Source organism: Sipha flava, unplaced genomic scaffold (assembly GCF_003268045.1).
Source record: "Sipha flava isolate LNK unplaced genomic scaffold, YSA_version1 73_pilon_pilon, whole genome shotgun sequence".
In the NCBI taxonomy this organism is placed as follows: domain Eukaryota; kingdom Metazoa; phylum Arthropoda; class Insecta; order Hemiptera; family Aphididae; genus Sipha; species Sipha flava.
In genome coordinates, this window is record NW_020273613.1 from 1 (window position 1) to 72,089 (window position 72,089).

Sequence of the window (72,089 nt, forward strand, 5' to 3'; positions counted from 1 at the left end):
TAAGTAAACGTTTTTCAAGTTTTCATGAATTAATGCTAAATTTCACATGTTTACAACCATCTTTTCTCACATCAGCAACAGCTTTAGAGCTTTTAAATGAAGCTACAAAGTTGGTAAACAAATATGATAAAGGCATATCAAAAACATTTACAAGTGAAATTTTAGCTGTAAGATCAACTCTTAAAAATCAAATAAATCAACTTAATTCAACTAGAGATCTTGCTCAACTTTTAATGGTGAAAAATCATTCTTTAACAGCCAGTTTCCTAGAAGTATATACTACTCTTTTATTATTTTTGACAATTCCTGTTACATGTGCAAGCGCGGAACGGTCATTTTGGAAACTAAAAATTATTAAAAGATATTTAAAGAGTAAAATGATACAAGATCGTTTAAGTAGCCTGGCATTAATTTCAATCGAATAAGAAAGAGCCCGAGAAGTTGACTTTGAAGATTTAATCGATATGTTTGCCGAAGCAAAAGCAAGAAATTTTGAATACTTAAATTTTGTATTGCTTTGTATATATTTTTTAAACCAAAAAATGTTTAGTAAAATTTTACTATAAAAATAATATTACACTAAACATGTTTTTTATTGTTTGTAGCCTTAAAGGGTAGAATTGTATAGGTGGTTAGTTTTTGAAGGATATTCCTCATATCTCGTTCTTCCAAATTTATAAAACTAAGGGCTCGATTGGATTATTTTGCCACGGGCATTAAAAGTTCTGGTTACGCCACTGATCCATAGGTATTAAAAAAAGCAGTTCGTGCATAGACGTCTTACCGTACACACGTATATTGTCAAACGTTCCGTCTTTATCAGCTTCTGATAGCGTGTGTAGTTGTGACCAGTTTCGTCACATACCTGTACCTTCGGTAATGTATAATTACTTCATAATTACCTTCAACCGTTACTTATCAACATCATTATGAGTCTTCCAAATCACCCACCGATTCTTATCGCAAAAAATAATTCAAAACTAACAATTAATAAGCCAGTCTCTCCTATCACCATAGTTAATCGCAACAAAGTCATTAAAAATAACGAGCAAATATCCGATAGTGAAAAAGCTTCAGCCGATGACTGGACTGTTATACCCACTGTTCATAATAAAACATCGCTCACCTCTCCCGGTGGTTCACCGAAATCAAAACAACCGAACGATAATCTATTTAAATCGTTCAATCGCTACTCAGCCCTACAAAATGATAATGAACTAGATATGGAAACCACAGACACGATTATACCGACCACACATCGCCCCCCTCCTATCTTCATCAAAACTGAAATCGATTACCAAAAATTCTGTTCAGCCATAAAATTACTTATCGATTCTACTGAATTCACTTGTAAAAGCAACACATCAAGCCTAAAACTTCAACTCAATTCACCTGATGACTTCAGAAAAATTGTTAAAATGCTAAAATCCAAAAATATCGATTTTCATACGTACCAGATCAAGCAGGAAAAATCCTTTAGGGTTGTTCTCAAAAACCTCCACCACTCAACTCCAATCGATTTCTTAACCGAAGAAATTGAGCATCTCAGCTTTAAGGTTAAACAAGTCGTCAACGTTCTTCAACGACTTACTAAAAAACCATTACCCGTTTTCTTCATCGACCTCGAACCCAATATAATCAATAGCGATATATTCAAAGTAAAATCAATCTGCCACTCTATGATTAAATTCGAAGAACCTAGACCTAATAAACAGGCAATCCAATGCCACCGCTGCCAAAATTTCGGTCATACTAGGAGTGACTGTAACCATCAACCCCGATGTGTCAAGTGTGACGGCCATCATTCAGCCTCCGAGTGTCAGAAACTCAAAGAAGACCCGCCCAAATGTACCTTGTGCGGTGGACCCCATTCTGCCAATTACCGCGGCTGCCCGATCTTCGAGAATCTCCAACAGAAAAAAATGACCAACTCTAAAAACACCACCAAAACATTTTCTAATCCAAATTCAAATGTATTAAATGCTAACGCTAATGTACAAGCACCCATTGGTATCACTCCCAGCCAAATTCCCCTCAATCCAACACATAATCCCTCTTATGCTACGATTACTAGCCAAACCACCCCCTCCAACCATTCCCAGGTTAATGATGCTCATGTCAATATTACCACCTCTGATGTCCTTTCCCAGCAACTAGCATCATTTATATTAGATTTAAAATTTTTAATCAACCCCCTAATTTCTCTCCTCACTACTGTTATAAACAAAATACTTCTCAAAAATGACTAACAACAACTCAAACAATAACTCTTCTCTCAGATTATTCCTCTGGAACTCAAACGGCCTCCAACAACACAAAAATGAACTAGAAATCGTTTTATACGACCACAAAATCAACATTGCCTTACTAACCGAAACCCATTTTACTGCTAAATCCATCTTCAAAATCCATAATTATTCATTGTACAGATCCGATCATCCCGATGGCACAGCTCATGCTGGATCCTGTATATTTGTATCCAATTCAATCCAACACAATGTTCTAGTTCCTTACCAAAAACCATCAATCCAAGCAACAAATATTTCTATTAAAATTAACAATGCACCTTTAGCAATATCCTCGGTTTACAGCCCTCCTTGTAATTCCATCCGTCAAGAAGATTACGTTAATTTTTTCAACTCTCTAGGTAATTCTTTTATTGCGGGAGGAGATTTTAAAGCTAAACATCCTATGTAGGGCTGTTTTTCCAACAATCACAGGGGGAAAATTCTTCACTCAGTCATTTCTAACTATCACTACTCCTCCGTCTCACCAACAGGTCCTACATATTGGCCCACCCATTCAAACAGAAACCCGGATATACTCGATTTCTTTGTCACAAACACATCTAATTCACTGAGTAAAAATATTGAAAATATTTGCGATATAGCCAGTGACCATTCCCCCGTTATTTTTTCAATAGGTGGAACCCTTTCTTTATCTACCAGACCCTCTCTCACATATGGGCCGATTGTTTGGGAAACGTTCAAAACCTATTTGGACGACAGTATCGATCTCAAAATCTCTCTTAAATCTATCAACGAAATCGAAATAGCTGCCCAAAATCTCGTTAAATTAATAACCGATGCAGCTTCAAATTCTACAATTCCAACCCATCAGCACCAAAATGTCCCAAAAAATATTCTTCCTATACATTTACGCCGCCTTATTAACGAAAAAAGATATGCTAGGTCTGTTTGGCAACGCACCCACCTTCCCAGTGACAAAACCAGTTATAATCTAATTTCCTATAAACTGAAAAAACTTCTCTCAAAATATAAATACGAAAACTACACCACTTATCTTCAATATTTAAAGACCTCTGACAACTCTCTATGGAAGGCCACAAAAAGATTAACCAAAATCAAAGAGCTATCTCCACCTCTCCTAAAAGAAAATAATACCTTAGCAGTAACCGACATTGAAAAGTCTATTTTGTTCGGTGAGCACTTAGAATCCACATTCAAAAACCATCAATATCCAAGACCTGATCCTAGTCATACAGATAAAGTCAACAATTTCCTCTCGTCTCCTCTACCCATGTCCCTTCCCACCAAACCTATATCTCCAGGTGAAATCAATAGTATCATTAAAAAACTTCCGATCGGTAAAGCTCCAGGTTATGATCTTATTACCAACAAAGTTTTAAAAAATCTCTCCAAGAAAGGGATATTATTATTAACATTTATTTATAATTCCATGCTGCGTCTATCATACTTTCCTGCCATCTGGAAAATTTCTGTCGTAATTCTCATTCCGAAAGTCGGTAAACCGAAAAACATGGTTACCTCGTATAGACCCATTAGCTTGCTGCCCACCTAAGGCAAACTCTTTGAAAAATGTATCCTCAAGAGAATCAGACCCATCTTATCCGAGCATAGTATTTTATCTAATACTCAATTTGGTTTTCGATCAAAACATTCGACTCTGCATCAAGTACACTGTCTAACTGACACGATTGCTTCTGCGCTCGAAAATAAAAAATACTGTACAGGTCTTTTTCTCGACGTCGCACAGGCGTTTGATAAAGTATGGCATAATAGACTTCTGTTCAAACTAAAACAATTTATGCCAGCTCCACTATACCTTATCCTAAAATCATATTTAGAACACAGAAAATTCAAGGTTAGACACGGCAATGCTTTCTCTCCACTGTTTAGCATCGAAGCAGGTGTCCCTCAAGGTAGCGACCTCTCACCTGACTTATTTAACATCTTTACAATGGACATCCCTAAAACCGTCAACACTCTTCTTGCTACATTTGCCGACGATACTGCTATCCTCTCAAGTAATAGTGACATAACTATAGCTGCACAACACCTTCAAGAACATTTAAATCTTATAGATAACTGGGCTAATAACTGGATGATTAGTATAAACGAGAGCAAATCTTCTCAAGTCACTTTCGCTCTACGCTCTGGTATTTGCCCTACCATCAAACTTAAAGATAAAAGTATACCTATCTTGAACGAGACAAAGTATCTAGGTATAATTTTAGATAAACGTTTAATCTGGAAACCCCATCTCCAAAACAAAAGGAAACTTGCCAACAGTAGACTCCATCTCTTCCGACCTCTTCTTAAATCTAAACTTAATCTAAAAACCAAAATGTTATTGTATAATACAATGATCAGACCTGTCTGGTCGTATGGTATTCAAATATGGGGGATGGCCAAACCCTCAAACATTCGCCCCATCCAATCTTTCCAAAACATTGTTCTACGTACTATAACTGGTGCTCCATGGTACATGACAAACCTCTCACTACACAACGACCTCAAACTAATGTCACTGACTACGCCAAAATTCACTACCACCGTTTCCACTCTAAACCCAACTCCAGTACTAATCCTCTCATTAAAGATATGGCTTCACTGCATATCCCAGGTAACCCCCCCTCGCAGGCTCAAACGTAATTGGAATCGTGATCTCCTTAAGTAATCCAAATCCAACTATAAGTTCATAGGTGTTACCAATGGGTGACTTCCTTAAAAGTTGTTGTTTTTTTTTTTTTTTTAAATATGTATATATTCTATATCTAAATTACTAAATGTGCTTGTTTGTACAGATTGTTTTTGAAAATAAAATAAAAAAGATGAAAAAAAAAAAAGTATTAAAAAAATAAAAATAAAGACGATCACCGTATACGCTCCAAAAACGTAATCGACACTAAATGTTGTGGCGGTCTGCAGCTTGCGTATTTATAACTTTACAGGTATTGCTAACAAGTTCTAGAATATTCGCGATTATCAATATATACCTATAAAATATGATTTTCCCAACAACGATAAGCCGTGAATATTCCAGACCATTCTCGTATCTTAACAAAATAAAATAAAAATTATAAATATCAAATATTGTAACACATAATTTTTTATTTTCACGTTTACATTCTGGGGGGGGCTTAAGCCCCTCCCCCAAGGCACCACCGATATCCGCCTATGTTAATGTCAATGGTGATGATAATGATGAAGACCGCTTAAATAAACATAATAATTACACAACATTATAAACATGTGCTACCTATTGTTATACATTGCTTATGAAATATTAGCATTGATTTCATAAATATTTAATCAATGATATTAGGCATGTTTAATTTAATGCTTATAGCACATTGACTTTAGCTTTCAAATTTTTATTTACTATGTCAATGTTTCAAGTAAGATAATTTTTCCTAAAGGTTTAACTATAAATATTATATGATCATCCCTTTTATTTTTATAGGTTGCTTGTGATAGGTCATTCTCTATACCTACTTAAATAGGTATATTAAGACAAGTGAGAAGCACTTCATATTATTTTCAAATTCATATTTAAAAAAAATTGATGTTGTTTTACAAATTTACTTATTGTGAAAATTATTGCATAGATTGTAAATGTTATATATTTTTTTTCATAGTAAAAAAAAGAGAACATTTTGCTAATGACAGTAGAAAAAACAACTTTAAATAGTAGATACAGAAAAAATTATTGGTAAGTTAAAAAAGAAAAATGAATTATACAATAAAGTAATAAAGAACTAATTTTAATTTCTTTTGCTGTATTATTTGTGTGCTAATTTTATTTTAATAAATATAAAAGTCAGTAGATAAAATTGTAATTTTTACAATTTTATATGGTGTTAGGGAAGGGGGGATGGACCTACCCATTGCTTTAAAAAACCATCGGTACCATTATTATTTTTTTCTAACTAATATTAGATATTATTATATAGAGGGCCGATCATAATCTTCTCGAGCAGAAAAATTATGTCAATCAGTCCTTGATTGTAGGTAACAAATACCATTTATTTTATAATATACATATATATATCGTATATAGGTACGTATATTTTAAAATCAATGCAAATACTTAATAAATAAAATAATTAAATAGCAAAATAAACAGAAATTAGATTTTGTTAAAGGAACTATGGCCTATTTAATTAGCGTAGTCGAAAATGCTATGGTAATAATACGTATATCTTAATTATATTACGTTTTACACGGACATGAAAATTATATATTGAACATTTTCAGATAATCTGTGCTAAAATTAAAATTGCTATTCAATTATAAACCGAAGTTGACACACAGTCGATTATGGATACCAGGCCCTATTATTTGTACAATATGACTGCACACTTGATTTTACTGCTTTAAATGAAAATTTAATCTCGCTACTGTCTTAGAAAAAAGAATATATTACATACATAATATATACAAATAAATTTAAAGAAATTCAATAATACTCATATTTCCTAGTAGTTGGCTTATAATTTTTTTTTTTTTTTTTTTTGTAAACCGTAGTGCACACTTGTACATTCGTGGTGCACATTGTGTGTCGGGGTGCACATAAAAATGGGGCCTGATGGATACATAATACATTATGTAATGTTCATAATAGCATTAGACACGGTTATATTATAATAATCGATTGAAATGACTCATATTTGATTTTCGACACTAAAAATTAATTCAAATTCAATACGCTCATAAACAAAATATATAGAGAAAGAAACAAAGGATTTATGGTTCAGTACAATCTACGGAATAAGGTAATTTATTAGTATAAAAATATTAAATTTAAGTATCAACTATGTAGGTTAGGACTACTACTATCGTTCGTGAAGACATGAAATCCAATAATATATTTAATAATATATTTATGTTATGTTTATGTTGAAATCGATATATTTTTCAATCAGGAATGTGTTATCAATCGGAGTCGTCTCGTTATCATAATATGTTATCTTATTTTACAAGATAAATAATATAATATGTCCTACATTATATTGAAATGAGATAGGAATCGTTAGTCCAATTGTTTGAGGTTGTATGTGCGGGATTATTGTTGTATTCTATTAAATTAATAGAAATAAGTGTAACTATATATACGTGTTACGGTTTTTTTTTATTAAAAATATATAGTTATAAAAATAATAATGGTCAAGTTTTTTGAAAATAAGAGTTTTTTTCCATTCAAATGGGATCAAGTTGTTCATGGTTTCTGGCATCGGTATCCTAATCCAGAGAGGTAAATGCCTAATTTGTAAAAATAAATATTAATACTGAATATTCAATTGAATATTTATTGAAATTAGACCACTACATAAAATGTATTTATGTTTTAAGCAAACATGTATTGTCTGAAGATATATTGCACAGAGAAGTTATAGATTCAAAATTACATTCTGTTAGATTATTTACAAAAACTAACAAGTTGCCTAAATGGGGTGAACGTTTCATGAATAGCAATGATGTGAAAATTGTCGAAGAATCAATTGTTGACCCAAAAAAAAAAACATTTGTGACGTATACAAGAAACATTGGATATACAAGTGTCATGGTTAATATAATATTTATTTTTATTTTTAGTTGTTTATTTATTTTATTAATTTATTTTAATATAAATTATATAATTACTTTATTAATTTTATAATATGTTGCATTTTTAGGATGTGACAGAAAAAGTTATTTATAAAGTGAATGATGAAAATCCTAATACGACAGTTGCAGAAAGGTCAGTATGGATTGAATCAAATGTGTATGGGATGTCTAGAGCTATTCAAGCATTTGGACTACAAAGGTTTAAAGTTAACAGTGCTAAGGCAGTAAAAGGATTTAATTATGTACTCAATACCATGTATGGTACAAATACTACCAGCTCATCTAGTATGTTAATACAACAGAAACAAAAATTGAAAGACACTTTGAAACAATCAAATTATAAAGCAGGATCTCTTTATGTTCAGTGAGTATAAAATATTCGTATATTATCAATGTATTCTTAAATATTTTTTTGAGAATTTTGTTTTTCATTATAATAAAAAATAAGTATTTAATAAGTTCTGTAAAATGTTTATAAGTGTTTTTGTAAATTATACTTATTCTATATAATACTTAAACATTTTAGTGAATGTCAAGAAATAAGAATTTTATCTCTTATATATTTAATGTCACATATTTAAATAGTTAAGTAGATACTAGCATATTAATTTTTATACTAAATGATAATTTAATTGTATTTAAAATCAGGATAGATACCAGTTATATATTTTATATATTTATTTCATGATAGTTTTTTTTTGTCTCAGTTTTTATTTCAAATTGCAAATATAAAAAAAGTCTTAAAATATTCTATATAATTAAATACATTAATTATAAGGTATACTAAAGTGGACAAGTGAGACTATGATAGCAGTTCAGATGCGTTAGGTTGTTTCTTTAAATCCAGCCATCAGTGGTGTCTTTCTCTAGCTAAGTAAATGTTTTGTGGATTAATATTACTATCCTTTTTTTATAGCAAGGAAAAATTTTCAAGGTGTTATTTAAAACGTTTTTTCCAATTAGAGAAACAAAAAAGACAGTGTCATAAATATTAAAAAATTAATAATTACTTTATTGTTTTATCCAAAACAATTCTCATTAATATCATTTACTTTTTAAAATGTGTTTCAGTTAATCCTATTTCTACTTGAGAATCGACCAAATTGGTTATGATCAATAAAATGTGGTAAGTTATATTTGTAATTACTGTTTTTAAGGAGTGTAGTTAGGTTAGTGATTTTTAAATATAAGTAAAATGTTTTGATCTATGTGTTTATGATTTAATAGCACTGAATTTAAATGCAAATTATTGGTTATGAATTTTAATCATATTACAATAACTAATAATTATTAGCTTATATGTCTTCAATATAAATATATATCTCTTCAATTAAATACATTTATTATACTTAATAATTAATTTTGTATTTTTTTTTAGATAGCATTTGTATGTATTTTTATCAGTCGTCAACAAGCATAACAATCCTCAAGTATAAGTGGTACTTTCTAGATTATTGATTAGAAGACAGTTTAAATATGTATAATTATGTATATTTATTTTTGTCTTTTAACTATACAAGATATAATTTAATTTATAAATATTATATATTGAAATACTTGATTTGTTATCCACTAATGTTATGAGTGATTTATTAATATATTACATCATAATTTGTCAGAAATTATTAATGTTAAAAAATCAATAAAATGTCTTCTATAATTTGTAGTGCTGTACATATTATTTTTAATCATTCTAAAATTGTATAATGTAAATTATTTCTCTGAATTGTTTGGTGTTAGCATGATTCTTAAATATGTTAACAAATATTTTATAAGATTAATTATATCAATTGATTACAAATGAAATATATATATATGTAAGGGTGTCCATAAAAATGTCAAATGACCCAGATACAAATTACAATAATTCATTATATTTTATAATAACAAGAGTTTATCAAAATTAAATTATTTGTTATTTCATAGTTATTTTAATTTTACTGTGTTTACATGATAAACGTATAGTATTTATGTATATTTTTTCTCTACTTCATTCTAGTATCTACGCATAAAATCTTGTATCAATTATCAACTCTATGTCCATATCATTTGAATGTGTGTGTGATAAATATGAATCAATAATTTCAGAAACGTTATGTAACTTGTGACATTTCTGCAATAATCAATTTACAGCATGGTTATTGTAATACGATTAATTTATTGCACAATATTATTGAAAATATTATGATTGCATTAAGATATACTTTTGGTTGATCTGAAAAACCAGCTGGGATACTACTAGTTGTCATTTAAGATTCCTCATAATTATATAATTACATTTTACTTACTAAATTACTTACATTTTATTAAATTTGTTTTAAAAATATACTGTCAGTCGTTTTTTACTATTTATTTTTACAACATTGATTTTTGTATCTATGGACATTTTTACCTAAATTTATTTGTGTATGTATATATACACACATATAGGAACATTTTTATATAAAACTTATATATATTTCTATTTGTAATAATTTACAAAATAAAATTATCATATTATTTGTTTATAAATTACACTATAAAAATTGTATTTATACTTTTTAGTGTTTTTATTATAAAATTTACTTTAATTTTTTTTTAGTAACAACTTATTTAAACTACTTATGATGTGTTGATTTTATACAATTATATTTTCATGCTAACTAGTTGTTATATGTAATGACTAATTAGTAATAGACTACAAAGATAACTGTTAGTTGTCAATGAAACCTAGAATATTTTAATTTTTCTAATAATGCATGACTAAAGAAAGTAATGTGAAAATGGCTTACACATATACAAAAATGTATGAGTGATATTTCATAAATCATTATAAAAATTGTTTGTTTTTTTATTACTTGAAAATACTGTTTTTACCATTTAATGTTTATATCGCCTAATGTTGAAAAACAAAATTAAACAATAAAAGCAAATTGCAAAATAATAATATTTGATTTTACTTATTTAATCATTATATTCAAATTAAAGATAAGAAACAATTATGGAAATTACTCCAAAAATGTATAAAATGTAGAATATGTTATTCTAAACTTACAGAAATATTTTTTTATGTACTAAAGAAAAAAATGATTTTATAGATCATACTGACTATTATTGTTGTACTCAAAACAGTCTTAACCTTTTTTTTTAATCTAGAATATATATATCTGAATATGCAGTTAACGGGTCACTTTCGTTAATTAAAAAAATATCATAAAACAATTTAGGGGTGCCTGTGGAACAATTTCCCTCAATCAGACATTTCAAAATTAAAAACAGTATTAATCTGTAAAACAAAATATTGCATATCGTACCACAAAAATAAAACTAAAATACGATGAACATCTATTGGTTGATATTAGGAAAAAAAATAATCGGTGAAAAAGTCTCCAAATTAATATTTGATTTAAATTCAGTCTTTTTTGCACAAACAAATTAAAATATACAATAACATACAATATAATATAGTATAATAATACAATATAATCTTAAACATCTTTAATAATATTATTTAAAAAATAAATTTATCCCAACAAAAAAACTTCGTCGAACTCCGTGTAAAAAATTGCTAAGTAAAAAAAACTAGTCATCTATAAGACTTCAGCATTATAAAGATGTGATATCATGAATAAATGCTAAGTAAATTAAATTTTCAATACATTTATTCTATCTCAATCATTTATTTACTTTGTTAGAATTTATTTTCTTTATAAATTAATAATTAAGACTTTTTATAAAACAAATTTAGTAACATTTGTCATGGAAATTTGTTAAATAGTCCAGTTATAAACAGACATGTTTATTTGTCGAAATAAATAAATTCTTTCCAAGTAAATAAATGATTGAGATAGAATAAATTTATTGAAAATTTAATTTACTTAGCATTTATTCATGATATCACATCTCAATAATGCTGAAGTCTTATAGATGACTAGTTTTTTTTACTTAGCAATTTTTTACACGGAGTTCGACGAAGTGTTTTTGTTGGGATATCAGAAGTTTTTTATAACATATTTTTATGTACTGACATGTAATATGAAATTTTTTATGTTTTTATTAATTTATTTTATAATAATGTTTGTTTATTTAATACATATTTTATATATACTATATATGTTTTTTTAAAAATCATGTTCAATTTTTTTTTTCATTATTATAATATATACATTTTTACCCCCTCGAGGCCATCGTTTAAAATGTATTGCATTGTCATTACATCGTAGCCATTTATTTTGATGTGAACTTATGCTTGTACTCGTATAATGGGCTTCATTCATAGATAGATCATGATGACAGATGACAGATTTTAAACCATACGATTTACCATCAACTTTAATTATTCTAATGGGTAATGCATTAATGGTTAGGTTTGATATTTTGGTACTGACATTATTCCAAAGTTGTATTTGAAAGTACAAATATTCATTAGTATTAACTATATTTGTTATCTGCGTATGATCTGTAATAGTATTACAGGCACTGCAAATAACGCCTTCTATTAACACCAGGGACGGATTAAGGTTTATGCGGCCCATAGGCTGAAATAAATTTACCAACTACTTTACGTATTGATATTTCACTTCTAAAAGTTAGTAAAAAAACCCCACGTCCTATATTACAAAAAATGATCAATAATAAAGTAAAAACATAACACTAATAATTTATGTTTTCTTACTATATTATTAATAAATAAAACTCTAAATTTCTCAAACTCAATTCAAACATTTGCTATTTCATTTCGACCATTAAAATTTGCCGCCCTAGGCTTTAGCCTAAACAGCCTAAGCCGTAATACGGCCCTGATTAACACTTCTCTGAATAAATAATCTAACGTTGTATTAAAAGTTACCGTTTCATTTTCATTAGGTACGTTAAGTTAAATAATATAGTTTTGAGTTATTTGTATTCTCTTATTATGGCACGCAGAACAAACTAATTCTATCTGTAATTTATGAGATAACGAATTTTTTAGTGGATCTTAAATGTTTATAAGAGCACTAATAAATTCAGCATACACATTGTATTTGTGGTTTTTTTTAAATTATTTCTCCTTTTTCTTAATTTCTGTTTATATGTTTTAGAAATAGCAAATAACAAATTATAATATAATTATAATTATGTTATAAATAGTACGGTCTACAAAATTACAACAAATAAAACGTGGTTTTTCTATTATATACTGGCGCGGCGTCCAGGGGCGTATTTAGACTTACTTCTAGAGGGGGGGGGGCGACTCAAATTTTTCCTTTAATTCAGGCTCAAAATTTACAAGTAAAATTTTTGGTTATATTTATACCAGGTGAATCCTTAATATTTTTGGTTTTTTTTTTTTTTTTTAATCTAATGCCAGATCCACTTTGAATGGTCTTTTGTGTAATTCTTTTTTAACACCTCTCCGTGTTTTGAAAGTTTCGCTTGTGTTTTATCTAATTTTTCACTAAGTATGGACTGGGTCTTCAATCAAAATAATATAGGTATATTATTTATCGTTATGGGACATATAAACGTTATAAGCAATTAAGCGTTTAACGCTATAAATAATTTAAACGTTATTCAATTTAAGCGTTTAAACGTTATTAAAATTTAAACTTTTAAAAAATTTTCCGTTTACCATTATTGACAATTAAAACGTTATGAAAAATTTAACGTTTTGCGTTATTTAAATTGGTGTAAAATTTGAAAAGTTTTCAAATGTAGTAATACTTTAAAATAAATCATAATTTTTGTTTCTTAGTAAAATACCCATTACTTATATTAAATTTGTCTTGGTCTAAAAATTCTCGGGGAAGGCGATTGCCCCCATCGCTCCCCTCAAATACACCACTGGCGGCGGCGAATAAACACATTTACACCGAACGTCACCAGAAACCAAGGTTTATAGATAATAGTTATTATCTATAAACCTTGACCAGAAACATGAATGTCGATAACAGAAATAACGAATACGATAAGCGAAGATGCCAGCAACGGCGGGAACCGCAAGTCGCAATCGCTGCTCAGTGTACGACTGCGACGAAAACGTATACGGAATAGAGGGGGTAATACGGTCTCGTGCGCTGCTGCGTGAAACGTAATAACTAAAAACGGTCGAGCACAATATCTTTTTGCTTCAAAAATACTTGACTTTTTTTGCTAATATATTCGTTATTATTCAACCAATTTTTTCGAAAATGACAAAGGTATAATCTACAAATCATGCCCGATCTATTGATACCACAAACAGACCAATCCGTTCATTCATTAGGTCTGTAGCCCTGGCTAAAGAAAACGGGCAAATTTACACACATTCAATGGGCAAACTCTGGCTCGTGTAATATACTACGGTAGTGACTGCTTCGCTTTTTTTTTTTTTACTTAGCTTCGCGCCACTACCGTCGCGCTGGATTCAGATACAAAATATATGTCTTACCATATTATTTAAAAAATATAAGAGTGCAAGTATTCAGATTATCTCTCTTATATTTTGACCTATTTGCTTTAAAGAATTAGGAATATCTGCAGATTTGTCTTTATCAAAATGCTTACATAAAATGTTCGGAACTAATAGGAAACTGAATACATATGCTAGGTATCTACCTGTATAACTTATCGACAGATAAGATTTATCAACCAAATTTATTTTATAAATAAAATAACAAGGACAATGGAAATATCGTTTTATTTATACTGTAACGAGACTTTTTTTTCGTTTACCCTATTGGTTATAATCAGGGCTTGTAAGTTCATGTCAGTGGCGTTCTCAGGAATTTTCAATGGGAGGGGGCTCTGAAAATTTACTAGAATATAAAAGTTAGGGATCTGCCCCCCACACCCCCCACAATCATAATAATGACAAATTTTGTACGGTTTTAACACAGATATGTATAATAATTTATTATACATATCTGTGGGTTTTAAAAAACCACATTATCACAAATTGTCGCTAAATTGTTAAATTGATAGCGCGGTCGTGTCATAGAACATGTTCTATGGTCGTGCTCCAATCCAACTTGATAACCGTAATACTGGTAATGACGTATAAACCACTAAATTATAATCAATAATTTAAAATAATTTAAAAATAATACAGCCAATGGGGGGGTTAAACCCCATGACCCCCCCTCCCGTGAGTAGGCCACTGGTTCATGCATTTGCATATCAATCTTACAAAGTTGTATTTAATGCTAGATGACATAGAAATTCAATTCAAGTTACCAAGGTTAAATATGTGAAATCTTATTTATGCATATTTCTATTTTATCAGACATATTATTCAACATTCTATTAGATTCTATCAAAAATCTAAATGGAAAATATATATAAAATTAAAAATAGAAATTGTATTATCTTTTCTTATCTTCTTGATACTTGTACATTTAATGAATACTTCTGTTTCAAAAGTTTCAGATTGAATTACTACATTTAGAATGAAATACTCACAAAGACATACATTATATGCAGTTCATGAAGGCTCAAGAATAGTATTAAATGGTATTTAAAATCTATTTTTGTTTATTGTAACATAAAAAAATAAAATATACCTAGCTATAAAAAAACTGAATGGATAATTCATGTAATTTCAAAAATAATTTATGATTTTTTTAAGTAAGCATTTTTTAAGTGCATAATTTTAGATATTTAGTGCATATAAATGCATGCTTATTTAGGCATTTTTTAGGGCATGAATTTACAAACCTTGGTTATAACTATAATACTTATTAATTTAAGGTGTCAATTATTAAATTATATAAAAACCATATAAAATACAATCAACAATTATTTGGAATTCATGGAGTAACCCTACTTAATTCTACTAAATTTAGTTTCAATATACCAGTTGAATGTATGAAGGTCAATGAACAATTAGTAAAAGTCAAAAATTGTGTGCCATTGTTCTAGATCTATTGATAATACATGGATTTATTTTTTAGTTAGGTACTTAACTACATTGTTATTCAACATATTTTTTTATGTGTCATTTATTCATGTATATTGGTACATGTATTATGTTCAAGTGTAGATTAAAAGGAGGGAATTGTAGCCGAGGTTATAGCCCATGGGCAAACTAGACTCACCGGGGATATTTATGCAAACCTAAATTTATAATTATAATAAATTCTATGTACTTTTTGTATCAAGAATATATTTTTATTTGCACCTACATGGAGTACCCACCTAATTATAGATTATAAAATTTGTAAGGTCATATCAAGAAGGAGCTCGGGCTTCATAAAAGGCCCGGGGCCTGACCATGTTCACTACGTCTCGGTTGTGGTGTCGAGTTATTTATGGATCACCAACATGAATCAATGTGTTAATAACCTACGCAAAAAAATATAGCGTATGCTGTATAGTTATAACGAGTCTATAATAAAGTGAACACTACAATATTGATCTAAAACGTAGACAAATAAAATTTTCTAGAAAGACCCATAAGCTATAAATAATTATTTTCATTTAGTCTGTGGAATAACAATGACCGCGATTATCTCTTTGGTATATACATTTTAAAAGCAGATACTGGATGTCAATGGCAAGTTTAATACCTCGTGTGTAAAGGGCCTAGATTAATTTTTCCCCGGGGTCTTTGATTTCTCTCCACGGCCCTGGTTCTATCATCCACTGAACATAAACCAGACTAAAAAATCATTATTTTTTTTTTATCTGTAGATGAGTATTGACATTGATTTTATAATATATATATATATATAAAAATGGAGCCAAAAATGTATAACAATTCATCAATTGAGAACGGCTGGTCCGATTTGGCTCAATTTTTTTTTTTAATTGTTCGTAATTGTAAGAAGAAGGTATTTACGAAAACAAAATTTTTGGAAAAACCCTTTTTTAAAATTTTTTTGATGATTGATTTTTTGAGTTTCAGAATGTTTTTTCGAATTAAAAAAACTACAGCGAGCTTTAGCTTATAAAATTATCCATATGAAATAAATTATCATTAAAATGGGGCCGCCAGCCAACACCAAAAAAAATGGATCAACGTGGAGAGTGAGTAACAGTGTTTGTTACCATACTCCTCCAAAACGGCTTAACCGATATTTATGAAATGTTGTATATACATTTGGTAGGTCTGTGAATAGGTTTTTATCAATTTTTTATACTCCTAAGTGCTATTGTTTAATAAATCGTAGTTTAATTTAATAATTTTTAATCCGGTCGATAACTGCGCAATTGAAAATTAATTATTAAATGATACTATTAAAAAACTATTTAAAAACTATTAAATTTATTTTTGGTATTGATTGACGGGTATTGCATAAATATTAACCAACAAGATCCCGCGACAGGTACCAAAACAAACAAGAATATTAGTTCGAAGGGTTATTATGCATATCGGTTGATGATTAGACGCGATCAGGATAACGTTATTCTACGATATCGTGAGCTTTGTCAACAGTTTATGGTTGACATGTATGTAAAGGTAGAAAGCGAACAATTACGATACTTCCGATTTAATCAAAAAAAGCTGCGTGCGGAAGGTTCTCAAAACAATTGTTAGATATCAGTGATGGGAAAGTTATTACAGATAAAACGGGAAGCATACAACTACCGACCGATTTCTGCACAATCATTGATTTGCAAGATGCTCTCATTAACCAGATATTTTACCATATACACAGAAAATACACAAATCATGAGTGGCTGGCAGAAAGAGCAATTTTAGTAGCAAAAAATGTGGACATCAACGAATTGAATCTCAAGATACAACATTTATTACCAGGAGACTTGGTGTCATACAAATCTATTGATAGAGTTTGTGATGCTACTGAAGCTGTAAATTATCCAACAGAATTTTTAAGCTTATTGGATTTACCAGGCATGCCACCGCATAATTTACAACTGAAGGTTGGATCTCCGGTTATTTTGCTTCGTAATTTGAACCCACCACGGTTGTGCAACGGCACACGATTGGTCATTAAAAAATTAATGAAAGATGTTATCGAATCCATCATATTAATTGGCAAATTCTGAGGTGAAAATATATTATTACCGCGAATCCCTATTGTACCCACAGATGTTCCAATAAAATTTATACGCCTTCAATTTCCAATTAAATTGGCATTTGCAATGACTGTAAATAAGTCTCAAAGTCAAACGATATCTGTCTGTGGCTTAGATTTGAGCACATCATGTTTTTCACTCGGACAATTATACGTGGCGTGATCTTGAACCATCCAGTTTTTATCGTCTTTTACTAAAATTGTCATACTTAGCGATATATATAATTTTAAAGTATCAATTTTAACAAAATATTAAAAAATAAATGTTTGATGTGTTTTCATTTTTATATTTCATCACTGTTCACAGCACTCCATACCTCTTTCACTTATATACCACATCCTTACACACCTATATTAAATTAGTTATTTTTTTCTAGCAAAATATTCTCTAACCTCTTCCACTTATATATCACATCCTTACACGCTTAAATTAAATCAGTTGTTTTTTATAGCAAAATATTCTCTAGAAATAATTTATATGTCAAAACAGCGTTTTCGGGTCAGCTAGTTTATATTGTAAAATCAATGGTATAGAATAGAATATTATAATATAGATTCTTAGTTATAAATGGTTCCGTGTATAAGAATAAAAATAATAGGTACCGCTTCATTGTGGTCTTATTACCTAATATTATAACATTGTACTGACCATTGTGCAGTTCTCACAGATATTACTTTCACTTTCATCCTAAGTGTACTTACTCAAATGTTCATAAAAAAAATTTCAAAGACATAAAAACATGAACGGATGTGTTACCTATGATTATTTTGATTTAAATATTTTTTCAGTGGCCTAGGAAATAGGAAAACAATTATTTCTGTCTTCGTATGAAATAGGTATTTTATTTATTTTTCGTAACTACCTATTGAACTGCGTACGGAATTACAATAAATTGCTACTTTATCCATAAGACAATAGATTTAATGCATTTAATTTAAATCGTCACTCAAATTCCAAGATCAAATTGTTATATTTATCAAGAAATTATTCAATATTATTGTCACGATACCTAAATATTGCTACTATGTTAAAAATTAATAGTTTACAAAAGTCACATTATTCGATCTGTTAACTTTTAATAACTAGTAACTGAAATGTAATAATAATAAACCTTGTCACTAAACCAAGTGGTATTGAAAAATTATAGTTTTTAAAATAGGACAAAATAACACATTTAATTGTATCAAAAATACATAATAGCAGCGAATGCATCCGTTAGATGGCGGTCGTAACTCTATGCTATTGATACGGTACAATTTGCCAAGTAAACGTTTTAGAAACTTAAACAATAAAATTCTTAGTTAAACATGAATATATATTTAGTTTATAAAATAGAATAAGTATTTCCTGTTTAACTCGAAACTCGATGATACAACACTCGGTATCCGTTTCAAGTGTAAATAATTGAAACTTTCTTAGATACCTTTGAACCAAAGAACGTGTATTTCACTCTTTATAACAAACAATTGCTTTAACTCCGGTTCCCTTTTAAATCGAAAAATCTTTCGCCTTTTATTAAAGATTTCCGTGGTGGGGAACACTCAAAGGAGTCTAGAAAATAATTTTTAAACCGCTTGATTTCGATCGGGCTCATATCAACATAACATATCTCTCTACGTTAAGATTATCTTACTTGCTTCATATCTGCTATATATATTGTTCCTCTCTTAATATCTACATTAATATTTTCATAAACGTAATACATGTTTCTTTCCACATAGATGAATGAAAGAAAAATGTCCATGCCTTATGTATCTTGAAACTCAACTCTCTACGTTAAATGAACAATACAATCTTGGAGCATTCCCGCATTAGCGTGTAAGTGTACTAGTAGCATTGATTAAATATATTTAATCAATGCTAGTAGTATCTAACAGGGGCGATTTCAAAAAGGCCTGCGATAGTATACATCGACAAAGTCTCTACAACATAATGGCGGAGTTCGGGATCCCACAAAAATTAGTGACGTTAACAAAAATGTGCATGGAAAATACACAGTACAAAATAAGGGTTGAATCTACGGTGTTAGAAGCCTTTGAAGTAAGAATTGGATTGAAACAGGGAGATTCATTATCACATTCCCTATTCAATATAGCTCTAGAAAAAGTTATAAGAGAATTGCAGTCAGAAACAACTGGAGTGGAAATCGGTCAGCAACACATACAAGTATTGGGATTTGCAGATGATTTAAATATACTAGGAAACTCCCTAGAGGAGACAATAAAAACAGCCTAGGCCCTTGAACAAGCAGTCAGCAAGATAGGTTTGAAAATTAATGCTGAAAAAACCAAAGTAATGGAGTTGCTAGAAAATGGAGACAACCCTGACACGGGGTCCCTAACCTTCGAAAAAGTAGATGAATTTCGATATTTAGGAGCTATGCTGTGTGCTAAAAATGATTGGTCGAAGGAAATAGGTGTGAGATTCGCCAAGGCGGAAAGAGCGGCATTTGCCTTAAATAAGTTCTTAAAATCAAAATTGTTTTCAAAAAAGACTAAAACCAGACTATATACAGTAATAATAAGACCGACGCTCACCTATGGCTGTGAAGCATGGACTACTACCAGCACAACCGAAAAAATACTTAGGACCTTTGAAAACAGAATTTGGAGGACAATTTATAGACCAATTTATGATAGCGTCAATTTAACATGGAGGAGAAAATACAACAAAGAACTACAAGACGAATTGGGAATTGCATCAGTTATCAGCTTTATAAGAGGGCAAAGGATCCAATGGTTAGGACACGCGATGCGGAGAAGTGAGGATGATATAAGTAGAACAATCCTAAACTGGAAACCAATGGGAAAGAGACCGTGAGGAAGACCCAGGAAAAGGTGGTTGGATGTTGTGGAAGAAGACCTTGAAAGATTGGGAGTACAAGAGTGGAGGGAAGTAGTACAGGACCGTGAAAAATGGAGAGATATTGTGATGGCGGCCAAAACTCTTAGAGAGTACTAAGTGCCAGAGGAAGAAAAAGAAGAATAATCGATTATTTTAAGAGTATAAACTATTAATTGTTATTAATTATTAGTATTACTCACAGTTATATTTTGTTTTTATATATCTGTGATATTACCATTGAACATTATTAGGTATCTTATAGAAGTATTTATCAGTATGATTATTTTAATTTTTACTTAAATACAATATTAACAAATTTACTACTATAGAAATTGATCAGTCGTTTATTTAATTATATTACTCGACTAATAATAGTATTTTCCGAGAAAGCATTTTTCATTGATCTTTAAACAATAAATAAATTTGAAATACAATTCATCAAAATTCGCAAGAGAAAAATATCAACCATGTATATACAAAGTAAAAATTATAAAAAAAACTTAAAGCATACTTTTTATACCGATATTAAAATAATAAAATTTTTTTAAAAAAATGTAAAAAAAATATATAATTATACTTGTTACATTATATTTAATGATCAATAATTTTAATTAGTTTCCTACATAGTTAATGGTTGAATTTTTTTTGTGATATCTCGATGATTCAATACCAAGATTGTCTACGAAGGTAGATTCATTTAACGGAGAGACTAACTGCAAATCTCTAGGGACTAAGGATAGTTATTTATACTTAACATAGGTTATAATTATTTAAAACTAATAAATGAACATGTACATAATATATGAATTTTTTATACTTAAAAAAGTGATGGAGAATTTTAGAGTCGGTGTGAAGTTAATTTGAAAAAATATTCATGTAATCTGCAAAATCAATTATATAATATTGTAATCCATTTTGTAATGTAATTTATTCGTTTATTAGTAGAATATGTAAATAGGAAGGTAAGTCTCATAGATTCAGCATATATATTACTTAAACTAAAAAAATCTAGTTCAACATGTGTTTTTTAATGTTTTGTCATTTTAAATTGCATACATAGCGTGAAGAAGGTTGTATCGTATTCACATGTAACTATCCGTTATATTTGTGGTAAATCGAAATAGTCATATTGTTATGCACTGTAGTTGAGTGTTGACATCATTCCAATCTCACAATGCTATTTATAAGTTTTATTCTATATACTTATTATTTTGTTTTGATCGGCATTACTAGTTCTCAACATAAAAAAATCATTCTTTGCAAAATATTACCTCTCTTAAAACAAATGTATTTAAATCAAATTGATACAAATTATTTATTCACAGGCTATTTACCTTATATGCTGATATATTAGAGGTACATACTTTTATATACAATTTATTAGTAAAAATCAAATATTTTTATAATACGTCGTAAAATAAATAAAAACTATGTTTATATTTACTTAATTTTATGAAATTATTTACATTAGTAGAAACTAATAAAATAATATTTATAAATTACTTAATAGTAATAAAAAAATACCTGTATTGGGTAGGCAGTATTCTGGGTAGATTTTTTACGAGGCTATGAGGATTAATATATGGTACTTACTATATTGTAACCGTTACAAATTTAGAAGTGATAATTAATAATTAATTAATAATATATAATCGTATAACAAAATTGTAATGTTGTTATACTTAATAAAATTATTTTTAAATGTTAATGTCTTATTCAGTGGCGGATTTAGCGTTTTGGAGCCCCTAGGTTTAATAAATCTGCCCCCCCCCCATATAACATTACTAAGGAACCAACAATATTTAGTCTAAACCCTTCTTTTCAAATTTTATTCAGTTTTTTTATCAAAAAAAAAAAAATATATAAAATATAAAATCTTTAAAATAGAAAACTTCTAAAAATAAAATATTTCATGTCTATTATTTTACTTCAGATACCATTTTATCAGTACAAATAAACAATGCTTATACAGTTACATAACGGAAATATAAATAGCCAGATATGAAAATACCTATACTCGGATAGTCGGATGTTCCCATTAAGTACATAGGTATTAATAAGTTATTAATAACTAGTAACTAATTGTAATTATTTTATTACAAATTAAATATTTTCAAATTTTAATAATTAGGCTTAGGGACTTATAGCTCTAAAAAATACACAAATATGTTTCTAAAATTATTAAAATATGCATTAAAAATAAAAATAAAAATGACCAGATAGTACACAAAATAAAACGTGTCCATCAGATTTAAATATATTTTTAAACTCTGAAACAAAACTTTGTAGTCGGCTACTCGTAAACTGTTATACTTTCGGCATAACACAATGTATACAAATTATCGCGTACGACGTTTTACGTATGATTCGAATTTGTGTGGTTGAGAGACACAAAAACAACGACGGATAATCAACTGAATTGAACACTAAACAATTAATCTATTATTCTATATCGACTATTATTATTATTATTACTATTATTATTTTTATCGACATCCGGTCAATATCCAGCGGGTTATACGGTCGATACGGGTTTATAGTATTATTTATACTTACACAAAAATTATAACGAGATATGAGAAGTAGTTTGCAGATAGCATATTACTGGAAGTATTAAGTCCTCTTAGTACATTTTTTTTTTTGATCGGTTAAAATATGTATAGGTATATAGTTATATGTATCTATAGTTTTTAATTTTAAATAATAAACTTTGAGAAATTTGTCAAAATATGCTAAATAAGCATAATAATGTTAAGATAAGCATTAATATAAAATAAGCATTCTCCTGCAAAATCTATCAAATATGCAAAAATATGCTCATTCAAATTTTAGATCTGATATCATGGCACCGAGAAACGAATTTATTTCACACTCTGCTATATTTAACAATAATTAAAAAAAATATGCAAATGCTAGAAGTCCCTAAACCTAGTAATAATAATTGTAATATTTTTACTATAGCCTATAGGTACGCAACATACAGTGTGCATATTAATATATTATTATAACTTTTTAAAATTATTTTTATTCTTGTTTATATGACAAATATAAAAAAATTATATTAAAATAAATATACCTAATAAGTCAATAACACTTAATTCTATAAAAAAAAACCGTCCTCCCAAAAAAGCCGCCCTAGGCTCTAAGTCTTTGAATCAAATACATAATCGGCCCCCTCCAAAATGAAAATCTATATACGCCACTGTTATATAGTTAAACCTTTGAACGTTGTATGACATCGAGAAATATGATCTTTGAATATCTATTAATAAATTGCATTACTGTAGTCCATACATTTAATCAATGCAATTATATTGAGTGATGTGTAGTTGTTAGTAATTTTAAATATAACATGATTACTAAATATAAAACATTTTAAAATTTGGGTTATTTTTTCAAATAGACTGGTGTATTGTGTTGAAGAACGATGTTTTAAAATTTAAATTTAATTACACATAACCTAGCCAAACCTAGCGTTCTCATTGATTCAGCAAACAATCAACATCTACATTACAGTTGTAATTCCAGCCAAATTCAAACTATTAATATTATTTTTAAGGAATGCTCGGAAACAGTGGCGTGCCCAGGAATATCTTATGGAGGAGATGTTATCTTGTGGTGGAGTGGGAACTAAATCTAGGCTAGGAAATAATGGTTCAACCGGGAATTTCTAAATATCACATTTGTTTATTATAGTTATAAATTGTATTATAGTTAACTTATTTCTTAATATATACATATACATGAAAAAAAAAAAATTGCTAACGAATTCCAAAGTACAAACCTAAACAAGTTTCAAATAAAAAGTAACCTATCGTGAGTCTTCTTTATGAACATCAAAAGAAACGTATAATAAAATTTTTAATTATATCTATTGAATAAAATTTAAAGAACTATTAATTACAGAATATTTTGGTCCTAATTGAGAATAACAAGAAAAACTACATTTCTTAGATTTTTATTTATTGAAATACTTAACTACGTATACCGTTTCGTCTATACACGAAACGACATATCTAGTTAAGTTTGGTGTATCGTACATTTTACAAAGAGATAAAGGTAGAAAATTTTTAGTATTCTAGGCTGTACAAATTTCTTACACCTATATATAACAAATATTCTAACTTGACAAATTGTATCCTCGAATTTATTTTATGTACCAAGTTTTAGGAAAATGCCTAAGTTGCCTATCTGATAACGACGGCACTGTATATACATTAAATATATATATATATTAAATAAATATATAAATATATATATATTAAATAAAGTATTTATAAATTTATCTTTAGGAATCGGTTTGGCTGCCACTGTGAATCAGTATCGCCGAATCGATAATATTAGAATTATAGTTAATTTACAGTTGCATTTATAAAAAACTATAATCAATATTAAAAAAAATAGTAATCATGATGGTTAAACAGACTTTTGCAAAAAAAAAAAAAAATCACACATAATAAATACTAGTTAGTTTTACGTTGTAAATAACTAAGATGTAAGTTGTAAGTAACTAATGCCGTTAAATAAAAATGAGTTTAAATGCTCTTTAATAAAAATTTATTTTAAGTGTACTAAAAAAAAATCATAAGAAAACTTGTATTTAATTTCGAAGCCTTAGGCATGAAAAAAAGTTTTATGAATATTTAAATATACAAATCTTGCAGCTTTGGTAATTTCTATCGAGTAATTTCAACATTAAAATTATAAATATAATATGCTTATACTATGTAAATGTAATATAATTTTTAACAAAATTTAACCGGCGCACCGGCTCATTTATTTTTAATTGTTTGGACAGCAATAATATCACAATATTTATGCATATTATAATACTTTATAAAAACTACTATGTTTTTCTACAATGCAATATGTACATCGACGCATTTTGTCCGATTAATATTTCATGTAAACCATATGTACAAATCAAATCATTCATTATTAAATATTCCTAGCCTTACAAAAAGTGACCTACATATTGCATAATATATGTAAAATATTTATAGAAGTCAAAAATAAAATACATATACGTTATCTACGTATAATTTGTACTGGACAGTAGTTAAGTATATTTTCTTAGAGGATAACATAATAAAAAAAAATTACTATTTAAATACGTCAGATTGAAAAAATGTCATTGTTTTTTTTCATCATTCAATACGATATGTAGGAAACTAAACCGTAAATACAACAGCAAGTGACGTCAATATTGGTTCAATAGTAAATAAGTAAGTTATAATATGTCATCCAATATCTTATGTTTGCAGGTATGACAAAATCAGAATTTTATTAAAGCATTTGGCATTCTATTTCAAGCATTTAAAATACCTCAAAAATCTTTTTCATTATGATGTCATTAGTATACTTTATCTATAGTATAACTATAACTATAACTATAGGTACCTTAAAGGTATCCGGTTCACTGTAATTACGAATCCTCAGTTGCGGTCTCCCCACATGCTTATATTTTTAAATTTTACCTGATGTCTGTTGAAAATAATAATCACTCAAAGTATTTCTAAAACTAAAACCAATATTCACTTTATGAGTTATGACCAGGGCTCATAACTTCCAGTTCTAAAAAAAGTAGTTATAAGCTCAATAATATGCTCTTAAAAGTATTCATATAAGCGTTTAAATATGCACTAAAAATACAAAAATATATAAACATGAAAAATAAACAATTTTTATTTATTATTAAAAAAACATATGTACAAAAACAATTTTCACTTATTAAAAAAAAACGTATCATGTATAATAAAAAAAATTTAAACTTTTATTATTAATATACTGATCGTGTCGCTAACTGAAACAAATAAATGTATAATTTAAACCAAAAGAAGAAGAATTAGAAATTAACATGAGTTAATTACAAACATAAAAATTAATACTACAATAAATACTTGTTATTAATAAGAAAAAATGTTTTAAACGCTACAGAATTGAAAAAGATTTAAAAAAGCAAAATAACAAATAACAATTTTCTAAACATGCAACATAAAATTTCGTATTTAACTTTTTAGTTATCTAAAGCAAATATATAGCTCACATAGGTATTTCTAGGACCTCTCAAAAAAAATATGTAAATGCTATAAGTTTTGAGCTCTGGTTATGACCATTGTCTTGAATGTACATAAAAGAATAATATAATGAATGGACAAATTTCAACATAATTTATATGGCCGTTGCGCCATATGACACAATAGAGTAATTTTAAATTTTCTAAACTTCAATAAATGATTTAGTCTTTATTGGACTTTTAATAAAACTTTTTTATATAGTTTTGCGGTCGATGATTTACATTAATTATTGGTTTTCACTTTAAGGTAATTAATTATATATTATATTTTGTAGAAATAATTGGAATGAGGATAATGTATATCTACGTATATTTATTTTTATATGGTCTGGTGAAATTTCAAAAGGGTCTGCCTGAAACCTCGCGCACCCGAAAAAAACGTAAAATGATGCCCCTGTTTGAAAATAAAATGAAAAAATGCCCAGAGTGGAATAATACAAAGTATAATTAACTTCGAAAACAATTAAATACGCATAATTGAACAGTTATTCTTTTCGAGAATGCATATCTTTTTGCAATATGTTTGAATAATTCATGAATAAAGTGGCATGATTATTAAACTTAATCACGTAAAAACTGTGCATTTATTTTTGCATATCATTATTACACTAATCTAACCATTAAAGTTGAAAACAATGATTAAAACATGTGTTTATAAGAGAAGCATAAAGGCGCGTTCTCATGAGTCAAGTTTAGTTGACCAATTATAGTTGATCAACAAAAATTGAATAAAATCTATAGTGAAAACCTTTGTTTCAATAAAATTGAATAACTAATTAGTTAATCAAAAAAAGTTTGACCCAGTCAAACTTTATCGTTCAAGTAATGAGTTGTTTTTCAATTCGTTTCAAATTGAAACCCGTCTTGACATGTGAGAACAACCTACACTACAGTTGATTCAAGTTGAACTTCAGTTTATTTTCAACCAGTGGGCAGTCACACGTGTATTTTATGTTTTATTTTTTCAGTTGTGTTTTTTTTTAATTTTTAACGTATTAAATATTTTTAATTTTAAAAATGAGCCTCAAGTGGTCTGAAAGCGTGATGCTAAAATTCTTAGATTTTTTTCATAAGCATGACAGTTGGTGTCAACTATATGTCGACCGCGGCTTTTCAACTGAGTTCAAAATAAAATTGAAACATGTTCTGTTGAAATGTGTGAAAAAAAACTGATTCAACTTATATTCAATTTTTGTTGATCAACTATAATCGATCAACTAAACTTGACTCATGAGAACGCGTCTTAAATACAACACTTTTAGGTAGGGCTTTCGGTTTGGTACGTATAGGTATATATATATACAGTGGTCACCGCTTAATGTAATCACGGTTAATGTTATCAGTCGTTTATTGTTATCGAAATGTATAAGTACGGGCCAGATGTATACTTATTTGTGTAAATTTTGACGGCTATTGTAATCAATACGCCGCATAATATTATCAGTTTGAGGTCATAAAATCATAATTTTGTAACATACAATCAAAGTTTTCGTCGAATGTCTCGAATATAAATGTCTATACTGTTATTTATTTACCGTAAAATTTATCTACCTTTCGTTCGTATAGCATTAAGACAGTACCATCAATGTCTGTCGACCAGTATCGCGTTTGTATGCATCGTGTCGCGTATGAGTAAAAATGAGTGAAAAACGAAAAAGAAATGACCTAACAATTTATGAAAAAATGTCAATACTACAACGTTACAACAATTTACCAAAAATGGGACAACGAGAAGCAGCTATAAAACTACAAATCTCGGAACCATTATTGTGTAAATTATTAAAAAAACGAATTGAAATAGAAAATTCAGCAACATTTAATAAAAATCCAAACATAAAGAGTATACGCAGTGGGAAAGAAGAACAGGCTGAATCAGCATTATCATTATGATTTATTAATGTTAGAAAAAATTATGCATGCGTTAATGGTTCAATATTGCTTCAAAAAGTTGTAGAACTTGCAAAAGAATGGGTATAGAAAATTGTATTGCCTCAGAAGGATGGTTTCATCAATAAAATAATTATATTTTTAATAACTATGTATTATGATTATAAAATTTGATGTAACACTACATTATTTATTTTTTTTATTTAACGTAGGTTTTATTATTATTTATAACTTTCGTTTAATGTTATCAATCGGATTATGTTATCAGTTATGTCCCGTACCAAAGTGATTACATTAAGCGGCGATCACTGTATAAGTATAAAACAAAAAAAAACAATAATTCTTTGGTGCACACAATGGTAAATATTTACTTTCTGAAGAATAAAAAAAGAAATTTGAAATACTATTTAAATTGTATTATATGAATTATCAATAATATATTTGTCCATATTTTCTGTATTCATGTTAGTTCTTCTATCACTTAAAATTTGCTTATAGAAACTAAATGAACGTTCAACATCAACAGATGTTAGAGGTGCAAAATTCATGTCAGCAACTACACTGGGTGTAAAATATTCTGGAGATATTCATTTTTTCCTCATAAATGTTCCCAAATTTTACTATCATTTGGTAACCTTTATTTTTTTGACATAATTGAAACATTTATGTTTATTATGTTACCCTTTTCACCAGGTATATTGGTTAGTTTGCAGATATTAGTTTATACAATCTCCAACGATGACACCAAAGTCAAATATTCTAAAATATGCTAAATGGGCTAAATATTCTCTAACCTATGTAATATTCTCAAATATGCAAAAAAAACTTTTGTCTACGAATTCTGAATTGAACGAATCGTCCACATTTTTACTCTCTTATAACTGCATAGACCCAGTAACGATATGTAAAAACATATAAATCCGGTCTTTAATCATAATGTACGGACTTTTAATACAAGAGTACACGAACTCAAAATACACGTATACACGTGTATTTTAATAACACGCACTTTAGCACCGTTTCTAAAAAAACACGTGAAATAGAGACCACTACTTTTAGGTACCTATAGGTAATTATTGTTTTAGAATTGTTGAAGAATTTTAAAAGTTATAAACACGGCAAAAAATGGTGTAGCTTGAAGCGTTTAGTATTTTAATAATAAATATCCAATATATTATCAAAATTAATAGATATCATAGGTAGATGTAAACAAAGTAAAAATATTGTCAATAAGTAGATCAATTGAGAAGAAAAGTTATTTAACCAATGTGGTGAAGTATCAGTGCAAGTTATATCTAGTGCACTACTAAGAATCGTTTGTGTACATCGCATATGTGTTTCTGTAATGTGCAATGACCGACGAATATAAAAATACCATAAAACAACGTCGCACGTGATGTTTATAAATGATTATATTTTCTTATGAGATTAGTGGTGGTCCAAGGAATATTTTTTACCATATAACAGTGCCAAGTATAAAATAAAGAGTTGGTTAGTATTTCTTTCATCCATTTACAATTTGTATGAAGAATGACAAATAATTTAGTTATTATAGTCGTCCAAATTGTAAACATAATTTTAAGTGCATGATAAATGATAATAATGAGTTATTCGTGGGGATTGGAGTCATATTGTTGATATATACACTATACGTATATTTATATAGTATATAGATATATACAGGCATATATAATTAATATAATATAGGATATAAAAATATTGAGTTTGAAAAACGGCGGGGTTTTTTCGTATATGAAACTGAAATAGCCAATTGTATTGAAATTACACGATTATAAATATTCTCGACAATACTATTTGTGCCTTGCTATTATTTATTAATATATATAGTATAAATAGTTGTAATTTTATAAATATTATCTAGTTCAAGTATTTGTATACAATAAACGAATTCATTTTTCTATAAATACGGATATCGATTAAAATTATATGTATTAGAATAGGACATGAGTACACAAAATTCTAAGAAAACAAAAGGTATTATTTTGAACGAAATTAAATGCGTATTATTATGTAGGTGTGTGAAGAGTTATAATATCGAAATTACAAAAATAATATTTTAACACATGGATAAATACATATTATATTAATGCGTAGTTGTATGTAATTTAATTTTTTGCAATAATATCCCCTATTGCGGTGTAACTACAGAGTACAAAGGTTATTAATTTTACCTAAACTACGTTAAAATACTGTGTTTCTTTATTGTGAATTAGAAAAAGATAAAAGTTATAATATTTTGAACTGTTATAAGTAGTATTTGAGTAGTATACACGTATACGTATATAATATGTGTAGGTCTACACCATTATAAAAAAATCGCCTTACAGAAAATATTAGTATGAAACGTGTAGGTCTGGAGTAAGAAGTCAGGTGAATAAGTGATCGCTATATTGAATACAGAAAATTAGTATCATATGTTTAAATATTGTTTATAAATTATAATAATAATTAAATGTAAATATTACGAAATGTATTCAAAAACGAAAACTGAAGTTTGAAGTGCTTATAAAATGTATAAAAAAAGTGGTTGACTTTTAAACTTCTCGTCATTTCTATCATTAAAATAAAATGATTGAGGACAAAGTGGCCGGGTGAGACAAGGAAGTAGTTATATGTGATTCGCTTCCGGTTCAAACTCGGCCAAGGCGGATACTCTCTCTAGGTCTGGACAGTTGACCAAAGTCATCAAAGTTCACCCAATTATACTATATATTTTATCTAAAAGATAAAATATTGATTCCAATAACCAAACATTATCAGTATTATTTAATGTTTATAACAAAGTTTATCAAACTACAATAAAATTTATACAGTATATCCGTACGGTGGAAGTAATGCAACAAAGAGGTTAATTCCATTTTTGATTCATTAACGAAATTTGATTATAAGCTCTCTCACAAAACATTTGTTCTACGTGTAAAATATTAAACACAACTATAATTTAAGAAGGGTAGTGTATTAAAAAAAAAAAAAAAACAATGTCAACATTGTAACAAATTTCTAAAAGAGAAATCGTTTGTCGCATAAAATGTGCTACGCCATCTTATTTCGTGGGTAAACATATTTGAATTTCCAAATTTAAAACAGATAATTATACCATAGAACAGGAAAACAAATAATTGGTTTATGTATGAAATTCCTACAGCTTGTGTGCAAATTCCATCTGTAATAATATGAAGTAAACAAAAGTTAAAATAGAATCGAGTTTTTAGAAACATGATTCTTAGGCAGTGCTGTAAAAACCTAGCGTGCAGAATGTGTATTGCACTCTGGCCCCGGGCCTCATACTATGTTATGGGGCCTTAAAAAGGTCAAAAGCTCAAAAATGTATAACAGTAAGGGGCCTCAAGATTTTGATTTGCATACAGGTCTCGAGTAGTTCAGTTATGGTATTGGTCAAAGACAATGATTATTATACCTTATAAAGTCATAATAATAATTTTTTCTTTACTTCTTGTAACAAAATATATTAATTTTTTAGACATAAATTCAGATTATAATTTTACCGAGTAAATGGAAGGCAATTCCATATTTAATCCAAGGGCACAATTATTATTATTATTGTACAATCCACTTTGAGAATTTTTTAAATTTTGACGATCCACTATATTAATGAATGACTTTTTTTTTTTTTTAGTATAAATCGTTATATTTTTATTAATTATTAATCTGGTTGGGTTGGTTTAACACGATCGCTGTAAACTCATAATCGTCACAATCGCAGCTAAAGATACAGATTAATGATAAAACTGAATTTGAATTTTGAAAATCAACGAAAATAATGTATTATTTAAAAATATAGCGCGACCCACCAAAAATATAATCTCGACCCACTATTGGGTTGCGACTCACACTTTGAGAACTTCTGGTCTATATTATTAATGTATGCTATATTTATAATAATATAACACTGATGAAAACAGATAATAAATATTGCGTACGGGCCCGTTCGGGTTGGACTTAAAAAAAAAATCAAGAACCGGACTTAGGTGGGAGTATTTTGTTAGTTTAAGTTTCGGGCCGGATGGGGCCGAAAAAAAAATGGCCCGTGCAGATCTCTATTATCGACGTATAGTGACAGACGGTTATAATATTATTTATTTCTATATTTCCGTGATAAAATAATATCGTTGATACGTTTTTGAACAAAGAGGAAAGTCTGAAAATATTGTTTCGAATTCTAAATGTTTGTCATAATTTGGTGGTAATGTGAAATAATAATCGTACTTTTGCTTCTAAAAAGGCGCGTAAACTCTGTGTGTCCAAGGACCCCTGCAGAGCCAAACACGACTTTATTGGTAGGACGGAGTGAACCATATTTGCATTTTTGTTCCTCATTAAAAATTTGTTCTACAAACCACGACCTGCGTTTATAAATCATATCCGTAAAAATCTTGAGTATCTATCCACAACGAGCCCGAGCACTATTCAAGCGGGTGTATTACATCGGCACCCCTACACATTTTTAGAAGGGAGTGGTGAACTTATACATGTATTCAAATTTATATATTTTCCTAGTACTATATGTATAATAAGTAACAAAAATGTAAAGAAACAAAGGACATGGAGTAACTATTCCATTTGTCCCCAACCCCAATGAAAATGCCCCTGGTAAATCGTACATCTAACCGTATAACGTACAGACATCTGTACACGTACGGTAAAAAATATTTAGGAGTGCATGGCCAAGGGTATAGGCAAAAATTATTTATGGGGGAGGGCGAGGTTTGATATATTTATTTAGGTAATAGTTATTTTTATTATTATCTATTTATTTGCTAATTGGGATTTTCTCAATGAGGAGGGGGGTGGTTTAAATCCAAAACCTAAATTACTGCCATCACCCCCCTTAACAGCGCCATATTAACACCGAATCGCGGGTGATGAAACGCTTTTTGCTGTCGACCAATAGTGAATAGTTAATACGATACGCAGTAGTTTTTAACCGTTGAGGCGCTGACGAGGACGAGAGTTCACTTGGAATCGGTTCCCCCTCATTATGCGCGAGCATCGTCCATTGTTTAAACCAAAAAAGAAAGAACTACCAGCCGCGATGACGACGTTGGGACGAGCGAGACGGTCGTCGTTAACCGGCAGTAACTGCTTCGACGGAAATAATACTTCAACAACAGCAGCAACAACAACAACAGACATAACACGGTGACAGACGGCGGCGGCGATCGTCTTTGTTTTCGCACACACCGTTAACCGAACAAATAGCGCGCGCACGTTCGGCCGCGCACTTGTTTATGTGCCGAACAGCTGTTTACCAATAACAACAACAAGGCACCGTGCGACGACGACCACGGGCGGCTCGTCATGTTGGCCCAATGGTGTAGCGCACACACGCGCAGTGCACACTCGTTCGCTCGGGTCCGGTGCATGTCCGTAAACGCGTCAAACGTCGTCGTTTCGTCATTCGCGTCCATAACTGTACTCGGCGCATCATTAATCTGCAACCATCATTACCCGCGTCCGTCTGATCCGATCACCCCTATCACAACGGCCGCCTGGCGTCCCGTCGTCCCATGAGACAGCACCGGCGTTGAGCGATGGCCGTGACGGCGGACCGCTGTCCCGCGATGGACCCGGATTGCGATGCTGAACCGCGGTCCCGGTGTCCTGTGGCCCCGGTGGACGGCGGCTACCCACCGATCGCGCACAACGGCGACGACCTGCACGCCTGCGAGCGCATCGTCGTCATGTTCGTGCAGCTCAAGAACTACCTGGGCACGTATTGGCTGGCCCCGTGGTTCTTTGTCTACATCTACCCCAGCGTACTCGTTTACGAGTGAGTAGCGCACTCGCTGCCCCATACGATCCAATTATGATTCCGCTTGGGGGTCACCGTTCCGTAATGTTTGCGCTCGCCGTCGAATCGGACGTTTATTTCATCGTTCTCGCTTTCCCCGTTCCTCTTGTTCGTGTACGACACACGATCGTGACATTGTGCTAGTCACGGTGCAACGCAATAAATTCTATCTGCAGAATCTATTTATAGGTTTTCTTAGCAATGGATACCTGCTTACCTAACACTGTGGCGTTAATATGTATCTATTGCTTACCCAGTGCCGGATTAAACATTTGTGGGCCTCTTGGCAATTAAAATGTTGGGCCCTACAAAATAATTTTTTACATACATTTTTAACATTATCATTCAATAATTAAAATAAACACCTTTAATAACAACCAACTATTATTTATAAACAAAATCGTGTTTATTGAATTTTCTTATTTGCAAGAAAAATCAATAAATTATAATATTTCTATTTTTTTCAAAATATTTGTATTATTATTACTGCCTATAACGCCTACGACTTAATATATATATTATATTTCATAATGACTTGTCCCGTAAATTCTTAAATAAAAAAAAAATATAGTTTTCTGTTTTCACAGGGCCCCTTAAATGAGTGAGGCCCTAAGGCAGGCACCTACTCCGGCTAATGGGAAATCTGGCACTGTGCTTACCGATTTTTTTTTGTTTTTTTTATTTTTATCTGAAACAAAAAAGTGCTATTTGGGTTGGTTCCAAAATTTGTACAGGAACTGAAAAAAGTATTTGAGTCCCATTAAAACCACTTAATATTGCTGTGGACTAATTTTTCAAGATTTCATGTCTTTGTTTTACACCATATATTGCACAAGACAAAAGTAAAATGATTTACTTAGACTTATTAAATCTAAAATAACAATTGTACTCGTATTTTAATGTTTACAATTTTATATATTTTTTTAATTGTTTAATTGCCTGAGTGAAATTATTTCACTATCTATAAAAGCCATAATTCTTTTTAATTGTAAACAAAATAAATTTTTTGTAGCTATTTTTTCTTTTAAATTATTAAACATTTATACGGATTTTTTTTCAAGAAATAATAACTTATTAAATACACATGTTATAGTATTATTAATGGGTTTTTATTATTTTTCTTAAAATAAACAAATTCCTTAATAACTTGTGCTCTTGTAAGTCCATTGTATTTTATCTGTCATCGTATTTTTTTCTTAATGTTTAGAATAGTTTAATTTTGATAACAAACAAAAAAACAACTTAGAAATTGTTGACCTATTCCGTGGGGCGTTTCCCAACAAAAGGAAATATTGGATGCAAGTTGGCAAGTGGGGCTTAACTGAATAATTGTCCCAAGGCCAAAGGTCACCTATTGGCACTAATATTGTCACTATTTTCCTAAACAAAAAGTTATCACTTCACAATTGTATTCTTTGAAAAAAAAAAGTAACATTTAACATTGTTAAATACATATAATGTTAGTATCCGCTTAATTTATTATTTAATAATTTGGTTTGAATTATTAATGGTTTTTATCATTACTTTTTTTTTAGTGAGAAATGTTTTATTTTTTTAAATTATTATTATTATTATTATGATCATTGGAATTTATATGTATTTAAACCTTAATTTAACAAATTATATAAAACAAATTACATATTCTTATATTGAACTTTAATTATTTTCTGATTTTTGATTAGTATTAACAAATTCATTAATACAGTAAAATTAATAGTTCTCTTTTTAAAGGTTTTCAATGATTTACTGAATTAACTATTAATCTATAGTTTACAATGTGATGCTTATTTAAAACTATGTAAATATTGTTAGATTATTAAAATATGATGATAAATGGCATGTTGTTTCTATTGGAACTAATAAGAAAACATCGTTGATAACTTTTCCAGTTTTATATTATAGTTATTACTTTTTTTTATTTATAAGTGAAATAAAACATTAAAAATATTGACATGAATTAACCTATATTATATTTATTTGAAATTAAATCTGCAGTGCATATTGTCATTAATTTGCTTGTGAAGTGTATAAAATAAATATTTATTAAAAGAACCATTATAATTTCTGATAATATTTTAACTTTCAATTTTGTTATATAAATGCATCCCGGGGCTTATAGAAAACTCATCATATTTTATTAATTAATATTCTAAAAATAAGTAAATAAATAATAATAATTATAAATTAGTTAAATAAGTTTAAATTATTATTTTGTTGAGATAAATTCACCATTCATTTGTAATTGTTAAGTTCTCTGTTCATTTATTTTTGTTTTTAGTTTTAGTCGAGTTATGCTAATGAAGCAAATATGCAATAACCTTTTTATTGAACTATACTCTGTAAACTTGAATATAGTTTGTTTTTAGCTGGTGAAATTTACTTTAACCAATACTAATTATAATTGGAATCAATGTTTTAGTTAAACTATTCGTTTTGGTAGAATTTTATTTTAAAAATTAGCAAAGTTTAGTCACAAACATTAATCTATAGTTTTCATTAAATCTAGAATCTAAAATTGTACAAGTTACTAATTAAAACCTCAGTAATAAAACACATTTTAGAGTTCCCAAATGTACATACCTACTATATTTTTTTAAATTTTTTTTTTGTTCTTAATTAGTTATAATTAATAATTATTAATAGAGTGCTTTTATTCTTTAGATCCCATGGCTTTGCTGGACCTTTTGTTTATTGTAATATTATTCAAATACTATTTTTTATTGTGTTTGAATTTTGGGATGAGAGTTTTAATTGGACACCTCTACATGATATGTAAGTTAATATTTTTATATGTTATATATCATATATATTGACTTATGTTATTTGTTAAAATGTTTTTTTATTAATTTTATAGAGTAAAAACATATTCATCACAAATTTTTGGACGTCAAAATTTAACTAAAAGCACTGATGAATTGGTAAGGTTTTTATAATTATTCTATTTTAAGTTAAATAATTAAATGTATTTTGTTTAGATTTTGTTTTGTATTTGGGTTTCATCATGGGCTGCAGTCCCTACCATATGTTTTATAAATGGACATATATTTGAATTACCCTCTGACCGTCTTGAACGATTGACTTCATATGTATCTATGATGACCTTTACACTTGTAGTGGGTAGGTTTTAATTTTAATTTTGTTTAATTTATCTATAATGATAAATATTATTACTATTTAAAAAAACATTCACAGCTTATATTCTTATTTTACTTTGGATTGACATGACTTTGTTGAAAGTCAAACCGAGTATTTATGAAAATAATGAAATTACAAAAGTTTCAACTTCCAAATCTGAGTTTTTAGATGACTTCATTGAGCCTGGTAATATAATCATTTATTATTGAAATAAAAATTGGAATTTTTGATTGGAACTTTTATTTTATTCAGATGATATACCTGATTTGAAAACAGTATATGAAGATATTAGTATTACAAACGAGTTTAAACTTGATAATACTTTCTCAGAGTTTTCTGAGGCAATAAATGAAAGTAAGTCTTGAGTAATTTAAAAATGGAATTTCTAATTATGAATTATATTGTTTTTATAGATCTTACTGAAAATGAGGAATTATGTAATTTTAATATGAAAGTTGAACTAGGTGAAGAAGCAAAAGAACAAGAAATGGATGTTATATCTTTATCATCAAGTACATTAAGTGATTTTGATGTAATAACTGAAGAGGAAATAAATTTACTTTAGTAATAACATGATTTTTTTCTTTAAAAAATACATCATAGCATGGAAATACATTTTTAATAGTTAAATTTAAAGTAACTTAATATATGAACTATATTATAGAGGAAAATAATTTATCTTTAGATATTTTATTCATTACATTGATGCTTGAGACATTGATTTAAGTTCCTACTTTTTATGTTTTGTATAAACATAAAAAAGAACTTTGAAAATTGGTCTTATATTTTTGTAGATAGCATTAGATCAAAACCTTAAATTTCACATTGTTATAATGATTCAAAATTATACTTATATGTTAAAGTTTTATCAAATGGGTTTGAAAAGAAAAATCTCATTGAAATAAGGGTTATACAATTTACAGTATTCTCAGTACTTTACATTAGTTTTGTATTAATTATTAAAATTATATTATTCATATATATATATATTTTTTTGTAGAAATCATTTAATACCGCCTTTAATTGAACAATTGATCTCAAATTTGTATTAAAAATAAAATAAATCCATAAATCCAATAGTGCCATTTTTTGATTAAATATTTATTATTTGTTTAATAAACATTTTTCAGTTCATATAAATAAATAATTTTATGCTCTTAATATTATTTTATTTTTAAAATGATATTGTAAGCTTAGATCAGATTGCTTATGGTGGTTTAAAAATATTTTTTTATTTCCATAGTATATTAGCATATCAGTAGTCTATAATTTAAATATGATGACATTGTTTTGATTATGTTTTCATTTAAATATTTAGTTTATATAAACCACATTTTTTATATTTCTGAATTCTAAATTTAATTTAAATAAATAATTATGTATTATTTTATCTTATAGATTATTTTACATAGTGTATTTTTGATTATGTGTTATTTTTTCATATTTTAAAAATTAAATTACAAGTTTTTGTAATTTGATTTATACAACTGTAGAATGTAGTTATAACTTGGTTTTATTGCATTTTCATACATTGTCCTTATGTTATAATCAATACTGAATTTATTTGAAAAGTTTCTATTTTTAACTAAATGTCCTAAAATATAATATTTATTAATATACAATGAGCATCGTATTAAAAATTATTTTTAATCCAAATATGACAGAAAAGTGAAATATTTTATAACTTTGTTAATTTTTTTTTAAAAAATAAGCTTTTTCTGATGTATAAATAGTTAAGACTAAAAAAAAAATATTCAATTATTTTTTTATTTAACAAATAATAACATATTGTGTAAAATATGAATGCTATTTACGTATATTTGTTATATTGCGTCTTCCTTTTCAAGTATTTACTGTAACTTAATTTTTTGGTGCTTTTGATGAGTTGTTTTGTAACAGTTTAATTTTTTATAATTCAGTGTGATTTTTTATTATTTGTAACTTAATTTTCTAATTTAAATATGAAACAAAAATGTGATTAAATTATTGTTTGTTTAATATGAACCCTTTATCCTTGGATAATAAGTAATTTAATCAAATTTATAATGCAGGAAGACAATTTTTAACTGTTCACTTAAATACTTCAAATTTATTCGTACATAAAATATTATGCTAAATGAGTTATATAATTTTATTGTTTTAATTCAGGAAATTATTTAAACCAAAAATAACCTGTATGATTATGATAACACAATCACATTTAAGATTAGACTATTATTTTCACCATTTCTGTTGTTGCACAGAATAGTTTTTGTATATTATAAATTAAGATGAGTGGATAGGTACTAGAGGTGTATATACAATTTTTTCTGGGGTGGGGGGATGGTTTCTTTAAGAGTCAATTTATTATATTCTTAGTACCTATATCTTAATACGAGGTCCTATATAATAATATATTTAAAATGGTATTATTGTCCCGTATTTAATGAAAATTATTTTGTTACTCATTTTAATATATACCTAATCATAGTAAAATGAAAATATCATACTATAATATGTAAATATTAATAAATAATAATTAAATATTATTAAAAGGAAAATTTAGGGGAAACCACTTAGCTCTACCCCTTCGGTAACTACGCCACTGATGGGCACAAATAATTTTCGAGTTGCCCAATGACATTTCAGTTTGCAATATCATATAACAAAAAATATTTGTTAACATTTCCTATTGGTTGGATGTTAGTCTTACAGCATTGACCTACAGAAAATGATTCTGTTTCAGATTATGAAATTTAAAACGAATGATTGAAAACAAATTAATGTTCTACAGTTCAGCCAGATTGTGCAAGATTCCTGACTACTTTGGAGACATAATCAAAAAAAAAATAAATAAATAATATTGAAACATTTAATAAGGTTTAATGGTGTTCGTTTTCCATGCAATAAACATGTCATTAGCTTATCGGAAAGAAAAAATAAATCAATATCATATAATAAAAAAAACGCCACAAGTTACTTCATTAGTTGAGGGTCGTTGATCAGGTTAACCGTTCAATGAATCTGGCCATGGACGTCGATAAATACATACCGTAATTTGCAACGAAGCCGAGATACATACAATTTTAATCTTAAAAAACAAATATTATGTATCTTAAATGAGGCCCACGTGTTATTAAGCAATGTAGTGAATTCTTGTAATACATACACTAATAATTATTGTAATTATTACAATGCTGTCGAAACAGTATTGTCAAAATTTAAAATACCGCCCATTAACAGGGTGACCAGCGTAGATGTCGCAAAAAGAAACAACCACGGTTGGCTTCATTGAATATTGATAAGCGGCATAAACAAATCACGAGGATTTCGTTTCTCTCTATCCGACTTGCATATATTATTTAATAATTTTGTTCGTTTGAACTTGAACGTTGTAAAACGTTTTTTTATTTTATGTAATGCGTAATAATGAATTTTGTGTTTGACTTCTAAGAACAAGTTAAAAATCCGAGTAATTACAGAAAAATAATAGTTCATCATGGCTGACGCAGCTGCTCGTCAGCTTCAATATGAATATAAAGCAGTAAGTAAAACACGCCAGTATTGAATTTGAACTCTCTACAATGGTATATTATTATTTACAAGCTTACATTTCATATGATTATTTTTAGAATTCCAATCTTGTTCTACAAGCTGATGTGCGACTTATTGATCGACGTAACCGCGATGAAGCTACTGGAGAAGTATGTTCGTTGGTGGGAAAATTGGAAGGTACGAAGATGGGAGACCGTTTTCAAAGAACTAAACCAGTGAAAGCAGAAGAAAGAAAAGCCAAGTAAGTAGCAAAGCATAAATTATTTAATTATTAAATAATTTATAATTGGTTTTTTTTTGTAATATGTAGAAGACAAAAACGTGATGAAGCACAATATGACTTTGCTCGAATGAAAGGAACTACTCTTTTATCAGATGGTGTTGATGATATGGTCGGAATTATGTACAGGCCTAAAACTCAAGAGACCAGACAAACATATGAAGTGTTGTTAAGTTTCATACAGGAAGCACTTGGTGATCAGGTTAGAATATTTTGAAATTTATTTAATAATATACTTTTAGAAGATTAATAGATTGTGTTATTTTAGCCTAGAGATATTCTTTGTGGTGCAGCTGATGAAGTTTTATCTGTATTAAAAAATGACCGCCTTAAAGATAAAGAAAAAAAATCTGATACTGAAAGTTTATTAGGCTCATTAGCTGATGAACGATTTGCACTTTTGGTTAATTTAGGGAAAAAAATAACTGATTTTGGAACTGATGAAAAAGGAACGGCAAATACTGGTAAATTAAATTTTTTAATTTTAAATAAGTATGTTGTATGAAGTTAGTTTTATTTTTGTTGGTTTTTTTTTATTTAGAAGATAATATTGATGAAACATACGGTATAAATGTCCAGTTTGAAGAGAGTGAAGAAGAAGATGATGAAGATGTATATGGTGAAATCCGAGAAGGTGATGATCATGAAGATGAAGGTGAAGAATCAAAATTAGATGCTACTATTCATGCAGAAAATGTAAGTTACTTTATTCTTTTTAATGATTTATTTAAATAAGGAATTATTTGTAGCTGGACAAACGTGCTGTTAAAAAACCTGTTGAACAAGCCAAAAAAGAAAAAAGTTTGCACGCTTTAGATATTGATGCTTATTGGCTTCAAAGAAGTTTATCGAAGTATTATAGTGATGCTATGGCATCACAAGCTAAAGCAGCTGAAGTTTTAGCTGTATTAAAAAATGCTGGTGATGACCGTGATTGTGAAAATCAATTAGTTCTTTTACTTGGTTATGATTGTTTTGATTTTATAAAAGTACTAAAAAAAAATCGACTTATGAGTAAGTAAATTTAAAAATAATACACAATGTGTTTAATAAATTCTGATTAAAATTTTTAGTTTTATATTGTACATTATTGGCATCATCTCAAAGTGAATCTGAACGTGCTGCTTTACGTAAAAAAATGGATTCTGACCCATTTCTATCCAAGATCTTACGACAAATGGATACTAAAGAAATTGATGATATTAAAGATAGTAGTGCAAGTGCTGCCAATAAAAAGAGACGAGCTGCTGATGAAGATGATGATGATATGAATACTGGTGATCCTAAACAACAGGTTGCTGGCACTAGAAAAGTTTTAGATTTGGATGATTTAATATTTTCCCAAGGATCTCATTTTATGTCAAATAAGAGATGTCAGCTTCCTGATGGATCCTTTAGAAAACAACGTAAAGGTATGTCTTTTATTAAAGTTTTAAAATTAGTAAGTTATTAATGTATATTTTATATACTTTTGAAGGTTATGAAGAAGTTCATGTACCTGCGTTAAAACCAAAACCGTACAGTGAAGAGGAATCATTGGTTCCTATTGACAAGTTACCAAAATATGTTCAACCTGCTTTTGAAGATTTCAAAACTTTAAATAGAATACAATCAAGGCTTCAAAAAAGTTGTCTGGAATCTGATGAAAATTTATTGCTTTGTGCTCCTACAGTAATATATTTTTACTATATTTTCAAGGTAAATCATTAGGTTAAATTAAAAATACATATTTTGTAGGGTGCTGGTAAAACAAATGTTGCCTTATTGTGTATGTTGAGAGAAATTGGAAAGCATATTAATAGTGATGGTACTATAAATGCAGATGAATTTAAAATCATTTATATAGCCCCCATGAGATCACTTGTACAAGAAATGGTTGGAAGTTTTGGAAAGGTAAAAATTATTATAGTTATAATTTTCCTGTAAAATATTTTTAACTATTTACATATATTTGCAGAGGTTAAGTAGTTATAATCTAACCGTATCTGAATTAACTGGTGATCATCAGCTAACACGTGAACAGATACAAGCTACACAAGTTATTGTTTGCACACCAGAAAAATGGGATATTATAACTAGGAAAGGTGGTGAAAAGACATTTGTGTCCCTTGTCAGACTCATCATTATTGTTAGTTTTATTAATTTACAAACATTATTTTTAAATTTATATAATATACAATGTATAATTAATATTAATAATTTTATCTTAGGATGAAGTACATTTATTACATGATGAACGTGGACCTGTTCTTGAGGCTCTAGTTGCCAGAACAATTAGAAACATAGAAACAATACAAGAGGAGGTTCGTTTAGTTGGGCTTAGTGCTACATTGCCAAACTATCAAGATGTTGCAACTCTTCTTAGGGTTAAGCCTGATTCCGTAAGTTTATTTGAACATTAAAAAAAAATATATTATCTATTTATAATTTATATATATATATATATATATATATTTAGGGTTTATTCTATTTTGACAACTCATTCAGACCAGTTCCATTAGAGCAACAGTATATAGGTATAACTGAGAAAAAAGCTGTTAAACGTTTCCAAGTTATGAATGAAATTGTGTATGAAAAAATTATGGAACATGCTGGCCGTAATCAAATTTTAGTGTTTGTTCATTCCAGAAAAGAAACAGGTAATTCTTTGATTTTTATGAAATGACAGTATATTTTATTACTTAATTTTACTCTAGGAAAAACTGCTAGAGCTATCAGGGATATGTGTTTGGAAAAAGATACTTTAGGACATTTCTTACGTGAAGGTTCTGCATCTATGGAAGTTTTACGTACTGAAGCTGAACAAGTCAAAGTAAATATGAATGTATTATAGTTTATAATTTTATAATAATAATTTATTTATCTTAGAATCAAGAACTTAGGGATTTACTTCCTTATGGTTTTGCTATACATCATGCTGGTATGACTCGTGTAGACAGAACATTGGTTGAAGATTTATTTGCTGATCGTCATATTCAAGTATTAGTCTCAACAGCTACTTTAGCTTGGGGTGTAAATTTACCAGCTCATACTGTCATCATTAAAGGTACTCAAGTTTATAGTCCAGAAAAAGGACGTTGGGTGGAACTCGGTGCATTAGATGTTTTACAGGTAATTAATTTTAATTTTCAAAGAAAAATTTTTCTTACAATAATTTCTACCTTTAGATGTTGGGTCGTGCTGGACGTCCTCAGTATGATACTAAAGGTGAAGGTATCCTTATTACAAATCATAGTGAACTGCAATATTATCTATCTTTATTAAATCAACAGCTTCCAATTGAATCCCAAATGGTTTCCAAGCTTCCAGATATGTTAAATGCAGAAATTGTACTTGGTAAGTATATTATACATTTCTGATGTAAAATAAATATTTATGACATATTGTTTATACTTGTTAGGTACAATACAAAGTGTTAAAGAAGCTGTGACTTGGTTAGGTTATACTTATTTGTATATTCGTATGTTACGCTCTCCTGCATTATACACTATTACTCAGGAAAAATTAGAAGTTGATCCGTTATTGGAAGTACATAGAGCAGATATTGTTCATACTGCTGCTATACAATTAGAGAGAAGCAATCTTATTAAATATGATCGAAAATCTGGTTATTTTCAGGTATTGTACAATTTTTCTCATTATGTATCTAAGTGTCTATAACACAGCCAATAAATATTTTTATAATTAACTATTTTTACAGGTGACTGAACTTGGTCGTATTGCTAGTCATTACTATTGTACTCACGACACAATGGCTACATATAATCAGTTATTAAAACCAACTTTAAGTGAAATTGAGCTATTTAGAGTATTTTCATTATCTGGAGAATTTCGTCACATAGGAGTAAGAGATGAAGAAAAATTAGAGCTTCAAAAATTAATGGAACGTGTACCTATTCCTATAAAAGAAGGCATAGAAGAACCTAGTGCAAAAGTAATAATATTTTTGTCTCATACAAATGTTTATCTCAGTTTTGATTAATTTATTGATATTTCTGTTATTAAATAAAACAATTATTAATTCCTTTTATAGATAAATATACTTCTTCAAGCATACATATCCCAGTTGAAACTTGAAGGATTTGCATTGATGTCGGATATGGTATTTGTAACCCAATCAGCTGCTCGTTTAATGCGTGCTATTTTTGAAATTGTATTGCACCGTGGTTGGGCACAGTTAGCTGATAAAGCTCTTAGTCTTTGCAAAATGATTGATAGGCGAATGTGGCAAAGTATGTCACCATTGAGACAATTTAGAAAGATGCCTGAAGAAATTGTTCGAAAAATTGAGAAAAAAAATTTCCCATGGGAAAGATTATATGATCTTGGGCCTAGTGAAATTGGTGAATTAATTCGTGTTCCTAAACTTGGAAAAACTATTCACAGATATGTTCATCAATTCCCTAAGTTGGAATTATCTACACACATTCAGCCAGTCACTAGGTTAATATTAATCTTTATAGTTAAGTTTAGTTAGTTATTTTTATTCATTTTTGTATTTTAGATCTACACTAAGAGTTGAATTGACAATTACTCCAGACTTTCAGTGGGATGAAAAATTGCATGGAAATTCTGAAGCATTTTGGGTGTTGGTTGAAGATGTTGATTCTGAAGTTATTCTTCATCACGAATTCTTTTTATTGAAAGCTAAATATGCTACTGATGAGCATTTGCTTAAATTTTTTGTACCTGTTTTTGAACCTTTACCTCCTCAATATTTCCTCAGGTAAAGTTTATAAACCTGTAATTAGTTCTTTAAGTTTTAATTAGTCTTGTTTAAGTTACATTTATACTGTAATTTATTTATTAGTTTTAATTGAATTTTAAAGTTTTATTACTTTTATAATTATGTAATCTTAATTAATGTTTATTCTAAATATACTTTTAATTGTTACAGAATTGTTTCTGATCGTTGGATTGGTTCAGAAACACAATTACCTGTTTCATTTAGACATTTGCTATTGCCAGAAAAAAATGTACCACCTACTGAACTTTTAGATTTGCAGCCACTTCCTGTAAATTTTATAATTTTTTTATCCATAATGTATTACTAATAATATTTTAATCATATTATACCTTAGGTATCAGCACTTCGTAATAAAGTGTTTGAAGAACTTTATGCTGAGAGATTTCATCAATTCAATCCCATTCAGACTCAAGTATTTAATGCTGTATATAATAGCGATGAAAATGTATTTATTGGAGCTCCAACTGGATCTGGAAAAACTGCTATTGCTGAGTTTGCACTCTATCGTCTTTTGAGTCAGAATCCTGATCATCGTTGTGTTTATTTGGTCGCTAAAGAATCGCAAGCAGAATTAATTTACTCCAGCTGGCATGTGATATTTGGAATTGGACTCGCTAGAAAAGTAGTACTTTTGACAGGTGAAATTGGAACAGATTTAAAGGTAGATCAATTTCTTTGAATTAATGAAATATATTACATATTGTATGGGTATTTTTTCCATTAAAATTTGGTTAACCCAATATTGTTTATAGTTGTTAGCTAAAGGACAAATTATAGTGACAACTGCAGAGAAGTGGGATGTATTATCTCGGCGATGGAAGCAAAGGAAAAATGTGCAAAATATTAATCTTTTTATCGTGGATGAACTTCAAGTAAATTTTAAATTTATTATTAATATTAGGCAATAAATAAAAATAATAAGGTGTTATTATTATATTATTTTTCTATTATTTAGATATTTATTATTTTGTTTATTTAATAGTGATTGGCTTATATGTTTTTAGTTGATTGGAGGTGAAGATGGACCAGTTTTAGAAATAGTTTGCTCCAGAATGCGGTATATTGCTTCACAAACTGAAAAACAAATGCGTGTTGTTGCCCTCTCAGCTCCACTTGCTGATGCCAGAGATTTAGCTCTATGGTTAGGGGCACCAGCTACAACTACATTTAATTTCCATCCAAGTGTTAGACCTGTACCATTAGAACTTCATGTGCAAGTAATAATTACTATTAAATATAAATAAAGTTAATTATGAGAACATTTGTAGTGAAATATTTTATTTTATCTGTATTGAAGTGTATATAATAATATTATATAACAATAAAGTATAATTACTGTAATTCTCAGATTAAATTATTATATTTAAAAGTTATAATAAGTATTTAAGATTTATTTGAGGCCACATATTTTTAATGGTATGCTTAAAAATAATTTATTTTATTTTTTTAAATTAAAATATAAGGATGTACTAAGTACGATTTATAAAGATATTATTTCATGTTAAGTTTTTAAATTAAAATTTCTATTTTAGCTGCTGAATTTGAGATTAATCATCTTTATTTATAATTATTATAAATTAGTATATTTGATAAGAGCATCTGTTGATTGTTGAAATTGTTTAGGGGTATAATGTCACTCATAATGCTACCAGATTAGTGGCAATGGGCAAACCAACTTACAATGCTATATTAAAATATAGTTTGGAGAAACCGGTAATTATATTTGTACCATCAAGGAAACAAGCCCGTCTTACTGCTATTGACCTATTAACTTACACTGCTGCTGACAACCAGCCTAATCGTTTTATACACGCTGAAGAAGATGACATTAAGCCATTTTTGGAGAAAATTTCCGATAAGGTAATATTGTATAATTTTATCCAGATTAATTTATTTTTATAAAAATAAACAGTTACACGTTATACTCTTAAGAATTGAACAATCAAAATTTCCCTTCTGAAATTGTCTAATGAATGATTTACTTTGTAGAGTAAATAATTACAAAACATTTATATATATTTATGAATTCATTCTTAAAAATTGTTATTAAATTTAATAGAATATTAATTTGTATATTATTAATTTCATAATTTATTAATAACTGTTTAACAATTTTTCTTTTTTCTTTTTATTTTGTATTAGATAAATTATTTTAAAATTGTTTGGTCTGATTATATTTTAGACATTGAAAGAGACATTGCTCCAAGGAGTAGCATATTTACATGAAGGTGTTAGTGCCCAAGATCAAAGATGGGTTCAACAATTATTTTTCACTGGAGCAATTCAAGTTGTAGTTGTGACTAGAAGTCTTTGTTGGGCTTTAAGTATTACATCTCATTTAGTTATTATTATGGATACACAGTTCTATGATGGGAAAACACATGCGTAAGCGTCACTGTTAAAATTTTTAAATATTATGTATTTTATAAATATATTTCTAATTTAGTTATGAAGATTATCCCATTACTGATGTTATTCAAATGGTAGGACGAGCTAATCGACCATTAGATGATGATGATTCAAAATGTGTATTAATGTGTCAATCATCTAAAAAAGATTTCTTTAAAAAGTTCTTAAATGAGCCATTGCCAGTAGAAGTATGTAATTGAAATATATAATGCACTTTAGTAAATTAATTTTGTTTTTTTTTTCCTAGAGTCATTTAGATCATCGATTACATGATCACTTCAATGCTGAGATTGTTACTAAAACTATTGAGAATAAACAGGATGCTGTTGATTACATGACTTGGACATTCCTATATAGGCGACTTACACAGAATGCTAATTATTATAATTTACAAGGTATATCTCATAGGCATTTATCAGATTACTTGTCAGAACTTGTTGAAACTACATTAAATGATTTGAACCAATCAAAGGTATGTTTTTTCAGGTGTTTTATGTATTTAACCTATTTAAATTATTCAATAGATTTTAGCAATAAATTAAATTGTATCTTACCATTATACTCTGTTACTATCTTTAAAACATAATTAAGTATGATTATTTTTTTAGTGTATAAGTATTGAAGACGAGATTGACTGTATTCCATTGAATTTGGGCATGATTGCTGCTTATTACTATATCAATTATACAACTATTGGTAATATTAAATTAATTGATCTTAATTTGCATTTTATTTAAATTAATAATACATTTCTTAATTATATTTTTAGAATTATTTTCGTTATCACTCAATAATAAAACAAAGATTCGCGGACTGTTAGAAATTATAAGTTCAGCTGCTGAATATGAAAAGATACCAGTTAGACATCGTGAAGATACTCTTCTTAAGAGTCTTGCTCATCGTTTACCAAACAAATTACAACCAGCTTCTGGTCAATCATCAATAAGGTATAATGATCCACATGTCAAAGTTAATTTATTACTTCAAGCCCATTTATCTCGTTTACAACTTGGTGCAGAACTACAAGGAGATACTGAAGTCATATTAGCTAGAGTAATAAATATATAATGTTACTAATAATAAAATGAATACATTTTGGGTACTTTTTTATTAGGCAATACGTTTAATACAAGCATGTGTTGATGTCTTGAGTTCTAATGGTTGGTTATCACCAGCTGTGGCTGCTATGGAACTAGCTCAAATGATTACTCAAGCAATGTGGGCTAAAGATTCTTATCTCAAACAACTTCCTCACTTTACATCAGACATTATAAAGAGATGTACTGATGCAGTAAGTTGTATTTATTTAGTATTATAATACTCTTTAATACTTCAATAGATTGGGATATAATAGAATATTGTAGAACGGTAACATAAACTTATTGTTTATTAGGGTATTGAAACTGTATTTGATATCATGGAATTGGAAGATGAAGATCGTACCAAGTTGCTGCAGCTAGACGATAGTGAAATGGCTGATGTTGCAAGATTCTGTAATCGTTATCCTAATATTGAATTAAGTTATGAAGTGGCAAACAAAAACCGTATATCTGCTGGTTCGAGTGTAAATGTCACAGTAAGTTTAGAAAGAGAAGATGAAGTTGTTGGACCAGTTATTGCTCCCTTTTTTCCACAAGTAAGTGTCATGAATTATGGATTTCATCAAAAAAATACAATGTACTTACATTTTATTATTTTAGAAACGAGAAGAAGGTTGGTGGTTAGTAATTGGAGATCCAAAAAATAATTCATTACTTTCTATTAAGAGATTGACTTTACAGCAAAAGGCTAAAGTGAAATTAGATTTTGTAGCACCCAATCCTGGTTAGTGGTTGATTAATTTAATCAATATTTTTAAAATAATTTCTAATTTTATTCAATTCTATTTTAGGAAATTACTCTTATACGTTGTACTTTATGAGTGATGCTTACATGGGTTGTGATCAGGAATATAAAATGAATATCGATGTTGGTGATTATAATTCTGCTGAAAGTGAGTCAGATTAAGCTTACATAACAGTCTCAAAAATATTATTTATGTACCTAAGAAAACTAATTTTTATATTGTAAGAAAATTGTTCTTGTATTATTTTAATTATTTTTAACAGAAACAATCATTAAATTGACTAGATCATATAAATGATCTACATAAATATTTTTGTTTATGGTTTTCTGTATTGTACTTTTAATTTTATATTATAGTAAAAAATAAATAAATGGAACATAAAAAAGTAAATGTTACTTTTGTGTTTTTTTATTTCTTCAGTTTAAATAAAACTAAATAGTAATAATGCTTTCTGTGTACCAAATTTTCCAAATTTTAAGGCTATCCGTTGGAATATAAATTATTTTAGTGGAACCTTAACTTCAATATTAACACTATATTGTATTTAAACTCAGTAAAACAAGGAATCTTGTGATTTTTTTCTATTGACGATTTGATATGGATTATATTATTTTAAATTGTGAAAAAATTTAGAAATATAGTAATCATGAAATTGAATAATAAATTTTCCAAGTACTTTTTTAATGGTATTTCAGAGTGAATACAACTCTTTTAGAAGTTTTTACAAAATTCTAATTTTTTTATCCAATTAATAAAATCATTCAAATAAATTGGAGTTGAACTATGTTGAAAATTAGCTTTGTTTTTATAATTTTTTCTTATATATTATTTATTAAATATTTAAATGCTTGAATAATAAATGAAAATTATGTATGTAAGTATGTTATAAATAATAATTAAACAAATTAAATCATAACTTCTAATATTGATTTTAATTATTCAACAGCCAGTTTAACAAAATAATATTTTTGTTAAAGTAGAACTCAAAACGTAAAACGTCATATGAAGTATAAAATACTAATAATAATATAAGAATCTTACAGTAATTAAATACGTTTTTGAAACGTGATGATCTTTCAAATTTATTTGGTACAGCTGTGGGAAAACCGTTCATATGAGGCTTACCTGTGTACAGCCGAAAATCGATTTTTTTCCTGTCGTAATATATCAACAGGGTCGAACGTGGAGTTTAAGTGCGCCTTGGTCGTTTATTAGCCGGTAAGATAAAATCAACGTTTCCCGGACTTGAGATTTGATTTGCGGTGGTGAAGTTGCTAAAGCCATTATCCTGAACAGGCAGCGAAATATAAATGTTAATTTTTGACTAGAATCGCCTCATCGAATCTGCAAATTGTATATTGTTGCATAGCCATTTGAAATTGTTAATATTATATTATTAAAGAGGTATTAATTGTACTGATGCGTACGTGATTGTCTGCCAAAAACCATCAAGCTTGATTTTGTGATAAACGGTATTAGGAAAGTAATTGAAAAACATGTTTATCTCAATAATTATAAGATGTTATAAGTGGCAATAAGTATTCCTATAAGCTCAGCCACTCGTGAATGATTGTCTTCTTCTATGAGGCGTATCGAAAATTGGTTACGTAGCAGTACGCTAGAAGATTGTTTTACAAATTTGGCTGTTCTCAATATCGAGACGGATGTAATAAAGTCGTCAAATAATAAAGATATATTTTAAAGTGTTCTGTACTAAATACAGATAACTTGTAACAATATAAAATTTAAATCGTAGAGTTGAATTTGTCTACATGTATTATTAATGTGAATTTTGTGTAAATTTTGTGGGGGCAATTACGATGACTTAAATTTATTTGAACTGGAACTATATAGTAGTGCGTAGTGATACGTTTTGTCTGTATGCAAACTAGTAGATTGGTGTACGGGGGTATAGCCTGTGCGGATCCGTGTTATCTTGGTACATATAACCCTCCATATATATATATTGTATAATAATGGAAAATGTCAAGTTATTTACTGTTTTATTAGTTAAGTACTGTTTATTAATATTTCTTTATGACAACTAAAAATTTAAGTAAAACAAAAATAATTATTTCTTATATAAGGTATTATACTATTAAAAAAGAAATACCATACCATACGAATATATATATATATATATATATATATATATATGTTACGGTGAATGATGTAAACGTGGTAAAAGACGTCATTCCCCGGTAAAAGACATAATTTACCTAAAAATTGGTAAACATTGTAAATGCAGACATTCTCCGGTTATTGTCGTCAATCACCAGTTTAATTGGAGAATGATGTTTAATACTTTTATGTCGGTGTGAACGATCAGCTTCATTAGTTAAAAATATCATGATGGAAGTAGATAGATAAACGAAAATCTCAACTAGAAATAACGTCGATAACCCGAGTAATAATATGAGATAATCTTTTAGTTTATTAGTTAGTATCGACGGGTATATTATAGCGAGTTGTATTTGCTACGAATGTGTGTTTTATAATATTATTTGTAAAAATTTGTGTCACCAGTGAACAAAATATAATAAAAATTAGATTCAGTTTTAGTATTTAAGTATGCAGAATAAATTTAAAGCCTAAAAAAATTTTCAAAGCTTGATGTCGCGACATGTCGGTACAACTGTTCGTGTCCCAATACCAGATGTTGATAGAGCATGAGGTTCTCCGCGTAATTTACTTGCTGTTATTATTTCATACGAAGATGACATGTATAAATTATGTAAGCCAATTTTAATTTGATAATGTTTATTTAATTTAAATAAAATATACCCGAATGTTTGAATCAGGTACAGAATATGGGATGTTGAAACACAAATATACACGAGCACAAATTTCTCCATGTGAAGAAAAATTTCTAGAGCTAGATGAAGCCATCAAAAAAATTAAAGACAGGGAAATAACATTAAGAGAAGCAGCAGGACATGGAATAGCTGGTCATCAAGGATTTAATCGATGCAACTGAAAAACTGGTTGTGGTACTAAAAATTGTGCTTGCAATGCAGCGGAAATGTTGTGCAGTTCAAAATGTCATAGTAACCAAAATTGTACAAATAAATAATTTGTAATATGCACGTATTTTATTATTTTTTTATTTTAACAATAAATCATTATTATAAATAGTACCTATAGTAAAAAAACCAGTGTATTATTTGAGATTTATCATCATTTACCACTAGTTTTGGTAAATGACATCAATGACCGGTGAAAGATGTACATTTGAATTTAAAATCTTGTTTTTTACATCATTTACCTACATAATTGAATCATTTTGGTAAAAGACGTCATTCACCGGAGAATGACGGCATTCACCAATATTCATCTTTTACCGTAACAAATATATATATATAACCATCTCAAAATGTGAGCTCTAGTTGCGCCTACGAAGGAGGTAGTACACACAATTTATTTCTGAAAAATAATCTTTTAGATTCACACGTGCTCTGCTGTTTCAAATGTAATGTCGTTCATTAAATGTATAATATACATATTATGCTGCTAACAAGTGACTAGTCGCTCGGCTCGTTCATCGTGCCCATTCAATGAATGTTTTGAATACCTTTCATTAAATACATTAGACTAGGACAACGCCTGATTGCCGCGTGTCGTATAGTTTAAGCCGTTTAGTTTATGTCAAGGATCATAATTTTCATCACAACAGATCACAATATGATATTACAATCCCGTTGTTACAAGGAATAATATTTTTTCAATGTTGATGCAAAATATTTTAGGCTATTCAAGATATAGGATATTTTACATTTATACCTAAAAAATATTTTTAAGTTCGAATACACTCAAATTTTTCACATATTAAAAAATATTAATGTGTATGCTATTTACCTATCTAAGAATTAAGGTTAAAATTGTTTTTAAATTAGTTTGAATACTTGATTCATTTGTAGTGCTAGTCTATTATATTAGATATCCGGGAATAGTTAAAACGTTCTTTATTGTATACCTCATAGGCGGAGGTGCTTCAAGAATATACAAATAAATACAAATAAAAAATGTAAAATTTGGGGTTGTTTTTGCTGGTGAGAAGTATCTCAAATAGGAAATTTTAAAATTTTATGAGGCCACATAAAAACATTTTCATAATCCTGTTTTTTTAATTTTTTTTTCATATATCATGAATAGTATAGTATAGCATCATCAACATAAGTAGTTACAAAAAAAAAAAAAAATTAAACCTATAAGATAATAAAGAATAAATTACTTAGTAATACCTACATAAACAACGATTTGGAAAAATCGTATATAATAAAAATGAATAATTGAAGTATATTTAAAAATAATTTATAAAAATTAAAAATATAACTTCACATTAATTATTATTTTCTTTTATAAAAAATCGTTTGATAATTTGTAAAGAATGCAAGGGATGCGTATTAAGACATGAGACAATCGCTCTATATTTTAACAACCTTTTTATTTTTTAAGAAACAGTTTATAAATAAATAGAAGCAATTAATGTATAAATAAATCATACCTAGTTGTATGGATAAATTTATGAAATTCAAATGAATAATATAGACATTAAATCTATACACGTACAAAAATCTATAAACGTCCTAAAGTACATATTAGTATTTGAAATTTACAGATTGTAATTTTAAACTCATAAATTGTTTTCAACATAAACCATACGATTTCTGAACATTTATCACTGACGAATGTTTATTATATAATCAATAGATCTAATTTTATTAGATTTATTGGCTCATACTCGTACTTAATAGCAGATACATATTACTAACAATATTAATGGTTAAAACTTAAAAGTGTCGAAATAAAGAAATATTAGTGAGGTGTAAAATATTGAAAAGTTTTAGATGTAAAGAGGGTGCGATTAAATTTTAAAACAATAATTTATATTATTGCAACCAAAAAACGATTTAGAATAGAGCTTATTATTTTTCAACTATTTCAGCGTAATTCTGTAAAGTCATTAATTAATTAATGCATTAATGGTTAAGTTAATTTTGATTAAAATTTGAGAAATTAAAATTACACATTTAAGTGCATCATAAATATAAAACATTTATACTTTTCTTTCCCTTCATTCTAGACAGTAACATATGAAATTTATTAAAATAATAGTGTTCAGAGAAAATTGAATAAAATTAAAATAATAATTTTCTGACTCATGGTCAAATAGAACTTGATTTTATTAAAATGGACTTACAAATTCTTGTAATAGTTTTTTGACATTTTACTCTTAACAAACTATTGAGAAATTCAGAAAATAAGTTTTTTTAAAATACCAATCGTATTTAATATTAATTTAATTTTTGGATTCTTGAACATTTCGAAGAACTTGTCAGAATCCAAAGTGAAAAAATGTCTGATGTATATATATTTTTATTTTATAATTTATTTATAAAAATTGTTTTTATTTGTATGAATCGTGAACTTTTCATTATGGAATAGCATATGATAAGGCTTTTTTTGTCTTAGAAATTAAAATTTTCGTATACTTTATTATATATTATTATATATTATATATACTTAATTTATATATTTTTTTTGGCTTAAAACAAAAGATTATAATTTTCATTACGGGTTCTCGAGAACCTTATCGTAGTCTTTTACAAGGTTTATTTGAACTTCTAAAGATAAACTTGTCTAAGGAAATATATAATCAACCTCAAGAAAATGATTATAATAATTAAACTTAATTATTTTTACCCAACTTGAAGTAAAAAAAGTGTACTTTTAATTTAACAAATACACAAACACTGTATAAAATACATGAAGCCATATCACCATATAAACTCGTATACTAAATATTGTACAAAATAGCATTGATTATAAACATAAAATAAAATATTGTGTATAATAAGTATAACTGGCTAAATTTTTTTGTTATTTTGATTGAGTATTTTATTTTTAATAATTATCAATTCAAACAAGCTACATAGTTACCAATGGGATATGAAAAAATTGAAAATTGTGGAAAAATATTGAACAATTTTTTATTGGGAAACAGAAAAATCCGATTCGACTTAATATTACTCGTAGAAATATCTATATAATATTTGGTGTTCCCACAAAATTTGTAATTTGAAGTACATCTGTTACTTTTAGAAACAGTATTATTGTAGTTTAAACATTTGAATGTGATTCGAGTTTATATTAATTTGATTTACAATTATCATTATTATTATTTGTAATCATTGATTTTGATCTGCACTATAAAATAATGGTTCTTTAACTTTTGACGTGACGCGCACACGTAATCTAAAATTTTATATTCAACACAGGTATAAAAGTTAGGAAATGGAAACTAATTAAATATAAAACATTGGAACCAATTAGCTTGTGCCCGTTTATTAGACGACAGTTTTATTGCTGTAGATTTTGTTATTCCCTTAGAGTTACCAATTTTAATTAAGAGTTAAAATTAACAAAAAGGTCACTTTTCATGCATATAAAATATGTAAACATAGCAGTTTAGCGGGCAGAAAATTTAAAAAGTGTATATTATCTAGCAAGACTCGGGTTTTCTAATCTCTTTTATACAGTTCCTCGATAAAAATAATAATACATCCTTTATCTGCTAAATAAATTTATTTTTAAATGTATACACATTGGTTCCATCCGAGCATTTTGGTTTTAATTAAAAATCGAAGAGACTCTATACTTAATATTTGTGAGGTATAACTTATGATAGTTATTTATAAATTAGCCATTTTAGATTTACCGAGCGAAGCGATGAGAAACGTGTACTGACTTTCTAGAGCAACTATTATTACTTTTTTTTTAACTCTGGAATCTAGCATCTCCAAGCAGTAAATTTAAACAGAAACTCTTATACTATACGCTACGCATCTTTCATTAAATTGGAAGTGGATGATTTTTTAGGATAGTTTGGAAATCGTTTTTCCACTCGTGAATTAGTACTGAAAAATATCTGAATTGGCTCGATGCTTGTTAAGACCATTTTCCGCAAACTGCGATTTGGCAGTACCCGAGGGCCTACTTTTCACACTGGAAAAACCCTATCATTGGAAATAAATAAAGTCGTGTTCGAATACGTTTGACTAGAATCGTATTCTGACATGACATAAGCGAAAGAGCATGAAACGTAGACGGGATTCAATGCGTTTTTTGAGATACGTACCTACTCTACTCGAAACGAAATCACGAATTTCAGATTCATATTGAGTGTGCAAACACTATTTGATAATGTTAGTTTGAAGTTTCGATTGGTTGATTTATTGTATAGAAATTAAAGTGAACGCCGTATGCGTTTTCACAAACTATAGTGACTGAACGCAATAAAATGGTACATTTCTAAATTTTTTTTTTCGAAAAACATTGTATTATCATAATTATAAGCTAATAATCATTGTAGTTGAAGCTCTAAAATACATTTTACTAAGTATTTAAATAAAAATCAAATCATGAGTTAAATATTTCTAAACATTTAAGTGTATATGAATAAAGTAAAAATACACAGATATTAATTAAATATTGTTATACCTATTTATCTCGTTTTCCCTTTAATTACTTATAAATAATCAACTTGTGGTTCAATGTTCCATTAAATATTGCATTTAATTTAAAAAAACATTCTACTTCAAAACATAAAAGTTAAAAATATAGTCTATAAAATATTAGAACAATTACTTAGCATTTTATTTAACAGAGAAAATTAATGTTATTTGATAAAAAAAAAAATATGATTCATAAAATTATTATCTGATAAGTCAAAGAATAACATAAATGTTAAAAAATAACTGCAAGTATTACAAGGATATCACATATTAAAAATGAATAACCTTTAAAATTTAATATTAAATAAAAAAATATTTAGTTAGGACACGCACAGTTGTCAAGGAAAGGTACCACTTTATTTCTCGGAAATCCATCAAGTATTCATTGATACTTTGGATAGTGCTATTGTGTGACTTAAAATCCTAAACCGGATCAAACCTGCTGAGATTTCGTAATATCGAGTACCTGCAATGGACAGTGATCATGCGAAGCTACTTAATCTTCTTGGCGTCCATCATGACTCATCCTCCATATTTGTGGAAGTGAGATTCTCACTCGTAAAACGCACTCAACCGCCGAGTAGAGCGACGAATCCCAAACTTTTACGACCATGAAACTCTTAGGAAATAATTTGTGTTTTTTGAAATCCCAATGCTTTTAACTCCAACCAAACTCCGATTTTTCGATTATTTATTGAAAAAAATATACCCCAAAAAATGTTTTAAAGATAGTTCATGATTATTATTTATTACAATTACTATTACAATTACTATTCTAAATATCCACATACATTTTGCGGAACCCTTGAGATTTTCCCACGGAACATACTTTGGAAATCGCTAAAGTAGAGAATTAGACAAATAGTTCGATGAAGTAAACGACACGATAACATTTTAGACGGATCTTGTTTGACGAGAGGACACGTGGTCTAGAATCAATTTGGACTAAAAGATTAGGGCCTCAAGGGAAACAATCCCGTGGGGTGCAGACTTTGAAACATTTTATCGACATTTGCTGCGGGTTTTCGATCAGCAATGATAAGCATATAATAGTATATAAGCTCGGTGATTTAGAGTAAAATCATGAGGCGGAAAAATTTAAGCGTAAAAATGTACGTTGCAATCTTTCGAAAACGATTTAATTTAAAAACCACATCAGTGAATCTGTTAATTATTATTTATTATTTATATTCAGTTTAAATAAATTATTATTCATGAAGAAAATTAAAATAAAATTTAGAGGAAAATTATTCGATTTATTAAGTTTTTTTAATCGTCTTATAAAATTAAAACTTTTAAAACCCTGACTAGCTGTTAATTTATAATAGGTAACCATTAAATATATTTGGTTCTTTTAAAACTTAAAAATACCAAATGTTTGTATAATTTAGTGGTTCTCAACCTGTGTGGCGCACCCTAGGGAGGCATGAACATTTTTAAAAAATAACGAATTATGAAAAGATTACATTTGGTTACTTATATTTAATCGAGACATTATTAAGCGGAACTAAGCAGTGCCAATCTTCTCATTAATTTGTATTTACTTTATAATAATAAATTTAAAATTTAATATTTAAGAAAATGAATATTATATAATATATTTTTTAAATAATTTTAAATAATAATAATATTTTCTCAAAACCTGAATACTAAATAAGGCACAACGAATCCTCGAAATTTTTTAAATATGGTATTGAAGAAGAATGAATTTCTGCGAGTGAGTTGTATAGAGCCATAAAAAGCATAATTAGTGCAATAAATTAACGTAGAGAATGAAATTAAAACCATCAAAGAAGATGAAACATGACTGGTCACATATTGAGGCACAAACATATACTAGTTTCTAGAATAATAGAAGGAAAAATTGAAGGTAAGAAAGACCAATGATGTTCGAGAACTTGATTTGTTAAGCAAATAATCTCCGATGCTAGTCTGTAAAGCTGGCTGCTTCCGAATTGGGTCCCGAATTTAAAATTACTTGGGTCCCGAATTATTTTAGGCACTACACTAATTAGGTCCTGAATTATTTTAGGTACTACACTAGTTGGGTCCTGAATTATTTTAGGTATACACTAGTTCCTGAATATTTTTTGGTAAGTACTACATTATACTAACATTTCCCTTCCCATTTTAACAGACTTAGGACTATCTATGATCTATATAGACCACGGGTAAGGTTAAAAATGTTTTTTATAGTTTTTTAGTTTCTTTTCCATTTATTTTTATTTATATTATAAAATGATTTCAAAATTTTTAAATTTACCTACATGGCAATAATTATATTATATAATATGTATTTTTTTACTTGATTTTTAACATTTTTTATATTTTTATTAACACGATTGTAATAATTTATATTTTAATGGAAAAGAAACTAAAAAAACAAAAAAAAAAACTATAAAAAATACTTTTTAACCATACCTGTCGTTTAAATAAATCATAGAAAGTTCTAAATTTGCTAAAATGAGAAGGAAAATATTAGTATAATGAAGAACTTACCAAAAAATATTCAGGACCCAACTAGTGTAGTACCTATAAAAATGTGGGACCCAACTAGTGTAGTACATAAAATAATTCGGGACCTAACTAGTGCAGTACCTATAAAAATCCGGGCAGGGCCGGCGTCAGGCTAAATGACACCCGAGGCCAAATTGCCAACTCACGCTTTTTTTCATACAACCCGTAATATCATTATACTTAGAAAAAAAAATATTGTTCGTGAACAGAAATACAGAAAAATTATATATTATGCTCAACTTGTGTATTATTTGTTATCGTCTAATTTTTTAGTCACGAGTCACGACGACTCGACGCGATCCCGATTGAACGATAAAAAATATTTGGGAATTATAGCAAAATATAGGATAAAATATTCTATGCTAAACCATAATAAATATACTTAAAATATACTTATATTATTTTAATATACAGCTAAACAAAATATTCATAATTATTATCAATATTTGAATACAAAGTTATAGGTATTTTACATTAAAAAAAAAAAATATTGGTGACATTATGTGCAAAATTGTAAAAAAAAAATGTTGGCGCTCCCCTAAAAATGGCGCTCTAGGCGACCGCCTGAGTCACCTTACCCTCACGCCGGTCCTAAATCCGGAACCCAACTAGTACACTACCTGCGATTAGTCCTTATTACTCGAGATCGAACTCGGTGGGTGTGGGTGAGTTGCGGCCTGGCGTGTCGTTTCCGGTGTTAGAGACCGGTGAATTCCGGCCCGATAATATTTTAGCCGTAGGTTAGGTGCGGCCCAACAATATTTTAGCTATAGGTGAGTTGCGGCCCGAATAATTATCATAACCCTATGTACCTATTGGCCAGTAACTACATGTACGATGCGGTGATGGCTATACATTTAGTGATAAACGAATAACGATAAACGAATTGTTCGATACGTATGGCAAGTTATATCTTTATATAATATAATACAGATAATACAGATTGTTTCATTGTATTATCTGCCATATGACTTGCATTAACTACGATAATCGGATATTTTCAAATGACAAAATGAAAATGTGATGGTCTCGGTACCGTATTCGCAAAGGGCGAATGTCCTTGTTCATCTTCCACTGTATGGTTTTGTCATTAAAATTTATGCGAGCATCATATTGGTTCAGAATGTCGGCTTCTAAAATGCCTTTTTCATTTAGGTTTTCGATTTGTATAAATCCCGCATATATTGTCTCCTCTCCTACCTGTCACTCACATAATATTTGTTTTGATACCTTGCATATCGGTTTACCCACTGCATTACTGATACGGACTCCACTTACTGATAATATTGGTACTTTAGGATTTCGTTTGATAATTAAGTCAACAATTTCTTTGGTTAGTACACTCACAGTTGCTCCAGTGTCCACTAGTAATTGCACTTCCTCGCCATCTATCTTGCACGATATGTATGGGCTTACTGACTGACTATTTGTAGGTATATTATTTACTGCATGATTAACACTTTCTGCGGTTTCATCTTTCGCTTCCTCGACTTCCGTATTTTCTGTCTTACCGATAGTCACTTGATTGATTTGCTGATTTCCTCGCCAGTTATTCTCACGACGTGTTTGTCTTTCTGCATCCCGATGAGATTGGTTGGACCAGCCCCATTTGTCGGTCTGTTTCCCCAATTGTTCTCTCGTGGCTGCCGGTTGTTTCCGTGACTCTCACGCTGTGGTCGTTGTTCTTCTTCGCGATGGGTTCGATAATTATTTTCTCTATACGGCCGGCTCTCTGTCTGTCCGTTTTCTCTTTGTGTTGGTCGCCTATGTTCCTCCGTGGCCAATATTTTCATGGCATTTAAAATTGTGCAATTGGGTTGCGATACCAATATTGCTTTAAGATATCCAGGATAGTTATCAGCGATATGATCAGCGATACTCTTTACAACTTCTGTCTCTGATAATTTTGGAACTTCCAAATGGCGAAGTTTCGTCACCCAATACGAAAAATGCTCTCTACTCGTATAGCTATTGTCAGCGGGAATTTGTTTGGTGCTTAGGCATTGACTCCATGTCTGCATCTGTATCTCATGCGACCAGTATTCCTAATATACCTAAACCTTTGATAGTTATCTATCTGAAATCTGATTGTCGAAAACCAATTATTCGCTGTGGCTTTCAAACAGTCTCCCGCAATAATTAATTTTTCTTCTGCATTAAATATCTGTTTTAATATGAAGTATTCGTCCAGTCTGTTCAGGAAGTCTAATGGATGTGTGTCTCATCGGTTTCCAAAAAATAATGGTTTCGTTATTTCCGTGGTCGGTCCACGGTAACTATCATTTTTCCTATGCTCCATATTTTGTTGATTGGTATCGTCCATACTTCGGAACGTGTTCATATACCTATTCTCCATTTCTTCAATTTTCGTTTGATATTTATCTTCCCATTTATTTTCTAATTCCTGTATGTCTTTCTTATGTTTTTTCTCTGTTGCTCTTAATTTTTCTTCCTGTTCCTCCCTCAGATTTTAAACTTCTTTTTTATACTTTTCGTCAAATCTGTTTAGTTTTTTTCTTTACGATTTCTTCTATTTGCTCCATTATATCTTCTTCGTAACTTGTCTTCTTTTTTGGACCCATTTTTTTTTTTTTTTTTTTAAATGTAGTTTTCTCAGTCGGTAGATAACGATTTCTTAATCTCTGTGTCGTGTAGATTCGAGCCCCACGTTGGGCGCCAATGTAAAGAACTCAACGCTGTATGCTTTTTTGTTGAAATTCCTTAGCTAGTTTTATTATACATCAAATAAACAAATAGTTTACAAGAAAAAATGTATTGCACATAAAAAAAAAAAAAAAATACATATATTTATAATTTTATATCAGATAATTAGATCTAGAAATATATACCAACATACTGGTCAGTTCTAATATTCACGAGATGGTGTGTGCGATTGTCCCGTGATACACGACTGGTATATGACTGATTGCGGTATGTTGTTAATGTATTGCTGTCGTTCGGCGCGGACGGCTAAATAGTGATCGGCGTAGACGGCAAATAAGAGTACGTACGGTGGATGGTCGGCGGACGAATTGTGGTCGGTAGACGAATGTGGTCGACGGTCGGCGTGGTATACTGCACTCGTTATTCCACGTTATACACTAACATCTACTAAACTCCAAAATATGGTGCCAGAAGCGGATGTTAGTTCATAGTGTTTTCACGGGTGAAAGAAGTGACCAATGAGTTGCATCCGTAGTAGTTCGAAGATGATGATGAACGATGTACAGCGGCGCTCTTTCTGTATGTTCGTGTTATCCGTACCGATGCAGCACCGCTGTTCATTGAGCACGCTTTTACTTATTTATCTGGTTTACCTTATGATTTCGTGTACAATGGTTGGTGTGTGATGTTATTTGATTTGAACGTTAAGTCTAAGGGACTTAACGATTGACGGATACGTTTTTGAGACGTCCGTAAACTTGGTGTTCGGTGGCTGTTGTGATGGCTTGGTCCGATTGCGTCATCTTTCGGTGATTCGGATAACGTTGTGTGCAGCGTTGGTCCGTGTTGACCTTTGTACGGCGATCGCCTTAGTCCAGTGGTGCCCAACCCGCGGCTGTGGCCCCCAAAGGTATTCTATGTGGCCCGTTACGAATTTTCTAAAATAAAAAATTTTTTTTAAAAATGTAAGAACATTTTTTGATTCATAATGTCGTTTGATATTAAATTCTTTAAAAACTGAAACATTTACACGACACACAAGACAAACGGCTTTCCATTAATTTCAATGAAAAAGTAATTTATAGACCATTGAAAATTCGGCAATCATCAATATATTTGCGTTTTTTTCTGTCTGACATTTTCATATGTAAACTTTACAATTAAATATCGATATCATCCGTGTACTTAAAATAACGTACTAATCAAACTAATGTGTACCTTAATTCATAATCTTTTGAATAGATAATAAAAGATAAGAAAACAAGTCCAATATATAAGATTATTTTTGTACTTTTATACTTAGTGGCCCGCTTGAAGATAATTGTTTACCAAAGTGACCCGCTAAAGGAAAAAGGTTGAACATCACTGCCTTAGTCGGTGGGCGTCGTTGAGACTGGTGTCAGTTATTATTATTATTATTATAATAATTACCTAGATGTCGGTAATGGTGTGACCTTTACAAAAATTAGTATACTTTATTATTCATTTACAAATATTTTTTTTTAATTATATTCTTGAAATTACAAATATTAATAATATACGACAATACTAGAAAATACATAGTATTAATAAATTTATATTGTGATGTTTATATACATTATTGTATGGGCTGCAACCTCGTACGTACCTCTTATAAACTTGGGCCGCAACTCGTACGTACCTCTCATAACCCTGAGTCGCAACTCGTACGTTATTTAGGGTTTGGGCCGCAACTCACCAACACCGAACACTTGGATACTCCGGTAAAGCTACATGGGACTAAAAATATTAGCTGTAAACAAAGAATAGTGGAGAGCACGTATCCGATTGTGAAATCAACTATAGAGTTGAATACAAGAAAAGAAGATATATATGTATTAAAAAAAATTAAATCTTTTTATGGTGAGGCGGGGAGGGCATGGCAGCATAAAATAGTATGAAAGGGAGCATTTATTTCAAAAAGTTGAGAACTCTTGGTATAATATATGGATGATCAAAAAAATCTCATTTACAACAGTCAAAAATTTTTTTTTTTGAATGATTTATATTAATATTATAACTAATAAATATCAAATAGTTCTTCGTGTTCAAGAAAGTATTTGAATCAATATAAGGAAAAAAAGGAATTAAAATATTGTTTATTCTAATAATCTCATATTTTGATAATCGTGACAAATACGATTGTATACATACTTACAATATTTATAGTTAATTTTCTATATCAGATTATTAAAAACTTTTCTAACGTTATTTTGATCTTATTTGCATATCCGTATACTATTATTAATTGTATGATGTTTACATTTATATATGTATTAGTATATGTATTAGTTACTAATACATATACTAATACACATCTACTAATCACATCTACTAATAATTAGTAGATCGGGACCTTATAATTTTAAGCAGAACTTACTAATGCATTTTTATACGATTCTAATTGTTTCGGTAACATAAAATACTGATCAATACATAAGTATTCTAATGAACATCGACGAGGAGGGGCTAAGAGTACAATACCTTACATTTAGGGTAATATGGTAAATAACATTTATCTATATGAATATTTAGTTTGTCCTCTAGAGAATTTACTTGTGGGCCCCTTTGGTTTCTTGATCATTCTATAAATATTTAGGTATATCGTAACTTGTTTTTTTTCTTCGTTGCACAATACATATATGCTCACTCCAACTTAATATACGTATTTACGTATTACATATAGGTAAATTATTAATATAGTATGGTACACATAATTTCATTATAATACTCCTATATGTTGATGATATATTATTATAAAGATATATAACACTTGATTTTACAATTGTTTAATTAATGTCGATTATTGCTGTAATTGATTGTTCTTGACGTCTTGGCGCTTGTTTGAACCACTGCTAAAATTTGATAAAACAGAACCAGATTTGTCAGCTTGAGATCGATTTGAACTGCAAAACCAAACAAGCTTATTTGATTTCAATAACGTGTAATTATTAAAATATTACGGTATTAATAGTGTTTACTATATAGAAAAAAACAGTGATTGTTAGTGACAACAATACATTGGTTTTATACATTATACATATATTACATCACCTATTGTACAATATGAAAAATTGGCAATTGGTAAAATGCATTTAAAAAGATAAATTTATCTTCAATAAAATTTCAATAAATACATATATCTTTCATGAATGTATTTTACCCACTACCATATTTAACAATTAATAATATGCATTGTTTGTGAGTAATAAAACCAATGACAAAATGAATACTCGAATTTGACTTACGGAGAATGAGATTTATAATTAAGAATAATAAAAAAAACTATATTTATTTGATATTTTCGATTTTAAGTGAAACGAATTTATTTTTATAAATCAAAGACTGAAACATATTTAAAAAGAGATCGCTGTGGAGATAAAATATAGATAACTATATTGTATTTACTAACATTTTTTAATTACTCTACTTTTCACGTCATATATTTTTAATTTGCCTCTTCATCATAGAGAGTGGTTTTTATAATTTATTCATTGAGTTTTATGACAATTAATATTTTATTTCTTATCAACAGTGTTGGCCTGGTTCTAAAGGGCCCAGGTAGGATTTTATTTGGAAGGGCCCCAGCTGCCATACTACAAATTTTTTTTTTATTATAATTAAATTAAATAAATTTTAATCGACGTTTTTCTGCACCATTTTTTAATTTCGGCTTCATTTAATACTTTATAGTATCTACACTTAATTTTAAAAATATTTAATACAAATTAAATTTGTAAAACACTAGACAAAATGCTAGGTATTGCTTTAATTAATAATTATTAGTCACTGACTACTATTGACTATGGTTTATCGTCTATGACAAATATTATATTACCACAAACTGCATATGTGATAAAACGATAAAATCAATATCCAACATATTTATGGGTAATCTAAAAATAAATCTTATATCGGTCGGTTGATCGTGAACATCAGGACTTCCCATGTTTTATTTTTTATCATTATTATTAATATGGATAATTAATATTATACTTTATACAATTTACTCAATAATTCCACTTTTACTTATTTACTAGTATAATATTACTTAGCTCGCGCCACAATTCACAACTGCATATGAATATATATATATAGTGCTCGACTTGAGGGGGGAGGGACGCAGGGGGACGGAGTACTCCAAGTAATTTTTAGAAATTTTAGCGTCCCCTTACTATTATAACGCTCAGCCAGTTTTGGGGACGTTCTTTTTTTTAAAGTAAATAGAGTCCCCCTTCTTTAATTTTGCCAAGTCGAACACTGTATATATATATTTATATAAAAAGACGAGGGCCCAGGCAGCGATTGCTGCCTAGCTGCCTTGACCAGGCCAACAATACTTATCAAATACAATCGTTTTGATATCGTCCACAAATATAATTAGTTTCAATATTATTTTTATTAATATGATTGAATTTTGGGACAATAATCGAGAAATACAATTACAAATAGACTTGTAAAAAGCTAAGCGTTTTAACATTTAGTAGTGCACACTTGATTTGCAAAAAATCTCTCCTATAATATCAAAAAAAAAAAATTATAATTACCCTTGCGATATTTCCGTGAAAAGAAACGTAGAATATTTTTTTTATAAAAACCACACGTATTGTATACCATTTATACTGTAAACCTATCTAAGTTTATTTAAACGTTTTTCAGTATGTTACTATTCTCGTGCTTATTAAATATCGATTGTATTAACGATTTTCTCTATCTTACTGGTGACTATATGATCGGTTTTTCAGTAAATCTGGTTCCGGTTTTACGGGTCGGTGACTAAATGGTTTGGCAACTGTTCGCTTGAAATGTTTAGCTTGGTCCACATCGATTGTAGGCATTTTATTCACGTACAACTTCACCACCTATTTATATATATATGGTATATACATTTTTTTTTACAAAACATTAAACCAAGTTGTTTTTACTCTAAAAGTTCTGAAAAATAGTATCATAGCGTTGTTTTGACATTTTAGAGAAAATCGATAGTTTTATTTATGTTTACGATTGAAGCTATATTTAAAACTGGTATATTGATATACGTATTCATATTGAGTCAAAATTCATTTTTGTGAATAAATAATTGTAATTTATGTTCTGATTTTATTTTAACCTATAATGATATCAACGATATTCTTTTTTTATAGTTAAAAACCGGGGTTTTATAAGTATAAATTAGCAAATTAGTATTATTGTAAGTTATGTGATCTTTATTCTATGAAGTATAACTAAGATAAATAAAAAGTATGCTTGGCACGAACGACGTAGAGTGGTTTTACTTTTGTGTTGTTATGGTGCGAAAGTTATACATGCTTAGGGTGTAATCCAAATATTTATCATTATCCTAATATCTTCTATCCTTACGAGTATATTTCCAAGAATATGTTTATAAAATAGCTTTTAAAGTAATAATTTTTTTTTTTTTTTAGAATTTTAGAGTATGCCGAGTGAAATTTTATATTTATTTATATATATATATATATATACATTTATACATTTCTTATAGTTAAAGTATTCAAGTATAGATATTCATTTAAAAAAATATCACGATAATTTATCAAATAATATTTACATAAAATATTTTTATTTTTATTCAAAATGGGATTTTATTGTTCTACTTTGTTCTACTCCAATTTAAATTCTAATTAATTTTAAATAAGTAATTTAGTTTTAATTTTTATCAACATTTATGAAAAATCATAAATCTAACTTTTAAATGAATACCAAAAAAAAAAGAAAATGATTTATAGATTAAATCCATCTAGGAAAATAATGTTTTCATTCTACTCGTATTATGATAGTTTATTTATTATAATAATTAAAGTGTGTTTCTTCATAATTTTTAGATTGTTTAAAATAGAATTTTGAATTATTTATAATTTTATGTGATAAACTGACTTTTTTTAAATCGGGCGTCGTACTGTTCATAATGACGGCATATATTTGATGTACGTTCTTTTTTAACCATTCAAACAACACTTTAAACGAAATTATATCGTTAATAGGCATTACTATGCCGAATGGTGGCACTACGTAGAATAGACGATTTGGTCTGTTTTGCAGTACTTTAGTGCTGGACAAGTGTTTAGTTAACGCTTCAGGAAGGTCAAGGTCTGGACATATTTGCTGTTCACAGTGTACATGAACTAAGTCCATGTCGGCAAAGTACTCAAGAACGGTTAGTTTCAACATATTGGATTTCCAACGAGCTTCAACATAGAATTGCAATTTGAATAATTTTAGAATATAGATTCAAACAATCACAACAAGAGGTAAGTCGGCTATGTATCCATGTAAACAGTTGATACGATGTGTTTCAGCTTAATATTAAAATTAGTTTATGAATTTTGGTTTTCAAAATTACTATTTTGCATTTATTGCACTGAAACGAACCACTTTAAATTATTCAATATTTATGTATAGTATAATATATGAGCTTATACTATTACTTACGCACATAGTATGTATATATTTATACATAATATAGGCAGACAGGTAACAGATGTAGAATTTAATTAATGTCAATGATATTTATCAAATGGTATGTAGCACACACACTAACATCCTATGTAGATATTTATAATAATAATGACTAAGCATATACCATTTCTGTTTATACGTTTAGACGAAGTAATTGATTACTATTCTAAATTTATAATTTTAACAAAAAGTTGTAGTTAATATTTTAAATAATTTAAATTTTAACTTATTAAATCTTGATGGAATCAGTCAAAAGGAAACAAGAAATAATAGGTAAATACTATATACACGTTTTATATGTTGTATCACTTTGTTGCACATCTTATTTCGCATAACTATTCATTGTGGTTTATTTGTGCTGCGAGTTTATTGAGTCTTGGATTAAACGACGACGTTTATATTAAGGGGATCGATGGCGTACAGTTATTTTAGCCAAAACATCTTATTTTTATTCCATCATACTGCTCGATGTACTAAGGCGATAATACTTTTTAAAACTGATTTGAATTTTTTATTATGTCTACTTGAGATCGGTCAGTCTATTTTACCCAATTTCACCCTCCTAATTACTAAAAATTTTGTTTGAATATATTGAAATTTCCTTATCTTTAAACGCTGATTATTCGGAATATAAATCAGAAATCATAAAATGTGATCTGACCGATCTCAAGTAGACATTATAACGAATTCAGATTAGTTTTCAAAAATGTTATCGCATTATTGGATCGATCGGTAGGATGGACCAAAAATATATAGTTTTAGTAAAAAAAAAACACGCGTTTTGGATCGTTCATGCGCGCGACAGTGTGTCAGTGACATGTACGTGCGTGCCGCGTGCGGAAGAGTTCCTCCGCCACTACCGGTCCTTCACCTATATCGCATGCAACGGTTTTCGATAGATAGATTATAAATCGTAATTATACTATTCTAGGTATTACTACGGTACAATTATAAAATGTATAATGAAATATCTTGCGTATATTGATAATTTGATATGAATGAAATATAATAGGTATCTATAATAATATAACATGAATACATGAAATATTGTTCAGTTGAGCTTGGCCTCACATTATCACTACGCTTGGACTTTGTATATGTATTTTTTCGCTAGTGTAAAATAGTAAGATTTTTACGTACTTTTTAGTCACTTATATTTTGTTTTTATAAAACGTAATTTGTTTCATTTATAATAATTTGGGAAAATAGGATATAAAAAACAAAAACTATCCAAAGTAAAAAAAAATAGAGGAAATGTTTTATCACTTTTAAATTGGCAAACTCATCGCATATAAAAAACAGTAAGTGAATATATTTACTTAAATGTTTGTTTCATTACCAATTTCATTTTTTATTTTCGTTTAAATTATTTCGTAGATTAACACCGATAGTTTGACTATTCCAATTGAAGATCAAAATAACGAGTATGTAGAACAAATTACTATTGAATTGTTCGTAATATATTTTATTTTTTTTTGTACATTTATACGTTTTGGGCTACTGATACAATTTTTTTTTCGTTATTTAGAATAAATACCGATGATGTAGAAATGGGTTGTAATATATTATCTCCGTCGACATCAAATACTAATCACAATATACTTGATTCGAAGTATAAATTGCTTGTGACAAATACAAACGAAAATAAACAAGTACAGTAAGTAAATAATCTTTATACCGAAGATAAAAATTTATTTTTTTCATAATACTAGGTCTAGGTGTACCCCGTGCAATATTGTATGTTAGACAAATTATTTTAATTAGATATTAAAAAATTAGGATAAAAAAAATCCAATAAAAAAAATTGTTTTGTAGTTAGAAATTTATTTTATAACATAAGATATTCACTAGTAAATTAGGTAAAGATTTCATATTTTTTTTACATTTATAAAAATTTTGTTTTTGTTTTGTTTTTGTCAGGTACAATTGTGAAGGTCGAAGATTTGTGGACATTAAACACTTCTTCAATTCTTTAAAAAATATTAAATACGATCCTTTTAGTTGTACATTTCAAAATTTAAATTTAATAAATGAAAGAAAAAATGGTTTTTTTTCGGAATTTATATTCAAATGTGATCTATGCAATAAAATTGATATTATATCTAAAGAGCGTAAGACAACTGACATTTCGTTATCTATTAACACCGCTATTGTAATGACAACCATAAACTCAGGACAAGGGTTTGCTCAATTAGATACCATGGCAGCTTTTTTAAATATGCCATGTATGTCAAACATGACTTACCAAAAACTTCACTTAGATATATCAAATCACACCAATGATACGGTTATAGAAGTAATGATACTAGCGGGAAATGAGGAAGCTGAAATTGCTAAAAAGAAGGTAATGTAAATAAAAATTGAGTACCACTTATAACTGTGATTGCGGACTGTGCTTGGTTGAAAAGATCATACAAAAGTGGTTATAACGCACTGTCTGGTGTAGTAAGTATTTTATA

General features: G+C 28.7%; 4 protein-coding genes and 1 non-coding gene across 5 annotated transcripts; 4 read left to right on the plus strand and 1 right to left on the minus strand.

Annotated features, from left to right (window-relative positions):
• The first annotated feature begins 7,258 nt into the window (after nucleotides 1-7,258).
• Nucleotides 7,259-8,974, plus strand: LOC112692351 (PRELI domain-containing protein 1, mitochondrial). The gene is made up of 4 exons (XM_025566996.1): nucleotides 7,259-7,518; nucleotides 7,617-7,830; nucleotides 7,940-8,235; nucleotides 8,943-8,974. Exons 1-4 carry the CDS (start codon nucleotides 7,427-7,429, stop codon nucleotides 8,944-8,946), a joined length of 606 nt encoding a protein of 201 aa, XP_025422781.1. The 5' UTR covers nucleotides 7,259-7,426; the 3' UTR covers nucleotides 8,947-8,974.
• Nucleotides 8,975-19,321: 10,347 nt separating this feature from the next.
• On the plus strand, nucleotides 19,322-19,440 carry LOC112692479. The gene has a single exon (XR_003149418.1). It is a non-coding gene; the product is annotated as a U5 spliceosomal RNA (small nuclear RNA).
• Nucleotides 19,441-33,933: 14,493 nt separating this feature from the next.
• On the plus strand, nucleotides 33,934-38,206 carry LOC112692401. The gene is made up of 7 exons (XM_025567064.1): nucleotides 33,934-34,468; nucleotides 37,151-37,261; nucleotides 37,344-37,407; nucleotides 37,465-37,606; nucleotides 37,682-37,810; nucleotides 37,877-37,978; nucleotides 38,038-38,206. The coding sequence occupies exons 1-7, from the start codon at nucleotides 34,230-34,232 to the stop codon at nucleotides 38,187-38,189; spliced, it is 939 nt and encodes a 312-aa protein (XP_025422849.1). The 5' UTR covers nucleotides 33,934-34,229; the 3' UTR covers nucleotides 38,190-38,206.
• Nucleotides 38,207-40,940: 2,734 nt separating this feature from the next.
• On the plus strand, nucleotides 40,941-50,749 carry LOC112692321 (putative U5 small nuclear ribonucleoprotein 200 kDa helicase). Its single transcript, XM_025566951.1, has 33 exons — nucleotides 40,941-41,147; nucleotides 41,236-41,399; nucleotides 41,469-41,640; nucleotides 41,707-41,902; nucleotides 41,980-42,134; nucleotides 42,188-42,452; nucleotides 42,512-42,850; nucleotides 42,916-43,109; nucleotides 43,176-43,331; nucleotides 43,396-43,566; nucleotides 43,649-43,819; nucleotides 43,897-44,077; nucleotides 44,135-44,250; nucleotides 44,307-44,549; nucleotides 44,606-44,774; nucleotides 44,839-45,056; nucleotides 45,139-45,372; nucleotides 45,472-45,881; nucleotides 45,943-46,164; nucleotides 46,336-46,453; nucleotides 46,520-46,846; nucleotides 46,938-47,057; nucleotides 47,190-47,402; nucleotides 47,809-48,045; nucleotides 48,368-48,570; nucleotides 48,632-48,782; nucleotides 48,842-49,066; nucleotides 49,203-49,290; nucleotides 49,364-49,647; nucleotides 49,709-49,885; nucleotides 49,988-50,230; nucleotides 50,295-50,418; nucleotides 50,486-50,749. The coding sequence occupies exons 1-33, from the start codon at nucleotides 41,103-41,105 to the stop codon at nucleotides 50,599-50,601; spliced, it is 6,447 nt and encodes a 2,148-aa protein (XP_025422736.1). The 5' UTR covers nucleotides 40,941-41,102; the 3' UTR covers nucleotides 50,602-50,749.
• Nucleotides 50,750-65,956: 15,207 nt separating this feature from the next.
• LOC112692431 lies at nucleotides 65,957-69,342 on the minus strand. The gene is made up of 3 exons (XM_025567113.1): nucleotides 69,049-69,342; nucleotides 67,873-68,015; nucleotides 65,957-66,059 (listed from the first exon to the last, which is right to left on the minus strand). Exons 1-3 carry the CDS (start codon nucleotides 69,340-69,342, stop codon nucleotides 65,957-65,959), a joined length of 540 nt encoding a protein of 179 aa, XP_025422898.1.
• Nucleotides 69,343-72,089: the final 2,747 nt, after the last annotated feature.

What these genes read in the sequence shown, in the direction of transcription:
- LOC112692321 (XM_025566951.1), top strand. Translation starts at nt 41,103, where the DNA reads ATGGCTGACGCAGCTGCTCGTCAGCTTCAATATGAATATAAAGCA. An exon ending in CTGAAGCTGAACAAGTCAAA is followed by an intron (nt 44,251 to 44,306) that starts GTAAATATGAAT and finishes TATTTATCTTAG; the next exon opens with AATCAAGAACTTAGGGATTT. An exon ending in CTGAAGTCATATTAGCTAGA is followed by an intron (nt 49,648 to 49,708) that starts GTAATAAATATA and finishes CTTTTTTATTAG; the next exon opens with GCAATACGTTTAATACAAGC.
- LOC112692351 (XM_025566996.1), top strand. Translation starts at nt 7,427, where the DNA reads ATGGTCAAGTTTTTTGAAAATAAGAGTTTTTTTCCATTCAAATGGGAT. An exon ending in CGGTATCCTAATCCAGAGAG is followed by an intron (nt 7,519 to 7,616) that starts GTAAATGCCTAA and finishes TTATGTTTTAAG; the next exon opens with CAAACATGTATTGTCTGAAG. An exon ending in TTGGATATACAAGTGTCATG is followed by an intron (nt 7,831 to 7,939) that starts GTTAATATAATA and finishes TTGCATTTTTAG; the next exon opens with GATGTGACAGAAAAAGTTAT.
- LOC112692431 (XM_025567113.1), bottom strand. Translation starts at nt 69,342, where the DNA reads ATGTTGAAACTAACCGTTCTTGAGTACTTTGCCGACATGGACTTAGTT. An exon ending in CGACGCCCGATTTAAAAAAA is followed by an intron (nt 68,016 to 69,048) that starts GTCAGTTTATCA and finishes ATATATAAATAG; the next exon opens with GTGGTGAAGTTGTACGTGAA. An exon ending in AACCGATCATATAGTCACCA is followed by an intron (nt 66,060 to 67,872) that starts GTAAGATAGAGA and finishes TTGGTTTTGCAG; the next exon opens with TTCAAATCGATCTCAAGCTG.
- LOC112692401 (XM_025567064.1), top strand. Translation starts at nt 34,230, where the DNA reads ATGGCCGTGACGGCGGACCGCTGTCCCGCGATGGACCCGGATTGCGAT. An exon ending in CCCAGCGTACTCGTTTACGA is followed by an intron (nt 34,469 to 37,150) that starts GTGAGTAGCGCA and finishes TTTATTCTTTAG; the next exon opens with ATCCCATGGCTTTGCTGGAC. An exon ending in AGATGACTTCATTGAGCCTG is followed by an intron (nt 37,811 to 37,876) that starts GTAATATAATCA and finishes TATTTTATTCAG; the next exon opens with ATGATATACCTGATTTGAAA.